Here is a 72089-nt window from a genome sequence, read left to right on the forward strand (position 1 = left end):
TAAAGTGATCCAGCCTCAGGCCTCCAGCCAGATACCCACCTCAAATCTGATGAAAATGTCTATAAATCTTATTTCATCATATAAAAGAAAAGGTTCTACCAATCCCAGAGGATCAGACACATTACCTCCCAGGTTACTGACTATTTCAGATCTTACCCAAATACACACTACAGCCAATTCTTATTAACTAAACTAAAATGTATTAAAAATCAAAAGAGAGAGAGAGAGAGTATGCTTAAAAGATCAATATACCTACAGAAATGAGTTCAATTCATTGAGGTGCAGATTCATAGCAGAGATGGTGAGCTTTGTAGTTGCAAAGAGTTCTTTCAGAAATAGTTCATAGATTATAGTCCAATGTCCAAATCTCATATTCAGGGTGTACCAGCATAACTGGAACCTCAGTCTTGCAACTCAAACGTCCCCTGATGAAGCCTAAGCAGATCAGAGATGACAGAATCAGGACCCAAGGATCTTTCATACAATTTCATGTCTTTTGACAAGTTGAGAGTTCAAAAGGTAATTAGCATGACTTTGAAGAAGGTGCATCACTGGTACTTAGCTATACTAATTAACATAAGGCCATTTGCTTGTTTCTCCACCACTCACAGTACATTTCAAAGAGAGATGAATACCAAGATATCCCACGTTTACAATTGAGATAGAAGCTAGGTTGTTCTTTTGATCTCTGAACTATCAGAATACAGCATATACTGTTGATTACATTGTTGACCCTACTCATACATATGTAAATACAGAAAAACACAAACATTATCTCTCCACATGTCTTTTGAGGGTTATTTAAAAAAATAGTCAATTTCCAGGCAGATATTATAGGCCTGGCCAAGAATACAATCCAAACAGACAGAAGATTTCCTGTTTTACCACAATCCAAAAGGCCCTAGAAATTTTGAAAGAAGATTCAAAATAATGATCCCTCGTAGATTCCAGGAAGGTTACAATAGTTTAAGAAGAATCACAAAATTCTTTTCCTTTCTTTGATTAGGCCCAATACACTAACATTACAGATTTTTAGACTGGTTTTGTTTTAAGAACTTAATTAAGAACAATGTCTACTTCACAAGGAAAATGAAGGCAGCTGAGACAGCTCTATGGCTCTCAATCTTGGAATGAAGAGTATGAGTAATGTCAAAAAAAATTGTTTAACACGACATGATATAGTCAAAATGTTTGATTTTAAAAATCATTAAGGGCAGCTGTTACTCAATACATATTGAACCATCTTGTCTTATTTTCTAGATCCCAGTGTCTTCTGTTTGTGTTGTAATGAACCAGTTTGTCATTTTGCCACTATTAACACGAAAATCAGACAAATGCTCAGTGTACTAATTAGAGGAACAGGGGGGAGGGATAGCTCAGTGGTTTGAGCATTGGCCTGCTAAAGCCAGGGTTGTGAGTTCAATCCTTGAGGGGGCCACTTGGGGATCTGGGGCAAAATCAGTACTTGGTCCTGCTAGTGAAGGCAGGGGGCTGGACTTGATGACCTTTCAAGGTCCCTTCCAGTTCTAGGAGATGGGATATCTCCATTATTTGTTTGTTTGTTTTGTTTTCAATGTCCATGTATTAGCCTGGAATCATTTTTCTAGTATATTGAAAACAGGAAGAGATTTTGGTCTAGAAAAATCAGATGAGTGGCATCAAAAGAGAATCTGAATAGATTAAAGAGATGAGAGGGGAAACAGGCACACCGAAGTGAAGTGATTGGCCGAAGGTCACAGCAGGTCAGCGGCAGAGTTGGGAGTAGAGCTCAGGTCACCCCAGTTCTAATCCAGGTTGCTTCTCTGTATTAATCATTGTGTGCATGTCTCAGAAAGGTAGATTGAAAGCCTGAACCAAGCTGCAACATCCTTAGATAAAACGGGGTGGTGTAATAACAGAGAGGCAGAGTTGCAGCCTCAGCTCTGAATTTCCTTGCTTTTGTAAATAAAGTAAATTCACTGTTACCTTCGCATAGCTGTGGTTAATTTGTAAAGCTGTCAGACTGAAACATGTTAGAAGAGGAAAACTGTAAAATTGTTATGGTTGTTACACATAATGCTTATACAGTGTTATTTTAAACAAACAAACAAACAAACAATCCCTAGGTTTAAAGAACTTTCACATATTGTCTTGGCAACTGAGGAGTGCTTGAGATTACTTACTGTAGCAGAAGGAATATTCAAAAAGAACTATTGATAACAGTTGTATTAATTCAGACAGCAACAAACCTTCATTTAATCTTTTGATGCAAGCTGCTACTCTCCTTCAGATGAGGCTGGATGAATGAATGTACACTCATGCAAAAAACACAGGAGGTTTGTTCATTTATCTCATGGCAACAGAGGGTTTGGTAGATTTGGTACACTCTGAGATCCCCCCAGACAAAGTAATGATCAGTGAGTATCTGGAAGGCCTGCATAAAGATAAGTTTAATTTGAAATGTATTTTTGGCAAGCTGGCCCATGCAAACCACCCTTTGTAAAAAGTGAGAAAGTAATTAATGTCTGAAAGACGTCCATCCTATTCCTCCCATCCCACAAATTCCATATAGCATACTGGCTGGCACCAGAGCACACCCTAACCCTTTGTGACCAGCAGTGCCTCTGCAGTGTCCTGCCCCTGTTCTCCTCTTCTTTATTCCACAAAGCCTTAAGCTAGACATGCTCCTCCTTCCTGAGGTACTGTCCCTTCTTCCGGGGCCACTGTAAGCGACCCTACTTCCTTGCAGTTTAACTCTGTTGTTCCCCTTCTAGCTCTGTGCTTCCTTTGAGCTCTCTTTACTCTCACTCAGGCTTTATGTGGCGAGAGCTCTGCAGGAGCCAAACATGTTCCTTGTAGCTGCTTCTGCCACTAGTCTCAACTCCACACATCTCCTGTTTTCTGAGCTTTCCCCAGCATACTGACAGGTTTCCTGCTTCTGGCAGTCTCAGTTACTCTCTCTGAGCCCTCCCTCCACTGAGCTTTCTGCAGCCACAGAGACGGGGCTCATTCTGAAATCAGGACTGGCTTAGCCTCAGGCAAACCACCCTATTACATTCCCTGTCTGGGTGAGATTTTCAAAAGTGCTTATTGGAGTTAAGTGCCCAGCTCCCCTAAACTCACCCTTTATCTGTGAATCTCATTTATGTTACTCCCATAAATTCTGTTCCCGTGTTGAGATTCTTCCACTACAGACATGATATGAGATTGTGATGGCATAGCACTGCTGCTGATTTGGGTAGCATGTTGTCAGTTTACTTTGTTAAACCAAATGATACAGTATCCCAGGAAGAAAACTGCTCAGTGATTGTAGCACAGTGGTGAAATGAAATCTCTGAATTTTCACAATACATTGCAGCCCTGTCCATAGTATGGAATAGACCATAATATTAGTATGCTAGAGAGATTCCATTTGCCACTAAAGTACACAGAATTATTCATAAAACAATACTGCAGAAGTTATATCATCCAAGAAGGCAGTAGCTGGTGATTCTGGTTCAGTTAGGTCCACTTGTCAAAATCCCTGCCTTGTACCAGGGTTCTAATACCCTGGTACATAGCGGTGTCCAAGCATGAACCAGTTCTTCCCATAATATATGAACTAGCTTAGATGAAAGAAATGTACCTATGTGTATCCCAAAATTGTTAGCTTTTTTCTCCCCAAACATTTTGAACTTTCTGCTGTCATTTAAAATATTATGCATCCAGTTATTTTCATGGTATTTGCAACAAATCTGAAAGCAAGATGTTCTGTAAACTTCTTGTGAAGTTCTGCTCATAAGAATTACAGTTTCAGTTTTGGCTCAGTAACATGCCAGTTCATTTGAAGAAAGGAAAAGGAAGATTGTTTGTAAAACTGGGGTTATTTAGTCTGCAAAAGAGAAGATTGAGGGATTTGATAGCAGCCTGAAGGGGGGTTCCAAAGAGGATGGAGCTCGGCTGTTCTCAGTGGTGGCAGATGACAGAACAAGGAGCAATGGTCTCAAGTTGCAGTGGGGGAGGTCTAGGTTGGATATTAGGAAAAACTATTTCACTAGGAGGGTGGTGAAGCACTGGAATGCGTTACCTAGGGAGGTGGTGGAATCTCCATCCTTAGAGGTTTTTAGGGCCTGGCTTGACAAAGCCCTGGCTGGGATGATTTAGTTGGTGTTGGTCCTGCTTTGAGCAGGAGGTTGGACTAGATGACCTCCTGAGGTCTCTTGCAACCCTAATATTCTATGATTCTATGATTGTTCTTTGGATGCTGTGGGAGCTCGTTTGTGTTATACTCAAGTAGCTGGCAGTAGGGATACCTAGGTGATCTGAAAGTGGTTGAGAAAAATAAATATTATATATGTGTGTGTGTGTGTGTGTGTGTGTGTGTGTGTGTGTGTGTGAAAAATATATCAATTAACCTGGGGGGGACAGGGGATGAGAGAGACTGTACGATAAAAAGAACAGAAGAAAGATTCCAATTCATTGGATGAACTTGGATTAGGTCCTAGGTGAAGTTTCAGCAAAATTTAATATTTCAGAATTTGAAAAATACACCTCTACCCTGCTATAACGTGACCAGATATAACACGAGTTCACATATAGCGCAGTAGCAGCGGGCCTCCGGCGGTGTTTTAAAGGGTCCAGGGCTCTGGCTGCTGCAGGGAGCCCCGGGCCCTTTAAATCACCACCGGAGCCCTGCCACCGCTATCCCGGGGCTGCAGCAGCAGGGCTCACCAGTGATTTAAAGGGCCTGGGGCTCCCCGCATCCAGAACCCCTTGCTCTTTAAATCACCGCTGGAGCCCTGCCGCCCCTACCCCAATATAACGGCATTTCACCTATAACGCGGTAGGGATTTGGGGCTCCTCACGACCGCATTATATCAGGGTAGAGGTGTAATGGGAAAAATGGACAGCATTTTCTCAAAATTCCTCCCATGTCATTTAAAAAAAAATTGAAATTAAACTTTTTTACTGAGGTTTGGGATGGGTCAGCATGTTAAGCACTCTTAGATCTGTGTGATTAATTCATACCAAATGTATCTTATAACATGTGCCTGTTTTTCTCTTTGCAAAATTATCCATGAGCAGATCACCATTTTCTCAAGTGTAGCCAATATGCGAAATTATTCACCAAATAAATTCAGTGATAAATATTTGGTCCTTAGCTCATTCACATGTGGGTTGTTGAGAGTAGTACTCGTGTTGTTTTCATTGTATTCACCAGGTTAAATGTTCTCTTCTGGTTAACAATTTTGTTTGGGGCTTTAAAATTTGCTTTTAATGAATATTCTGTAATGTTTGCTTTAATTTTGCTATCCCATGACTATTCCTGCTAGTGCTGGCACTTTCCATACATACAAGAAAAGATGGTTCCAGGTCTCAACTCAGCCTGCTCAGTGGAAAATAAAAGGAAATTGATTTTTGATTTCCTAGATTTCAGAGAATCAGGAGAATGATCTTGGATATGAGTTCAGCCAATATTGTTGAACTAGGATACAGAAAATGATGATGGATTCCTGTTCCCAAGCTTTTACTTTTTCTTCTTTCCAGTATATGATCTGCTCAGCTGCCTCCCAGCAGTGGGAGCAGGAGATAATCTGTATCATCAGAAGAAATCTAACGTAAATACTTGATTTGAATGGGATTGCTGAAAATTCTTCAAACAACCCTTTAGCCTCACCAAGGTCATGATCAGAAGCAAGCTCCCCACAAACCAGAGCCTACCAACTCAAAGAGACACCAGACAATGCCAGAACAACAGATACAAAACCCGCAACACACTTTCAAGATCTTTGGGTCCTACACATGCCTACCACAACTGTGGTATAACTCATCCAGTATACTAAATGACCCAACAACAATTATGTGGATGAAACCAGATAAGCACTGTGCTTGCAAATGAACTCTCACTGAAAAATTATAAAAGATGAAAACATGACATCACCTGTGGGCGAACACTTTTTCACAAAGCGCGGGGAGGGATAGCTCAGTGGTTTGAGCATTGGACTGCTAAACCCAGGGTTGTGAGTTCAATCCTTGAGGGGGCCACTTGGGGATCTGGGGCAAAATCAGTACTTGGTCCTGCTAGTGGAGGCAGGGGGCTGGACTCAATGACCTTTCAAGGTCCCTTCCAGTTCTAGGAGATGGGATATCTCCATTAATTTAATTTAAAGTGATCACTCCATATCTGACCTATCAGTCCAAAGGAAACCTGCACTACACCTTCAAAAGATGAGCCTCAGAACTTAAATTCATAACTTTGCCAGACCCTAAAAATCATTGAATGAATAGACACACTGGATTTATGGCTTATTACAACAATCTGTAACTCATTATCCCCTCTTTTGGTCTTATGACTGCACTGGTTTTAATGATATATGGAGATATACCTATCTCATAGAGCTGGAAGGGACCCTGAAAGGTCAATGACTCCAGCCCCCTGTCTTCACTAGCAGGACCAAATACTGATTTTTGCCCCAGATCTCTAAGTGGCCCCCTTAAGGACTGAACTCACAACCTTGAGTTTAAGCAGGCCAATACTCAAACCACTGAGCTATCACCCTGCCCCCCCCCCATAAAGAATTGAGCATGTTCACGCCTGGGAACCTTTTGCGTGTGAGGCAAATGTGATAACTGCTACACTACAGAAACCCACTTCATCTTGAATGGTCCCTTAGAATATGTGCTAACTACTTATGCTAAACAATCTGTTCTAACTTGTGTTTAGCTGTGACACTCTGCATACCTTTCCCAGACATGAAGAGCTCTGTGTAAGTTCAAAAGCGTGTCTCTCTCACCAACAGAAGTTGATCCAATAAAAGATACCGCCTCTCCCACCTTGTTTGTTTAATATCTTGGGACCAACATGGCCACAATACCACCACAAAGTGCCAAGAATATACACTTTCCCACAGTAATTTATTTGCATTTTGCAATGAACGCAAACACCATGGCTTTGAAGAAGTGATCCAAACAAATGTTGCTGTATTCTTAGGGAAGAGCATCCTGATGAGGAAGACATAGGATGAACATAACTAAGGTCTGTCCTACACTACAGACCTATATTGATATAACTACACTGCTCAGGAGCGTGAAAAATCAACCCAACCCGCCGTGTAGACAGCTGGAGACTCCGATGCAGCATTTTAAGCATAGACTTGTCTTTAATATTCATCAATGTGACTAGAGTAAGTAGAAAGTTTTCTTTGTGATTTGAGGTTGAAAAACATACAGTGTTCGCTTTGCAGGTTTGGGGATATCACAGCATGACCTCATCAATTACTGCCTGATATACTTCATCAGAAGGTTTACATTCACAACTATGATATTAGCCTCAATATCACTGTCCTTCACTCTATCAGTTTCTTTCTACATTTTTCACAACTGGAGACTTGCACTCAGAGAAGGTATATAGAAAAATTATGTACACTCCTCTGCATGTAGTGCCAGCTAGAGCCTTAGTTATTCCAGCTGTTTTCTCTGCTGATAACCCTGTCCTTAATGTATGTTTTACATTTTACATTTACAGATTAGGTTCCTATTTTTTTTTTTCAGATTAACAAGAATGAAGTATCACATTTATATTCCTTGTCATACTAGTTCCTTAAATCATACATGATATTTCCAGGAATCTTGACCTGATATCTTCAAAAACAGCAAGAACTTGTGGTGCAGCTAAGAAAAAACAAACATTACTGGACAATCTCTTCATGCTTGACAGATAATGCTGAGATTATTTTACCAAAGTGCAGTTGCTAATTCAATATCTGACTTCCACTTTTGCAGATTCCTATGAATCTTTCATCCAGTTGTCCACAGCAAGCTACTTCAGAATAATGGACATAAGAATTTAAGAATAACAAGAATGGATAAGACAAAAAAGTGGTCCGTCTAGTCCAATTTTCCTGTCATTGACTCTGGCCAATTGCAGATGGTTCAGAAGAAGGTGTAAGAAAACCCTGTATTTAGTAGTTTTGGAGTATCCCAGTAAATTCCTCTCTAAAATCCAAGAGTTTGAGGCTGGCATAAGCCTTCAAGTGGAAGAGTATATATCCCTTCCAAAACATGGGGGATTTTTGTTTTGTTTTTAGTATTTGCCAATATATCTCAGGATATATAAAAGGTCTAATTCCTCTGAATCCTGCTACATTTTTGCCTCAATTATACATAGTGGCAATGAGTTCCACAGGCTTATCGTACACTGTGTGAAAAAAAATGTTTCCTTTTACCATTTGAATTTGCCACTATTCAGTTTCACCGAATGTCCCATTCATCCTGTATTATGAGATGGCGTGACTAGGAGATCTAGATCTATATTCTCCACTGTTCATTTTGTGCATTTCTGAATGTGATGTGCCATTTCAACACTGGCTACAGGAAATGGCATTTCAAGTTCAGACAGGAAATGCATTGCCAGGCCAGCAACCATTCAGTGTCCCATTTTTATTCTTCCACAATATAGTCTGACTAGAGCTGGCTGAAGCTCCTTGCTGCGTCACCTGTTTTAGACAAAATGCCAACAGTTCATGCATTATTTCCTAACCATTTAGTCTGAGTTAAGAGTCATCTTACTATGAATTGTAACATTTACTGCTTTGTGAAAATTCTTTGTTATCAATTGGATCTTTCATAAATTCAAAGTCACTTTTCATGTGGTGAGATTTGGGTCTCTGGGGACATTTGTAGCCTGGAGGGTAGAGGAAAGATGAGGAAGATTTGCTTTGCTTCACTCTCTCATTTACTTCAAAGAGTAGCAACCGGCTCCCTTCCCTGTTTGCTGACTGTAGTGTTAGTGCTCTTGAAGCAACTGTCATGGCTACAATTTTTTTGGAGCATCACATTGTGATTTATTCCTGCATATTGTATTAACTGAGTTATGCTCCTGCTCTGTGTACTTGTCACACCACCTTCCCACTTGAGCACAGTTCTACCTTTTCCTGTAGTATATTAAGGTCTGGTCTGTCATGCTAATGAAGTGTCTGGATCTGGTCCCTGAGCATCATACTCAGAGGAATAACTATGAATTGTGAAAGCATAAGTTCACCTTGTGATACCCTGGCACCCCAATATTCACCACTGTCATATAATTAGGATATGTTTTATATAAAGTATGCCTAAAAATTGATCTTCTAGACATTAATATCTCATTGGATTTTATGTGTTGTCATCTTATCTGAAGTTATGAAGTTTGGCTATGTATGTGTTACTAAAACATGTTGTGATGTTGAAAACACCCACAAGCAGCCTTTCACGTACAACAGTAAAAAGGCCAAACACTGTTAATGGTTTATTGACGAAATGCACATAAGCACAAGGATTACCCCAGGAACTAGGTACAATAGAAACCTCTCAGAGGTAGCACTACACAATGGGAACTGTTTGACCCAGGTTACAGCAAAAGAGCTTTCCAGCAAGTGAGAAGAAGATATAAAAGGGGGACAAAGATATAATGATGGTACCTCACTCTCCCTACAACAACATACCTGGTAACACCTGAGGAATAAAGACTGAACGGGGAGAAATGGTGGTCCTAGGCTAATGGCTTTTTAGCCTGTGTATGAAAACCTGGGAAAGCCAAGGCAGCTTATGCCTTAAGAACCTGCCAGCCTGTTTATCACACAGCGTAAGAATTTGCTAATTCATATCCTACCTATCTAGTGTGTTAAGATCCGTTTGCGGTTTTGTTTATTTACTAAGATAATCTGCTTTGATCTCTTCACTATCACCTATAATCACTTAAAAGCTATCTTTTGCAGTTAATAAACTTGTTTTTGTTTTATATAAAACCAGTGTGTAGAAATCCTAACTGGGGGCAGAAAGCTGTTACATATATTCCTTCATATTGAGGGAGGGGATGAATTTCATGAGCTTACACTGCATAGTTCTCTGTGCAGCGCAAGACAGTATAATTTTGGGTTTACCCTTCCAAGGGAGGTGTGCACTTGAGTAATTGGGCAGTTCTTTAGCTGAGCCTTCCCATGCAGAGCTGATCTCAGCATCTGTGTGTGAAGCTGCAGCCGGGTGTGTCCCTACCTGTGTGTATGTTGGTGAAAGAGCAAGCTTGGAGAGCTTGGCAACTTATCACAGTAACACAGTGTGAGAGGAAGCCCAGGCTAGTGGGTCAGGAGGGCTCAGAGGTACCCCAATTGCAGGCAGCACCCTGAGGGGGGGAACCCATCACACACCTTTTAGGGATGTAAGAGTTTAAGCAGTTAACTGATAAGCTTGAGGCTTATCGGTTTCTGTTAACGATTAAACTCCGGCCAAAGTGCCAGCTGCCGCCCCGCATGCCTGGGGTCCCTCTAGGCTGCCAGCCCTGCAGCAGGAGTCTGTCCTGGCTGCCAGCACCATGCCGCCACCTAGCATCCTGGCATTCCTGGGATCCCTCTGGGCTTCTGGGGTCCATCACAGTTTCCGGCCCCACACCTGAGGTCATGGCTGCTGTCCTGCTCCTGCCTGGCAACCCAGCAGGCCCAGGTTCCCTCTGGTTGCTGGCCCCACGGCCGGGGTTCTTCCTGGCAGCAGTGATCCCTGTGTGTGGGGGCAGCAGTGGGCATCTCTGGGTGCGGGGGCAGAGGCCCACGTAAAACATGGGGGTGCTGCAGCACTCTCTGAACCCCTAGTTCCCCGGGTAAATGTTTAACCTTGTAACCAACATAATTTTAATCGGTGTCACGGTTACTATTTTTACACATTATTTGCATCCCGAACACCTTTCCAATTGAATTGTGGCAGGGAGTGGCAAATCTACTTCATACTTTTTTATTATGATTTATGTAACACCTGGGCACTGGCAATTCATTGACACAACAGTATATAAGACTGCATACCCAAAGCCAAATTGTCAGTCTTTGGGGGAGATTTTTAAAGGAGCCAACTTTTTTTTTTTCCCCAAGGCACATCATATATTTAAATGTCTAAATCCCTGGAACTGCGGGCTCAATATATGTGGGCACTAACTCAGCACAAAAAGGGAGAAATCCCTATAGGACCCCAATTTGACTATTCTTAGGCAATGCCTACACTAGAGACCTTATAGCAGCACAACTCTACCGATGCAGCCGCACTGCTGTAAGATCGCTGATGTAGCCGCTCTATGCCGATGGGAGAGAGCTCTCCTGTTGATAGTTATGTCAATGAGAGAAGCTCTCCCACCAATGTAGCACTGTGCACACTACCACTTATGCCAGCAAAATGTATGCACCCAGGGGGGAGGGTGTTTTTTCACACTCCTGAGTGACATAAATTATGCCAACATAAGTGATAGTGTAGACATGGCCTTATTCACATTGGGTAGTAGCTTATCCCCTATACTTCATTAGGATTACTTGCTGAGTAAGGGTGGCCCAATATCTCTACCACAGAGTCTCAATCTTCTACAATTAAATCTTTTGAGTTTCACAGAACTTCTGACCCATATGTGACAATAGCAAGACAGTTCATCTGCAGTCAGTGTCCTCTGTCTCATAGGGAGATATCTTTCTTTTAGCAAGTATAGTGCTCATTAAATGTGCCAGCTTGACAGCCCCAAGGAATGGAATCCTCCAATTAATTGACAAAACCAGCATGGCATGAGCATCAGCAATGCAAATTTCCTCAGACTACCCTTCTATCATGCCTCGTCATCACTGACTTGGAGGGAAGAGGGAGTACATCAGACCCCATCCCTATACAGTCCTTGTATTCCCTGCTAGGTCTGTCAATAAGCATGCCAAGCAGAGGGAGAGTAGCTTTAGTGGTGGGTTTTGATCAATTGGAGGAAATCCAGAGAAGAGCAATGACAATGATTAAAGGTCTAGAAAACATGACCTATGAGGGAAGATTGAAAAAATGGGTTTGTTTAGTCTGGAGAAGAGAAGACTGATGGGACATAACAGTTTTCAAGTACATAAAAGGTTGTTAGAAGGAGGAGGGAGAACAATTGTTCTCTTTAACCTCTGAGGATAGGACGAGAAGAAATGGGCTCAGATTGCAGCAAGGGTGGAAGAGGTTGGACATTAAGAAAAACTTCCTAACTGTCAAGGTAGTTAAGCACTGGAATAAATTCCCTAGGGAAGTTGTGGAATCTCCATCATGGGAGATTTTTAAGAGCAGAATAGACAAACACCTCTTAGAGATAGTCTAGATAATAGGGCAACTCCCATCTTTTCTTGTGCTGTATATTTATGCCTTCCTACTGTAATTTTCACTCCATACATCTGAAGAAGTGGGTCATAGCCCACAAAAGCTTATGCTCTAATAAATTTGTTAGTCTTTAAGGTGCCACAAGTTGTTTTAGATAATACTTAGTCATCTAGAGACTGGACTAGATGACCTCTTGGAAAGAAACCTCAAAGCATTTCAGCCAAAAACTGAAATAGCTGGATTCTGAAATGCTGTTGTAGTACCCATGTAATTCCCATGTCTCATGCTTAAAACCCTGAGAAAACTGTGGATTTGTTTTTTTAATTCACTGCAGTGTCATGGTTAAATGTTTGAATTTAATGGAATATGCATGGCCACGGAGTCCTCCCCAGCTGCTGAGATTTTTCCAATAGTGAAGAGGTGGAAGTGGGCATGGGGCTTGTAGTGTGAGGCAGCAGTATGTCGGGGCAGGGGGAATTTAGCAGCTAGTTTTATTCTGTGCTATCTCCCCTGAACCTGCCAGGGACTGTTGTTGGGTAGGCTGAGACAGAGGTCCTAGTTGCCCTATTGCCAGCACCATCTCCCTATGACTGCTGGCTGACAAGAAGCAGCTGTGGCAGCCTGGGTTGGATCTGAGTGCGGTGCGAGCCAGACCTTGATCCCTGTCCCATGCCTAAGCTGTTCTTGCTGCTCACTCAAGTGGTATTAATAAACTGGCCATCAGTGAGACACTGCCCCTCCCCAGCCCACAACACCACCTTACTTCAACTGACCCACCACAACCCTACTTCCCTCCCTACCTGCCACTCCCTACCCTGCAGCCCCCTTCTGGAAGTGGCTGACCTGGACCACCTCCCCATTCCCATCTGAGATGGGACCAGCCCAGGCTGCCATAGCCTTGGGATGGGACTGGTCGGCCTGCTGAGCCCAGCCCATAGACGTGACTAGGGACCTGAGGCACTGAAACTGCAACTCCCAAGAAGCAGTATGGCAGCATATCCAAATCAAAAATATCTTAACTGGAATGTTTCAGGTTTCACCAAACACTTGTTTGTTTTCAAGCATTTCATTTTTTTTGACAAAATGTCAGATTTGTGCAGAAAGCAGACACCTTTTCACAGACAAAATGTGTTTAATCAAAAACTCACTTTTCCATCAAGATGCAGGTTAGACAGAATTTTTTCAACCAGCCCTACTTATTCCCATTCGAGCAGATGATGGAGCAAAGACATGACAAGTCTGAAGGGAAAAGCTCAGACTTGCAGATGGAAGCAGGACCAAAGAACTCTGAGGGGAGACTGCTGGGTGTGGACAGTGGACAGTGGAAGCATCTGACTAAGAGAACCTGGCAGAGGAAAAGACGGACTAGTGAAGGAGAAATAGAACTCAGGAACAGGTTTGCGGAGTTGGAAAATGAAGAAGGGGCACAGCAGGTGGTCGCTGAATGTGAGAGGGCAAGGAAGAAGTGAAGAGCAGCTAGTCTTCTAGGAAGAGGGGAAGAGTCAATGGAGATAACAACACCAAATATGAGCCCCAAGAGGATACGGGATGGGTTGCGGAGGATTGCAAGGGAGAATAGGAATCGAGAGGACTTGCAGCCAGAGGGAACGGGATAGACCGGAGAATTGCACCATCACCAGGAAAAGGCAGGTCTACGTGATTAGGGACTCCTTACTGAGAAGAATAGACGGGCCTGTAACCAGAGCTGATACAGAGAACAGACGGATGTGCTGTCTGCCGGGTGCTAAGATACGGGATGTGGACCTGAGGCTGAAGAGGATTCTAATGGGAGCAGGAAAGAATATACTGATTGTGCTTCATGTGGGAACAAATGATACGGCTAGAACATATGTTCTCGCTGGAACATATCAAGGGAGACTATGCCAGGCTGGGGAAGATGCTTAAGGAAATCGAGGCTCAGGTGATCTTCAGTGGGATTCTGCCTGTTCCTAGAGAAGGGCAACAAAGGTGTCACAAAATGATGACGATCAACAGACGGCTCAGGCAGTGGTACTATAAGGAGGGCTTTGGGATGTATGGCCACTGGGAGGCATTCATGGACAGAGAACTGTTTTCTCGGGATGGACTTCACCTGAGTAGGGAGGGAAATAGACTTCTAGGATGGAGGCTGGCAAAACTGATTAAGAGAGCTTTAAACTAGGAATTGGGGGGAGATGGTTGGGAGATATCCAGATAATCTCCACACCGGATTTTAACATTGAGAGGGAAGAAATCGAAGTAAGAAAGGATACAGCCGTGGGTAGGAGAATGGACATAAGGAGGAAGGGTAGTGTAGATACCATTCTAATAGGTGATACTGGGGGTAGAATGTTTGGGGCTAATCGGGTAAAGAACATGAGCAAAGCCAAACAGCAAAAAATTAAGATGTTTGTACACCAATGCGAGAAGGCTAGGTAACAAAATGGAGGAACTAGAGTTACTGGTGCAGGAAGTGAAACCAGATATTGTAGGGATAACAGAAACATAGTGGAATAGTAGTCATGACTGGAGTACAGGTGTTGAAGGGTATGTGCTGTTTAGGAAAGACAGAAATAAAGGCAAAGGTGGTGGAGTAGCATTGTATATCAATGATGAGGTAGACTGTAAAGAAATAAGAAGGGATGGAATGGATAAGACAGAGTCTATCTGGGCAAAAATCACATTGGGGAAGAAAGCTACTAGAGCCTCCCCTGGGATAGTGCTTGGGGTGTGCTATAGACCACCGGGATCTGATTTGGATATGGATAGAGACCTTTTTAATGTTTTTAATGAAGTAAATACTAATGGGAATTGTGTGATCATGGGAGACTTTAACTTCCCAGATATAGACTGGAAGACAAGTGTTAGTAATAATAATAGGGCTCAGATTTTCCTGGATGCAATAGCTGATGGATTCCTTCACCAAGTAGTTGCTGAACCAACAGGAGGGGATGGCATTTTAGATTTGATTTTGGTGAGTAGTGAGGACCTCATAGAAATGGTTGTAGGGGACAACATTGGTTCGAGTGATTATGAGTTAATTCAGTTCAAACTAAGTGGAAGGATAAATAAAAATAGATCTGTGACTAGGTTTTTGATTTCAAAAGGGCTAACTTTAAAAAAATAAGTAAATTAGTTAGGGAAGTGGATTGGACTGAAGAACTTGTGAATCTAAAGGTGGAGGGGGGCCTGGAATTACTTCAAGTCAAAGTTGCGGAAACTATCAGAAGCCTGCATCCCAAGAAAGGGGGAAAAAATCATAGGCAGGAATTGTAGACAAAGCTGGATGAGCAAGCATCTCAGAGAGGTGATTAAGAAAAAGCAGAAAGCCTACAAGGAATGGAAGATGGGAGTCATCAACAAGGAAAGCTATCTTATTGAGGTCAGAACATGTAGGGATAAAGTGAGAAGGGCCAAAAGCCATGTAGAGTTGGATCTTGCAAAGGGAATTAAAATCAATAGTAAAAGGTTCTATAGCCATATAAATAAGAAGAAGACAAAGAAAGAAGAAGTGGGACCGCTAAACACTGAGGATGGAGTGGAGATTAAGGATAATCTAGGCATGGCCCAATATCTAAACAAATACTTTGCCTCAGTCTTTAATGAGGCTAATGAGGAGCTTAGGAATAATGGAAGGATGACAAATGGAATGAGGATATGGAGGTAGATATTACCACATCCGAGGTAGAAGCCAAACTCAAACAGCTTAATGGGACTAAATGGGGGGGCCCAGATAATCTTCATCCAAGAATATTAAAGGAAATGGCACATGAAATTGCAAGCCCATTAGCAAGAATTTTTAATGAATCTTTCAACTCAGGGGTTGAGAATTGCTAACATAGTTCCTATTTTTAAGAAAGGGGGAAAAAATTGATCCGCGCAACTACAGGCCTGTTAGTTTGACGTCTGTAGTATGCAAGGTCTTGGAAAAAAATTGAAGGAGAAAGTCGTTAAGGACATTGAGGTCAATGGTAATTGGGACAAAATACAACATGATTTTACAAAAGGTAGATTGTGCCAGACCCACCTGATCTCCTTCTTTGAGAAGGTAACAGATTTTTTAGACAAAGGAAATACAGTGGATCTAAATTACCTCGATTTCAGTAAGGCATTCGATACGGTTCCACATGGGGAATTATTAGCTAAATTGGAAAAGATGGGGATCAATATGAAAATTGAAAGGTGGATAAGGAACTGGTTAAAGGGGAGATGACAATGGGTCGTACTGAAAGGTGAAGTGTCAGGCTGGAGGGAGGTTACTAGTGGAGTTCCTCAGGGATCGGTTTTGGGACCAACCTTGGCACAAAAAGTGAAATGTGCTAATAAATGTGGATGACACAATGCTGGGAGGTATAGTCAATACAGAGAAGGACCGAGATATCCTACAGGAAGATCTGGATGACCTTGTAAACTGGAGTAATGGTAATAGGATGAAATTTAATAGTGAAAAGTGCAAGGAGATGCATTTAGGGATTAATAACAAGAATTTTTGTTATAAACTGGGGATACCTCAGTTGGAAGTAACAGAGGAGGAGAAGGGCCTTGGTTGATTGCAGGACGACTATGAGCTGCCAATGTGATATGGCCGTGAAAAAAGCTAATGAGGTCTTGGGATGCATCAGGTGAGGTATTTCCAGTAAAGATAAGGAGGTGTTACTACCGTTATACATGGCACTGGTGATACCTGATCTGGAATACTGTGTGCAGTTCTGGTTTCCCATGTTTAAAACGGATGAATTCAAACTGGAACAGGTACAGAGAAGGGCTACTAGGATGATTCGAGGAATGGAAAACCTGTCTTATGAAAGCAAAAAGAACAGGAGTACTTGTGGCACCTTAGAGACTAACAAATTTATTAGAGCATAAGCTTTCGTGGACTACAGCCCACTTCTTCGGATGCATATAGAATGGAACATATATTGAGGAGATATATATACACACATACAGAGAGCATAAACAGGTGGGAGTTGTCTTACCAACTCTGAGAGGCCAATTAATTAAGAGAAAAAAAACTTTTGAAGTGATATTCAAGCTAGCCCAGTACAGACAGTTTGATAATAAGTGTGAGAATACTTACAAGGGGAGATAGAGTCAATGTTTGTAATGGCTCAGCCATTCCCAGTCCTTATTCAAACCGGAGTTGATTGTGTCTAGTTTGCATATCAATTCTAGCTCTGCAGTCTCTCTTTGGAGTCTGTTTTTGAAGTTTTTCTGTTGTAATATAGCCACCCGCAGGTCTGTCACTGAATGACCAGACAGGTTAAAGTGTTCTCCCACTGGTTTTTGAGTATTTTGATTCCTGATGTCAGATTTGTGTCCATTAATTCTTTTGCGTAGAGACTGTCCGGTTTGGCCAATGTACATGACAGAGGGGCATTGCTGGCACAGGAACAAATCCGTACAGACACATGCCTAGAACCCCGACCAGGGGTATTCTATTTGCTACCCAAGATCCATAAACCTGGATATCCTGCACGCCCCATCATCTCAGGCATTGGCACCCTAACATCAGGCTTGTCTGGTTATGTAGACTCTGTCCTCAGACCCTACGCTACCAGCACTCCCAGCTATCTTCGAGACACCACTGACTTCCTGAGGAAACTACAATCCATCGGTGATCTTCCAGAAAACACCATCCTGGCCACTATGGACGTAGAAGCCCTCTACACCAATATTCCACACAAAGATGGACTACAAGCTATCAGGAACAGTATCCCTGATAATGTCACAGCTAACCTGGTGGCTGAACTTTGTGATTTTGTCCTCACCCACAACTATTTCACATTTGGGGACAATATATACCTTCAAGTCAGCGGCACTGCTATGGGTACCCGCATGGCCCCACAATATGCCAACATTTTTATGGGTGACTTAGGACAACACTTCCTTAGCTCTCGTCCCCTAACGCCCCTACTCTACTTGCGCTACATTGATGACATCTTCATCATCTGGACCCATGGAAAAGAAGCCCTTGAGGAATTTCACCATGATTTCAATAATTTCCATCCCACCATCAACCTCAGCCTAGATCAATCCACACAAGCGGTCCATTTCCTGGACACTACTGTGCTAATAAGCGATGGTCACATCAATACCACCCTATACCGGAAACCAACTGACCGCTACACTTACCTACATGCCTCCAGCTTCCATCCAGGACACACCACACGATCCATTGTCTACAGCCAAGCTCTAAGATATAACCGCATTTGCTCCAATCCCTCGGATAGAGACAAGCACCTACAAGATCTCTATCAAGCATTCTTAAAACTACAATACCCACCTGCTGAAGTGAAAAAACAGATTGACAGAGCCAGACGAGTACCCAGAAGTCACCTCCTACAAGACAGGCCCAACAAAGAAAATAACAGAACACCACTAGCTGTCACCTTCAGCCCCCAACTAAAACCTCTCCAGCGCATCATCAGAGATCTACAACCTATCCTGAAAGATGATCCTTTACTCTCACAGATCTTGGGAGACAGACCTGTCCTCGCTTACAGACAACCCCCCAACCTAAAGCAAATACTCACCAGCGACCACACATCACTGAACAAAACCACTAACCCAGGAACCTATCCTTGTAACAAACCCCGATGCCAACTCTGTCCACATATCTATTCAAGTGACATCATCATAGGACCTAATCACATCAGCCATACCATCAGGGGCTCGTTCACCTGCACATCTACCAATGTGATATATGCCATCATGTGCGAGCAATGCCCCTCTGCCATGTACATTGGCCAAACCGGACAGTCTCTACGCAAAAGAATTAATGGACACAAATCTGACATCAGGAATCAAAATACTCAAAAACCAGTGGGAGAACACTTTAACCTGTCTGGTCATTCAGTGACAGACCTGCGGGTGGCTATATTACAACAGAAAAACTTCAAAAACAGACTCCAACGAGAGACTGCTGAGCTGGAATTGATATGCAAACTAGACACAATCAACTCCGGTATGAATAAGGACTGGGAATGGCTGAGCTATTACAAACATTGACTCTATCTCCCCTTGTAAGTATTCTCACACTTATTATCAAACTGTCTGTACTGGGCTAGCTTGAATATCACTTCAAAAGTTTTTTTTCTCTTAATTAATTGGCCTCTCAGAGTTGGTAAGACAACTCCCACCTGTTTATGCTCTCTGTATGTGTGTATATATATCTCCTCAATATATGTTCCATTCTATATGCATCCGAAGAAGTGGGCTGTTGTCCACGAAAGCTTATGCTCTAATAAATTTGTTAGTCTCTAAAGTGCCACAAGTACTCCTGTTCTTCTTTTTGCGGATACAGACTAACACGGCTGTTACTCTGAAACCTGTCTTATGAAAGGAGACTCAAAGAGCTTGGCTTGTTTAGCCTAACCAAAAGAAGGCTGAGGGGAGATATGATTGCTCTCTATAAATATATTAGAGGAATAAATACCAGGAAGGGAGAGGAATTATTTAAGCTCAGTACCAATGTGGACACAAGAATAAATGGATATAAACTGGCCATTAGGAAGTTTAGACTTGAAATTAGATGACGGTTTCTAACCATCAGAGGAGTGAAGTTCTGGAACAGCCTTCCAAGGAGAGCAGTGGGGACAAAAGACATATCAAGACTAAGCTTGATAAATTTATGGAGGGGATGGTATGATGGGATAGCCTAATTTTGGCAATTTATTGATCTGTCACTATTAGCGGTAAATATGCCCAATGGCCTGTGATGGGATGTTAGATGAGGTGGGATCTGAGTTAATACAGAGAATTCTTTCCTGGGTGGCTGGATGGTGAGTCTTGCCCACATGCTCAGGGTTTAGCTGATTGCCATATTTGGGGTTGGGAAGGAATTTTCCTCCAGGGCAGATTGGCAGAGGCCCTGGGTTTTTTTTGCCTTCCTCTGCAGCATGGGGCATGGGTCACTTGCTGGAGGATTCTCTGCACCTTGAAGTCTTTAAACCACGATTTGAGGACTTCAATAGCTCAGACATAGGTTAGGGGTTTGATATATTATGGCCTGCATTGTGCAGGAGGTCAGATTAGACGATCATAATGGTTCCTCCTGACCTTAAAGTCTATAATTCTATGATTCTGGCTGAAGAGAAATGTAATAAAAAACATTCTTCCCTACCTTGAATCTGCAAAGAGAATTCTTTTATACAGCTCACTATCTTTTCATAAAGTTTGAACTACTAAAGATCCAAAAATAAATTTAAAAAAAGTTATCTTCTCAGATGGGTAGGCTGTGGAGCAAAAGCCAATCACTGTGGTATTTTGGACTTTCATCAATTACACAAAAGGTTGGAACTGAGCACTGATTGATGGGTTAAGCTCATGGAGAATGCAATAAGGATGCTGAAGGAAGACAAAATGAAACTTAAGCAAAGTGTTTGTAAACTTTTTTGAAAATAACTGGTAAAAATCCCATTGATTTCAATAGCAGAAGGATCAAGCCCTAAAATTTCCCTTTTGCCATGATAGTGCCTTAATGTACTGTATGTATTTTAATTTAGTCATAAACTAGCAATATTAGTAATTATGGGGCAGATCTTCAGCTGGTATAAATCAGTGTAAGAAAAGATCTGATTTAGGGGAAAACAATTTGCATCAGATGACAATCTGGCTAGAAGTCACTTGCCTCCATCTTCAGAAGGGCTGTATCATATATTCTGCTCATTAATAAAGCTGAAAAGCAATTGCTATTTAAAAGATACCTTTTTGTCCTCTGTGTCTTAGCATCCATTAAGCATGCTATTTATCTTGTACAGATAAAGTGTCCTAGAGACAGTGTCAAATTCTGCAGTTATTTATGTCCCGAGCAATTCAACAAATTACAGTTGGCTGTAAATCAGCATAGATTTTGCCCTACATACTCTAGGCCAGTTCTGCTCCTTTGCCATTTAAAATTGTGTACATATCAAGCTTACGTATTTGATTCAAACATGGAAACAGAATCATTCTATTAAATTTCATATGAGTCTAATATTTTGGGACTTCTTTTCACTAGATAAAGTCACAGAGGAGATTGCAAATACTCCAATACATCTTGATTAATGGTATTCCAGCCTGCATGTGTCCATAGGTAGCATAGGTATTTATTTTGCTACTCTTTCATTTACTATATGCTGGGTTGTTTCACAGTCTCCCTCAATAGTTGAATGCTCTTGTCCAAAATATATAAAATCCACTTTCAGAAACTTCAACAGGAGCACAGTGGCAGGGAAATTAATTTTTTTGGCTTCTCATTGTCGTAATATATTACCCAATTTTAAATACATGGTAATTCCTTAATTAAAATATGCTAAGTGAATGAGATTTGTTCTCAGTTTTAGTATCATGTGAGTCTAAATAGATACATCATCATTGATTAGTATTTCAGTAGCAATTAGGCAGTCCAAAAGAGATCAGGGTCCTGTTATGTTAAGTGCTGTACATCCTCATAGTAAGAGAGAGCCCTTGCCCCCCAAAAAGCTTAAATCTAAAAAGACAAGAAAAACAAGGGATGGGCAACTCAACTTTAGCAAAATTCCCATTGATCTCAGTGCAGCCAGGATTTTTTCCCAGTGAATTTAGTGATTTAACCAAGGCCACACAGAATAAGTTTGACTCAACCACAAAACTACTCTTCCTTATGGAACGGGCTCAGGGTCTATTGGAACAGAATGGTATTCGTGTACAGTAGAGATTCTGCCTTTTGGGAATGACTCTGATTGTTTTGGCCAGTAGTTTTCAAAACCAGAGATCCAAAGAATCCTTCTCAGGCCTCTTCAGAATTAAAGCCCTGATTCAGAAGTCCATCCCTATTTATCAGAGCATTTAAGCACATACTTAATTTTAAATACATGTTAAATGCACTAAGGGATGGATTTAAGCATGTGTTTAAATGCTATGCTGATCTGGGACCCAAGTGTTGTGAGAGCCCAGCAGTGAAGAATCCAAGCACTCTCTTTCTTAAGAAATGCTCTACAGCAGTGTTTCCCAAACTTGGGACGCCACTTGTGTAGGGAAAGCCCCTGGTGGGCCGGGCCGGTTTGTGTACCTTCCGCATCCGCAGGTCCGGCGGATCATGACTCCCACTGGCCACGGTTCACCGCTCCAGGCCAATGGGAGCTGCTGGAAGTGGCACCAGCTGAGGGACATGCTGGCCGCATCTTCCAGCATCCCCTGTCCCCCCAGGTTAATTGATATATTTTTCACACACATATAATATTTATTTTTCTCAACCACTTTCAGATCACCTAGGTATCCTTACTGCCAGCTACTTGAGTATAACACAAACAAGCTCCCACAGCATCCAAAGAACAATCATAGAATCACAGAATATTAGGGTTGGAAGAGACCTCAGGAGGTCATCTAGTCCAACCCCCTGCTCAAAGCAGGACCAACACCAACTAAATCATCCCAGCCAAGGCTTTGTCAAGCCAGGCCCTAAAAACCTCTAAGGATGGAGATTCCACCACCTCCCTAGGTAACCCATTCCATAGTCTAACCTCATAGTGCAGTTAATACTGCTCATTAAAATAGGCAAATGTGTTTTTCTACTACCAGCAGTAATTATGTATTGAAATGTTCCATCCAAATCAAGTAGCAGGGCACATGTTGTTATGACAGCTAAATTTACAGCAGAAGATCATAATCAAGAGAATGGAAGGGACAAAATAAAGCATACTGTCACTTTGATTACGCAGTAGTTAGTCACATTCTGGGCTTCTATTATCTATCTGAAGAGCAGATTTAAAAGGTGCTAAAGAGAGACTAAATTTAAACAAGAATATTTCTAATCTAACTTTGGGTAAAAATATGAGTGGAGTGGCACCTGGTGGACTTTAGACAGCCCAGGGGCCTGTCTAAAGTTACAGCATCTTCCCTAGGCTGTACCACTCCTGCCAGGTCCTGACCTGGCACATTCCTCCCTCCACTGGCAGGACTCCTACTGCAGAGCTTGCAAGGAGGAATGGGAGACGGGGTCCTTAGAAAGCAGTCCATGAGTGGGAATCCTCCCCATCAGTAGTCTGGGTGAATAGAGCCCCTATATACCAGTCTGTCCTTTTTACCTCTCTCTCTCTCTCGCTCTCTCTCTCTCTTTCTCACACACACACACACACACACACACACACACACACACACACTAAATTAAGAGTAACCACTCCAGAAAGAGGCACGGCTCATTGAAAACCATTGCTCAATGGACAGCAGCAATAAAAAAAAAAGTGAAATAAAATGTAGAGGGCATAAAAATGGACTAGAAAACAATACTGAGAATATTATATATATATATACTGATGGTATACCTTCACCTTTCACACTGCTCGTGTCTCTAAAATATTATACAACAAAAATAGAAGTCTAGAGGCAGGTGGTGAAATTAATTGTAGGCATGTTAAGACTTCTACATTAAGAGCTAGATACACAATGGGACTTAGGTGCCTACCTGCCACTTTAGGTGCCTAAATCCAACATTTCAGTGTCACTGACATTCACAAGTCCCCCCACTCAGCTGCCATCCAATTCATTTGGCACCTAAATTGCCTCAGTAAAAGTTCCTCCTAGATGTCTGGGTATGTGCATTACAGCTTCATTCTAGGCATCAGAATGCCTAAGCTCCACAAAAGCAGAAGTTAGGCAGAGAAACACCTATCTTACCTGTAGGGCCCAATCTGGAAGCCATGTCTGACGTTGTCTAGCAGATTGGGTCCCATTCAAAATATGCCTGGAAGAGGCACTGCCTACCTTCAAGCTCAGAGGTTAGAGCACTCAGGGTATGGGAGACCCAGGTTTAAGTCCCCCTCCACCTGATGGGGAGAAAGATTTGAACAGGGGTCTCCTACTTCTCACAGGAGTGCTGTAGATTATGAGATATCATGAGTCTGAAGCTTCCTCAATATCCTCCATTGAAGTTGTTCCACTTTGGATAACTAATTAGAGAGTTATTGCAGCAGGGAAATAGGAACCTGAATCTCCCACCACCAGGCTACAAAGTAATCCTTCTTCTCTCTAGACCAATGGACTATTTCAGTATTTATACCTGGTAAAACCACTTCAACAGGAGAGACTGAGGGGGGCCCTTATCAGAATATCTCATAGCCCAGTGGTCAGGGCATCCATCTGGGAGGTGAGAGACCCATTCTTAGGCACCTGTCTCACCCCAGGCATTATATAGGGAGCCTCGACAGCAAACCTGGGCTTTGTGGATCTCAGAGTGATTTTCTAGGTGCCTAAAAGTTAAGTGTGATGATGCTGAGTATCTCGATGCCTGAGTTCCTTTGTGAATCTAGCCTGAAGAATAGGACCATACAGAAATAAAATGAATGAGAGGGAGTGTGATTAAAATTATAAAATAGTGAATGATACATAGAAGATAAATTCGACAGCCTTATTTACTGTTACTCATAATGGAGAAATGAGCAGACTTTCATTGAAAATGAAAGGTAATTTCTTTGCATCGGTCTGAAATGCTTTTTAAACAATTTGTTAACCTGTGGAACTCATAGCTCCATGATAACTGAGGTAAAGAGATTAGTAAAATTATAAAAAGGATTAGGTAACATTTTCGGAAGCACCTAAGTCCCATTTACAAAAGTGACCTTGGCACTTAAGCGTCTCTCTTAAGCACTTCTAAAAATTTTAACCTAAAATCTTTATATGGATAATGAGAACATCTGCATTCACAATAGCTCATGTAGAAATGTATAATGGATGAAAACCCTGATGTTTCATGGTATCAAACCACCCTAAACTGAGCATCTTGTTCCAATATTGCCCATTTTAAGGTTTCTTAAACTTTCTTCTGACGTATCAAACCCTTGTCGGAGACAATTTAATGAAGCCTATGGACCAAATGTTATAGCACTTCCTATCTTGCTAAGAAACACAGGATATAGTATGTTATATGTAGTCATTCTTAGACCTACCATCCCCTAAAGCAGTAGTCAACCAGCATCAGGCAACCAGTTATTCATAGATCCATAGAATTTAAAGCCACAAGGGACCACTAGATCTTCTAGTTAGCCTCCTGTATATCACAGGCCATTAAACTTCTCCCAGTTACCCCGGTATTGAGCCTAATAACTTGGTTAAAACATTTCTTCCAGAAAAGCATCCAGTCTTGATTTGAAGACCCCCGTACTTAGTACCCAGTATTTTCTCCTTGTGAAGGTATTTATACACTATAACTTAGTCATCTCAATCTTCTTTTTGACATACTAAACAGACTAAGCTCTTTAAGTTTCTTACTGTAAAGCATTTTCACTTGCCCTCAAAACATTTTTGTGGCTCTTTTCTGCACCCATGTCCAATTTTTCTACTTCCTTTTAAAAATGTAGAGACACCAGAACTGCACCCAGTTTTCCAGTATTGGTCTCACCAATATTGTATTCTGAGGTAAAATCACCGCTGTACCCTTCTCCCTACTCCGCTGTTTAAGCATCCAAGGATCACATTAGCCTTTTTTTGCTTTTCCACTATGGGTATGTCTACATTGCATTAGACTCTCGCAGCTGGTCTATTCCAACTAACTCAGGCTTGAGGGCTCAGTCTAAGGGGCTGCTTAATTGTGGTATAGACATTCGGGCTCGGACTGGAGCCCAGGCTCTAGAACCTGCAAGGCAGAGGGTCCCAGAGCTCAGGCTGCAGCCCGAGCCCAGAAGTCTACACTGTAATTAAACAGCCCCGCGAGCCTGAGTCAGCTGTCACAGGCCACCATGGGTTTTTAATTGCCACGTAGACATGTCCTATGACACTTAAATCCTTTTCAATCACTGTTTTCCAGAATAAAGTCACACATACTATATATATAGCCTGTGTTCCTTGTTACTACAGGTAAAGCTTTAGATTTGGCTGTATTAAAAATCATTTTGTTTGAATGATCCAGATCGCTTTGTTTGACTGACCTGTCCTGATCATTATTTACCATTCTGCCAAACTTTGCGTTACCAGCACATCTTATCTGCAGTGATTTTGTGCTTATATCCAGACCATTGATTGAAGTATTGAATAGCCTCAGGCCTAATATTGATCCCGGGGAAACCCCATTAGAAGCAACCCTAGTTGATAAAGATTTGTCTTTAAAACCTCAGTTAGCCAGCTCTTAAGCAATTTAACATGTGCTTCATTCATATAAAGCAAAAGTGTTACTTTTTGGAGATGCATAAACATTTTGATTTCCTGACTGATTAGATGGTTATGAATAGGTCTGGGAGCAGCAAATGATGGTTACCCTCAAGCAATAAATATTTAATTTTTGACCCTAATGAGTCCAACCAAGGATTCAAAATTAAAATTACATTTTGGCAAACGCTAACATTTTGTCTTGTCCTGGCTTTGCCCATTTTAAAAATTGGAATTTCAAAGGATTAAGCATCTCAGAGGCAGAATATAGTACTGTGTAAGAGTTCCTATAAATGTTTTTAAATTAAAGCCATTTGTCATGGAGAGTAATTCTTAACTGATTGGTTGAACTCCCAAGATATTAATTGCATGGCTCTAGTTCAGACATCAACTGACAATAGTTTGATTAGTTTTTTGAGAAACACAGTAATTTTATACAGTATATTAAATCAATTGTTTCATTCCAAGGAGGAACAAAGTGTCATAAAGAAACAATCAGGCTTTAAATGGTGAAATGAATTGATCAAGAATGTATTTGACCACAAAACTTCATTCTTCAAAATATATTGAAAATATGCTGACAGTGGGCTAAATAATTAATTATAGTTTTAGTGTTATGAACTCAGTTTTGATTTGGGAAGGATTTAGATGTATTTAAGTTCCTTAAAATTTTACATTTTTTTAATAGGATGAAGCAGTTTATTGTGGATAAATAGCTTATGTTTTCTCAGGATTACACGTAACATATTTGAAATAATGTGATTTATTTGAGCTTAACGGAACTGTTTTAGTTTTATAAGAAGGGGTGGTACATAATATTTGATAGCCTCAAAAATACGTCAATCCTAAAAAAAGACAATTATACTTTAAGGTATTGTTCCCAGATCTCTCGAGATTCAGCTGTCAGTGGATACATATTAGACTTGGCCCATGTCTACACTACAGAATTTTCCTGACAAAAGGCAGCTTTGGTCAACAAAACAGTGAATGCGTATACACTGTAATGCGACTTTTGGTGGCAAAAATGCCCTGTTTTGGTGACAATAAAACCACCTCGACGAGAGACAAGGCTTTTTGCGCAAAATTACAGCTCTTATTCTGGTGTCCTTGCACCCTAATTCTGGGGCAAGCTCCATACACAGTTCCAGGAAGGTGGCTCTCTGCATCCGAAAGTTCTGTAGCCACTGCTTGTCATCTCACACCTGCATGACGATACGAACCCCCATTCAGTGCTTATTTCCCAAGCCCAAAAGTGACAGTCCACCATCTGCAGCTGTTCTGTGAATGCCAAAAGCAATCTAAAGTTGCTCCTATCCATATCACACTGAATGTCAGGCAACTGGAAATCTTCTTCAGTTAGGAACTTCATGATTAACTTCACTGCCATCCACAATGTCTTCAGGACAGTTATCAGAGCATAGGAGAGCAGTGTGGGATCCATCTCTTCTAACAAAGATGCCGGGGTGCAGAGCGAACAAGAGCTGTTGAAATGTGCCATGACAGAAAGCCGGAAGCCCATGAAATGCTGGGAAAGAAAACAATGCATCATGGGACATTGAGCCCGGTCCTGAGATACCCCGCAATCTGCTCCGCCTTCCCACAAGATCTAGTGGTGTCAAGGCAGAAGGTGTCAAGCTGGACTGTGGAATAGGTACCCACAGTGCATTGCTCACACTGTTGATGATATTGCCCCAACTGTGGATGTGCTCTGCCAAAAGCGGGAGCGAACATGCAATACTGATTTTTATTATAGCCTTTTTTGAGTGTTGACATGACTTTTGTTGACAAAACTCTCTAGTGTAGACAAGGCCTAATTTACTCAGTGTGGGGTAAGATTCTGTATTTAGTAGTGCTGGACTTCTCTGGGGGGCTTTAGAAGTCCCTGGAATAATTTAGACAGCCCTGGGGGCCTGACTAAATTACAGCAGCCTCCCCAGGCATTTAACGTATGGGCTACAGCACTGCCTAGAATCTCCACAGGCTGTGTGTTGCAGCCCTGCCCTCTAAACATCCCTCCTACCCCTAGCCCTGACCATTCGTGCTTCCGTCTTCAGGGCCCTGCAAGGAAGTTGTTGGAAGGCAGCCTTACAGTTGTCCTCTGCAGCACCTGTGCAGGGAATCCTTCCTATATGGAACCACGGTTTTTAGAGCCCCTTTAAGCCACTCTGGTCCTTTTATCTGCCATGAACTGGCCAGAATGGGAGTGAGGATCTCACTTGTGGTACTGATTCTGAACAATCATTAGTGACATTTATGTTCTACTTAAAAATCTTGTATTGGAGCTGTGGTTGAATTTGGTACCTTTGGATCAAATTCTCCATGTTAGACCTAGTGTGTGTTTGAAAATCTTTCCATAAGTCTGGCTTTGGTTTACAGTAGTACTAAAAACTGATGCACACATTAAAAAAACCCTCAAACAATGAACAATTAAAATGCCTATTATCTATAATTGTAGACTATAGCCTACCACAGTTTGTTATCTACAAGCTACTCACCTAGATAATTTTTAGCATTCACAACGTTTCTAAACACTTTTTTCTAGGCGAGGAGACATTTAAATTAATTAAGACAATGGAGGCAAGGAATTAGAACTTTAAATTTTCAGGCCAAATTCAACTTTAATGCAACTCCACTGGAATCACTGGCATTTCACCCAATTGCACCAGGGATGAATTTGTCTCTGAGTCTCTTGAGTAAATGCTTTGTATAATTTATAAATATTTTTCCATAAGAATTTTGCTCCTTTGTCCCGAGTAAGGATTTGGATAGAAAGAACCCATCCAAATGGATCGCTTAACTCAGTTTTCTTTTTCTGCACTGGAGCACGTATGACTCCATTTTAAAAAAATGTATACAGTGTCCTTGTTTGTTAAAATGCCCTTTGCGATAACCCTTAGCACTCTGACTAAATTACACTATGCACCCATTTTGTTCATGCTTCAAATTCTAATGTCCCTCAGTAAAGGCTCTGTGTATGTGTAGTGAGTAGACCAGGTTGGAAATTTTTCATCAGAATGATTTTCTGAGGAAAAGTTCCCTTTAAGCAATAACACATTTTTCACATTAAAAGATTTAGATGTGCCTCCCCCTACCCCTCCCAAATTGATTTTTCTTTGGAAAAGAGTTAAATGATTACTCCCCAGCTGCCTGCCTGAAGGCTCTTGTCAATTGGCTATAGGAAGAAAGCCAAAACTGGCAAAAACTTTCCAGAGAGGCAGAGAGCTAGGTGCTCAGACCTTTTGTATTCCCTGAACTCTACAACTGGAGAGACCACACACACCAACTCTCTGCTTCTCCAGCCTGGTGTAGAGGTGGAGGCCTAAAAGTCAACCTCTGTGCCTCTTTGGCAGCTGGGCTGGAAGACTCTTGTCAACTTCTCTTGCAGGCAGAAATTGCAATGAAAAAGAACTGATTGGGTTGTTCCCAAAACAGAATTGTTCTTGAAATTCATTCCTACAAAATATGTGTTTTTAACATTGTGTTCTGGCTCAGGATTTAAAAAAAAAAAAAAAAAAACTACACAGAAATATTTCTAGTTTCCATCCAGCTCTTGTAGTGAGGTACAAAGATTTCATCAGGATGATTTCAGGATGGTTGTATTAGTCACAAGAGCTGAAACCCATGAATCAATTATTTAGAACCATAATTGTTAAGGTGAGGAGGATCTAGTGTCCCCAGTCTCTGTTAAGCTAACATTGGGCTTGCTGTGTCCTCTGGGGCTCCTGGACCAATGTTCTCATTTTTAGAACATGATACTCTAGAATTGATATTTTAACCTTGCTCTGGCATTTATACCAGTACAAAGCAGGTGTCAAATGTACCAGCTATATGCATCCGAAGAAGTGGGCTGTAGTCCACGAAAGCTTATGCTCTGATAAATTTGTTAGTCTCTAAGGTGCCACAAGTACTCCTGTTCTTCTTTTTGCGGATACAGACTAACACGGCTGTTACTCTGAAACCTGTCATTGGTGCGAGTGAGTGGAGAATTCTGATTAGGCAGTGCTTAACCTCAGTGCAGATACAAGTGAGTGCAGGGGTCTCCTTGACCTGATATAGTTGCAGGACCAGGCTGTAAGTGGTTTTCAGTGTCAGTGAGATTTTTGTGAAGTCATATAAATGCTAGTCAGTCCAATTCCCTAAAACACTTTGCACAACTAGAGCTCAAAATAAGGCTACTGAGTATCTTCAGCTGGCTTTGAAAACAATTGTAACCACATTTCTTTACTGGAATGTGTCATTTCTGTTAATGAACTTTCATTGAGACTGAACATTCAGCTGTGTAACATGGAATGCATGGTGCTGTGTTACGAAGAAATGCTGTTATTCAGAATGTCAAGTGTTTCAAGATGAATAATGTGAAATGTACATTTCAAATAAATTGCTTTCTGTTTCATAAATAAAAATGATAACTCAATGTGTCAAATACAGATGACTTAATCAAGAGCATAAGGATTTTGAAAGTTAACTTTAATAGTGCATCATTTATTCCCCATCCTAATCTCTTTTTTGTGGCCCTCCACGTAATATTCTCCTCTGTCCCTAATCTCTGAGATCCACAGGATCCTGTTATTGGCTGCTTCCTTTAGGACTCTAACCTTTCCCTCCTGCCTGGCATGTTGACTCTTCTGCAGATTCATGGAACTGCCCTTTCCTTCCCCAGCTGTTCAGCTGCTCCTTGGGGACCAATTTACCACTGCTTGCACATTATGTAGTTATTTACACCCAAACAAATTAGAATGGTAGCATTTTGCACCATGCTGCAATGGTGTAAATTGCTACACAAGGAGCAGGGCAGTGGTTAGTCAGGCTTATGGTACATAGGTCTCTACTCTGCTCCTTAAGGTTATTTCTCTCCTTCTCAGGTCTCCCTCCCTGCAAGGGGAGTCAGACTTCATTTTGTAAACACTATTGGTGGAATCTTTTTTTTTTTTTTTTCATGTGACCTGAAAAGTTCATGTGTTTCATTTTTTTTTAATTGGAAAAACACAGGGCCAGATACTTAGCTGGTGTAAATCAGCGTAGCTCCAGTGACTCCAATGGAGATACACCCGTTTATAGCAGCTGGGAGCATTTATCAGCGTTGGAATGAATGTTTTAATAGAAAATGCATGATGAACGAAATGAGCCAGGAAGAGAGTGCTCAACTGTGCTGTGGATGCTGAAGAGTGGTGGAAGGAGAATGAATGAAACTTCCTTTAAAATGGTTGATAATGTGGTCAAGCTGAAATTAATTTTACACTTTGAATATTCAGCTTTTATTTATAATACTCACTGAAAACCAAGTCACGTGTAGCCATGACACCCCTCTGATTTTTTGTGCAGACAGAACTGTGTGTGTGTGAGTGAAAGGCCCAAGTAGCAGCATGCTTGACCATTCTTCAGACTATGCATAAGCCCCTCTTCGTAAATGCTCTTGGGTGAGTGCTTTGCAGGTTGTGGGGAGTGACTGGGTGGTGTTAAGGCAGAGCTGGCCAATCTATACAGCCTCAACCTGCATGAAGCATCACCAAAAGATGTTTAAAAACTTGTTCCTGAGACCAAGTAGCAGTAAATATTTAATACAGTTCCCAAACACAATTGGAGAATCAAGACAAAGCCAAGCGTGAATGTATTAATCAGCAGTACTACAGTACCTGTGATGTCTTAGTACTTAATAGGCTAGGACTATAACAGCGTTTAAAAGAGAACTGGATACATTCATGGTGGTTAAGTCCATTAATGGCTATTAGCCAGGATGGGTAAGGAATGGTGTCCCTAGCCTCTGTTTGTCAGAGGATGGAGATGGATGGCAGGAGAGAGATCACTTGATCATTGTCTGTTAGGTTTACTCCCTCCGGGACACCTGGCATTGGCCACTATTGGTAGACAGGATACTGGGCTAGATGGACCTTTGGTCTGACCCGGTACGGCCATTCTTATGTTCTTATGTAATACACTGATATTCTACACTTGTACTTTTCATACAAGTACCTCAACTGGTACTACAAACATTAGTGCATTCTAATTTCCAACACCCTGTTAGATAGAATGTATTTATTACCTTCATTGTATAGCTATTAAGAGGAAATGCAGAGGGGTTAACCCATGGCTTTCTCAAGTTCTCACAGCAAGTCAACTTCAGAGTTGGGAATAGAACTCAGGAGTCCTGACAGCCATTTCTGAGCCTTAAGTATTGAATAATATCGCCTGTTTATTTACTTTTGTGGGGCATCCCTTCTGAAAGGTGGGCTCTTGATAATGAACAGATTGACATGTGATAAACTGGAGTCATATTAAGCAAAGAAGTCTAAATCATAATTGCTCTCTACTGTTTCCCATGAGATGAGATACCCAAGAGTAGGCAGCAATACAAAGACACCCGGTAAAGTAAATCACAGATTTGTATCTGGTAGGAGACAGTGTTCAGATTTGATTCAACCTAAGGCTTCTTTTTTCTAAGTACAAATGTTAAGTGGTTAGTAAAACAAGCTCCTGTCTGAAATCAGTAATGCATTTTCTACTCCATGATTTGTTACTCTCCTTGGGTAATCAAATTTACTAGATTCCCAGGAATATTTAAGTATTGAGCTATTATTATTTTAAAATACTGTATGTAATACAGTTTACCATCGAGAACCATGTCATATTGCCATTTATTACCCAAAGTAACACAATGAGACACAGATTTTGGCTTGGCATATCACACAATATAACATAGATGGAAAATGAGGAAAGACCATTTTCTGAAACAACACATTAAAGAGAGTAGAAATTTCTAGCTGAATAAAAACCAAAGCCTGTTGTAAAGCTTTTGTTACATGTGAAGATTCAGGACAGACTAGAAATGCATTGGCTATTAATAGGCTGGGAATAAAAATGCTCTCAATGTGCACAGGTCAATAGGTCTGTATTCCATTGTTTGTAGACACACGTTTTGCTGAGCAGGCAGATATATAAAAAATTACACCTGCTAATATCTGGTTTACTGCTAGTCATTTTAATCACTTTTCATCCAATAGATAAACCATATCCTAACCTGTACTTAGAAGAACAGGAGTACTTGTGGCACCTTAGAGACTAACAAATTTATTAGAGCATAAGCTTTCGTGGACTACAGCCCACTTCTTCGGATGCATATAGAATGGAACATATAATGAGGAGATATATATACACACATACAGAGAGCATAAACAGGTGGGAGTTGTCTGACCAACTCTGAGAGGCCAATTAATTAAGAGAAAAAAAAAAAACTTTTGAAGTGATAATCAAGCTAGCCGAGTACAGACAGTGTGATAAGAAGTGTGAGAGTACTTACAAGGGGAGATAGAGTCAATGTTTGTAATGGCTCAGCCATTCCCAGTCCTTATTCAAACCGGAGTTGATTGTGTCTAGTTTGCATATCAATTCTAGCTCTGCAGTCTCTCTTTGGAGTCTGTTTTTGAAGTTTTTCTGTTGTAATATAGCCACCCGCAGGTCTGTCACTGAATGACCAGACAGGTTAAAGTGTTCTCCCACTGGTTTTTGAGTATTTTGATTCCTGATGTCAGATTTGTGTCCATTAATTCTTTTGTGTAGAGAGACTGCAGAGCTAGAATTGATATGCAAACTAGACACAATCAACTCCGGTTTGAATAAGGACTGGGAATGGCTGAGCCATTACAAACGTTGACTCTATCTCCCCTTGTAAGTACTCTCACACTTCTTATCACACTGTCTGTACTCGGCTAGCTTGATTATCACTTCAAAAGTTTTTTTTTTTTCTCTTAATTAATTGGCCTCTCAGAGTTGGTAAGACAACTCCCACCTGTTTATGCTCTCTGTATGTGTGTATATATATCTCCTCATTATATGTTCCATTCTATATGCATCCGAAGAAGTGGGCTGTAGTCCACGAAAGCTTATACTCTAATAAATTTGTTAGTCTCTAAGGTGCCACAAGTACTCCTGTTCTTCTTTTTGCGGATACAGACTAACACGGCTGTTACTCTGTAACCTGTACTTGTGTGTATAACTCTTTGGCTTCTACAGTACTCTGTAACTACTGGTATTACAAACAGACATTCACATTGCTAGCACATTCAAAATGCTATTTGATGGAAAAGTCTAAACAATTTCTATAAATACATATTCCTACTATAAGAAAGTTTTGGATCAGCTGTAGCTGACAATACAAATAATGTACCTGAACAATAGAAAGTGTTTGTTTTACTAACAGTTATGAAAAGTGCTATTGGAATTTCAGTGGAGTGCAACTGGACTCATTCATTTTATATGAATACTATAAGGTCACAAAGTTCTATACGAAAAATAACCACCCTTTTTATTGCAGGCATTTGCATTAGATCAGCTGTTTTCACATCTTATAAACTTCACCCTTAGAGATATTGAGCACTGACTGGGAACTGAGAATGTGTATTCATTAGCAGCATTTATTCTCTGTTATGTCAAGGTGATGCAAAGCATTTTAAAGAGACCTTAACTGATCAGTAGCTGTTTCCCCACCATGTCACCATCCCTACCTGGCCCCCGGCATAGAACATAAGAACATAAGAACGGCCATACTGGGTCAGACCAAAGGTCCATCCAGCCCAGTATCCTGTCTACCGACAGTGGTCAATGCCAGGTGCCCCAGAGGGAGTGAACCTAATAGGTAATGATCAAGTGATCTCTCTCCTGCCATCCATCTCCACCATCTGACAAACAGAGGCTAGGGACACCATTCCTTACCCATCCTGGATAATAGCCATTAATGGAGTTAACCCCCATGAATTTATCTAGTTCTCTTTTAAACCCTGTTATAGTCCTAGCCTTCACAACCGCATCAGGCAAGGAATTCCACTGGTTGACTGTGTGCTGTGTGAAGAACAACTCCCTTTTATTTGTTTTAATCCTGCTGCCCATTAATTTCATTTGGTGGCCCCTAGTTCTTATATTATGGGAACAAGTAAATAATTTTTCCTTATTCACTTTCTCCACACCACTCATGATTTTATATACCTCTATCATATCCCCCCTTAGTCTCCTCTTTTCCAAGCTAAAAAGTCCTAGCATCTTTAATCTCTCCTCATATGGGACCCATTCCAAACCCCTAATCATTTTAGTTGCCCTTCTCTGAATCTTTTCTAATGCCAGTATATCTTTTTTTGAGATGAGGAGACCACATCTGTATGCAGTATTCAAGATGTGGGCGTGCCATCGATTTATATAAGGGCAATAAGATATTCTCCGTCTTATTCTCTATCACTTTTTTAATGATTCCTAACATCCTGTTTGCTTTTTTGACTGCTGCTGCACACTGGGTGGACGTCTTCAGAGAACTACCCATGATGACTCCAAGATCTCTTTCCTGATTAGTTGTAGCTAAATTAGCCCCCATCATATTGTATATATAGTTGGGGTTATTTTTTCCCCTGTGCATTGCTTTACATTTATCCACATTAAATTTCATTTGCCATTTTGTTGCCCAATCACGTAGTTTTGTGAGATCTTTTTGAAGTTCTTCACAGTCTGCTTTGGTCCTAACTATCTTGAGCAGTTTAGTATCATCTGCAAATTTTGCCACCTCATTGTTTACTCCTTTCTCCAGATCATTTATGAATAAGTTGAATAGAATTGGTCCTAGGACTGACCCTTGGGGAACACCACTAGTTACCCCTCTCCATTCTGAAAATTTACCATTTATTTCTACCCTTTGTTCCCTGTCTTTTAACCAGTTCTCAGTCCATGAAAGGATCTTCCCTCTTATCCCATGACAACTTAATTTACATAAGAGCCTTTGGTGAGGGACCTTGTCAAAGGCTTTATGGAAACCTAAGTACATTATGTCCACTGGATCCCCATTGTCCACCTGTTTGTTGACCCCTTCAAAGAACTCTAATAGATTACAAATTGGCACCACCTCATCTATTATTGGGCGTGGACTACAACCATCCTGATTGAATTGGCCCTGTCAACCTCCACTTATGAGGTTCTCCCTTCTCTTCATGTGTCTATATATAATAACTGCATCTGTAACTTTCACTCCATGCATCTGAAGAAGTAAGGTTTTTTTACCTACGAAAGCTTATACCCAAATAAATCTGTTAGTCTTTAAGGTGCCACCGGACTCCTTTTTGTTTTTGTAGATACAGACTAACACGGCTGCCTCCGATACTTGACACCATTAAAGGGAACACATTCTTTGCAGTTGTTCCACACAGACATATACCAACACTCACACCAAAGGATACAGTTAAAAACATTATTATTGATTGTTACATATCAGTCTCCTGAACTCAGGAATTCATTTTGAAGTTGTATTGAAGCTATTCACCATTGCTAATCAATGAGATGATTATTTGTTCTTGTTAGTTACATATTTATTACAACTATTTTGGGTGGTGTTTTCTGCATGCAGATTTGAAAATATGGTGTTGCTTTTAAAATGTAACAAACATGAATAATTTAATCCATTACACTTAAAATAGGAACCCACTGTATTTTTCTATAGAGAAAGGAATATTGTGAAATGAGTAAATTGATGCAGGAACATGTAAGTTCTCCAATGGTCCCTATTTTATATTATTGGTTAATAATAAACCATTTCTATAATTGCCTATCACTGATTTTACTCATATTGTGTGAAGCATTTTTCAACTAGCAGAACAAAGGTGATTCACAAAGATGTAACTATCTGCAGTGAGCTATTCATCACAGATTCAGACTCTGGCAGGCAAGCCCCTGTAAAGAATTCTGGGCCTGTAATTCTGTTTAGCCAACTGGTTCCCACTAAGCCTGCAATATTAAAAATCTACCAACATGAGTTTTGAAGGGCATGTTTCGCCTTCTATGGATCTGAAACACATTATAAGTTCAGAATAATGAAGGAAAGTAATTAGGTGCCATTGTAAACCACTCAAGTACATAATACCTAGATCATGCAGGCTGTATTCAGACTAAGGTAGTGATATGATGTGATATTATAGCACCAGAATGGGAGAGAAGGAAGAAGGAGGCAATCAGTTTTTCAAAAGACAAATGACTACCACTCTCACAATTCAAACTCTTTGTTACTGTATGTTTAAAATATTTGAGACTTTTATGAGCCAACAGAGATGATCTGAAAGGTTGTATGTTCTATTGTGCTCAGAGAGGAAGTATATTTTGCAGCTAGTCTTTTCTTTCTTCCAGGCCTGCAGTATCTCTCTCACTTTTAAATTTCTTTGTTGCCTTTAATTAACCTTCACTCAAGCACAGCACCTCATCCAAAGCCCAATCAAGTCTTCTCTGTTAATTCAATGGACTTTGGATCAGACCACTAGGGCTCATATTGATTTAAAGATGGAGAATTAGCTTGCCATTTGTATTTTTCCAAACTATCCACTGCCATAGAACTAACGACTTGTCTACACATGAACATCCAGGAAAATTAATCCACATTAACTAAAGGTATGAATTTGAAGTGGATTCATTAAACCACGCTAAATCCCTGTGTGGACACTGTTATTCAGAATAAAGTGACCTTAATTTGTTTTAACTTAATTCACTTTGGAAGCAAATTAAAATAAACTAAATTAAGATCATTTTAATTTTGAAAGAGAGTATTCACACTGGGCTTTAATGCAATTTAAATAAGCCACTTCAAATTTTCATCTTTAGTTAATTTGGACTAACTTTCCTGAGTGTGGCCACATAGACAAGTCATAAGCTTTACTTTATTTACTATATAAATACAAGAGTCACAACTAAAAGGTGAGCACTTGTCAATTGTTAGCACACAGGGGTATCTGAAATCAAACAGTTTCCCCCCCTATAATTAGGAACTAATTGTGATAGAAGAAAGCTTTTGTGAGTAAGGAAATGGACTGGGAACAAGGAGATAATTTCTTTGTGCCTTTCCTTACCTGTAAGACAGGGATACAAATACTTTCCCCCTTTGTTTTGTTTATTTACATTGTATGCTTTAAGAGTAGTAGCTTCCTATTACTATGAGTATATATGGAGTGTGATGTTATCTGATTAAAATATGACCATATAGATCAGTGGTGGGAAAGGCTAGGCCCGCTCCGCTTCCCGCAGCTCCCATAGGCCGGGAATGGCAAACCATGGCCACTGGTAGCTGCGGGCAGCCATGCAAATGTAAACAAACGGTCTGGTGGCCCACCAGCGGATTACACTGACAGGCCGCAGGTTGCCCACCACTGCTATAGATCATTGTTGCAAGCACTGTTATATATTTTCAACAGATCTTATACAAAATGTGGCATGTAAGATATCTATGAAAAGGTTATGATTTGCTGGTTATGATTATGCTATTTGTATGTATATATCATTTTGTATTTGAAGTTATAAGTATTGGCTCTATACCTGGATTTCAAATGTTTGCTCCTGGGGTAACACCCACAAGGTAGTTAGCCAGCACATCTTGGAGGGACTATTCAAACTGAGTGGCCCATTTAACTGACCATGAACCATGGGAGATGCCTATTACACTTAATGAAATTTCCTGCTGTGAATAGGCAAAATGCATGGACATGTGACTTGTCCATCTGACTCCAACCACCATCTTGTTACTGTACTTTTCCACAGTAAGAACAATGGGATTCTCTCCACACTGCAGAAGATGTAAAAGGCCCTGGAAAAACCTCCATTTTATCTCTTTCCTACCCAAACCTCTGGACTATGTACTATACTAATGGAAGAATTCTAACCAATGGACTGAGGTCCTTCCAATGATTTGGAAGCAGCCAGAGACTTGACTTAAGCCAGCAGTTTATTCCATCATTGCTACAAGCCTGAACCAAGAACTTTGCATTTATTTGATTCCTTTAACTAATTTTAACCCTTACCTTTCTTTCTTTCTTTTTTTATAAATAAACCTTTAGACTTTAGATAGTAAAGGATTGGCATCAGCATGATTTTTGGGTAAGATCTGAGTTAGATATTGACCTGGGTGTGTGGCTGGTCCTTTGGGATCAGAAGAACCTTTTATTTTATGAGACTGGTTATAAAAAACCACTCATCTCTAAATCCAGTATTTTTGGTGGTGACAGAAGAACTGGAATGTCCAAGGAAACTCCTTTTTTGACTTCTTGTTAGCCAGTACGGTGAAACAGAAATTTACTTTTGTTGCTGGTTTGGTATATCTTATGAAAGAATAACCACGAGTTTTGGGTTGTGTTTGCCCTGTTTCTCAGCAGTTTGTTCTGAGTTTGGCATTTTCAGTTGTGGCCCACTGAGGCACGGTTACATGGAGTACCTAGCACAATGAGGCATTAGAGGCCTGACTGGGGGCCTCTAAGGGTTCATAGAATCATAGAATCATAGATTATTAGGGTTGGAAGGGACCTCAGGAGATCATCTAGTCCAACCCCCTGCTTAAAGGGGGTTGGACTAGATGATCTCCTGAGGTCCCTTCCAACCTATCACAATGCAACTAAGAAGTTTTATCACAATGCAACTAAGAAGTTTTAAAGACATAGAATTTAAGGCCAGAAGGGAACACCAGATCATCTAGTCTGACCATCTATATTTCACAGGCCACCAAAACAAGCCAGCAGCTGCATAGTGAAACCAACAAATCAAAACTTGAAACTAATAATTTAGTAGGTGTCCTGAGATAGGCAGAAAGCAGGAATCTGAATCCCTAAAGACTGCAGAATTTTGAGCTCCAATTTAATGTCATGTGTTTTTTTTTTAATACTATTAAAGCCACAAACACAAACCAAGAGGATGCAAATCTATTTCTATCCCTAGAAAGACAAACGTACTAATGTACAAGGTTACCAAGCACACCAGTTGCTCTGCACACTGGACTCTTGCAAGAGCATCCGAAAGAACAGACCTGAACTTAGATTAAAATCCTGCATTCCAACCAATGTTTGAACACACTGATACTAAAATAGATGTGGCAATGAAGACCTCAAATTAGCACAAAGGAAAACAAGTGGTTTTTGGGTTTAGATAATTTGCATGCAATCTATGTTTATTGTAACCTCTCCTACACACACACACAAAAAAAAAAAAACTGTTTGATTGCTTTATGTACCTGTAAAATAGAAAACTGAAAGAGACTTGTCTCAGAATGAAAAACAGAATTTTTAATGGTGATCACTATAAATTGGCTAGAAATAGAAAAGAGGCTGATGTCAACATAAAACCAAAAAAAACAGTAATCTTTACATTTCTCTTTCTTTACCAGTTTTTAAAAGGTCATCCTTTAGATCAGTGGTTCTCAAAGCCGGTCCACCGCTTGTTCAGGGAAAGCCGCTGGTGAGCCGTGTTGGTTTGTTTACCTGCCGCATCCGCAGGTTCGGCCAATTGTGGCTCCCACTGGCCGCGGTTCACTGCTCCAGGCCAATGGGGGCTGCAGGAAGTGGCCTGGGCCGAGGGTTGTGCTGGCCGCCCTTCCCACTGCCCCCATTGGCCTGGAGCGGCGAACCGCAGCCAGGAGGAGCCGCCATAGGCCAAACTTGCAGACATGGCAGGTAAAGAAACCCACCTGGCCCGCCAGGGGCTTTCCCTGAACAAGCAGCGGACCGGCTTTGAGAACCACTGCTTTAGATTGAATACACAGCACCATTGGTGTGGCAGTAAGTAATCTTTCAGGGTAAAATCCATCCTTGTGTCAAACAAGGTCTATGTACCACTTAACATCCACTTAAGCCCTCAAAATGGGATTTAAGTGGCGCCTAAGCCTTGTGCTGCTTTTCTGCATGGGGATGAATGTCACCCTAAGTTGGAAAAACTCGAATCACTATCTCAAACACAAAAGGTTTGTTAAAGTTTTCAGAAACACTTATGTGATTCAGGAGCTAAAGTCCCATTGACTTTTGATGAAACATAGGCACCTAAGGCCCAGATCCTCAATGAAATTAGGTGCTTAACTCCTATTGATTCCAATGGAATTTAGCTGCCTAAATACTATTGAAGATCTGAGTTTAAATTAATGGCACTTGGGCTTGTGAGTCACTTGAAAATTTTACCCCAGGTTCATTTCTTCTTATCCGTAACACATTTTATATTACTATGCAGGATCCTATGTGCATGTTGGTGTGCTGTCTTGTACTATGATGTACTGAAATATTAATTGCTATTATTGTGCGGGTAGGCAGAAGAAGGGCCTGAAGCATTCAATTCTTCACAGTTTAAATACCAATAGCAGTTTACCAAAAGGCAAGATTACTTGGTGAATAAAGTGAAAAAAGATATTACTTTATTTCCTAGCATTAGCTTAATATTCTTATTATGGAGGAAGTATTCTTTTGAAATAATCTTCAATACAAATGTAGCATTTTATATGTTGCTATTTATTATTTGGTTAGCAAAACTTTAATGAACTGGTATGTATTTCTGTAAATGTATTTATTATTTTCATATATTTGCCAAATAGGCTGACATTTTTTTGCCATAACTATGTGCTGCTCGCATAGGTCCTGACTCAGCAAAAGATGTAAGCATGTGTGTAACTAAGCCCAAGCGTGGTCTTATTGTCTTCAGAAGGAAAATTCACATGCTTCACATCTGCTTAAAGGTACCATAAGGTTTTGCCAGGCAGTTTCAGCCATCAATGTTTGGTTCATAGACTGATCACAAACAATTTGTTGAAGTATTTGATATCTGAAAATTCAAAATGCAGCAAAATTCACTTAAAACTCAATGGTTCAGAGAACTTTCCTTCCATTCTACCTGTTCACAGAAAGAAAACACAAAAAAGACTACAGTGTTGCCCACCGCTAGTAAAAACTAAAAACCTTCCCTTAGGTCAATGCATTGTTTTATACTGGGTTAGGCAGTTCTGTTTGTATAGTATCTGGCACAATGGGGTAATGATCCATAATTGGGGCTCCTAACAACAAAATATATGATCCTATAAAGCCACACTGATAACCTACAGGATACACAAAAAGATATGTCTAGTGTTTGAGAGAGCGCTCTTGGTATGTTACCAGATGCAGAATACCCTAGGTTAAGATTTAGGATAATACATCTAGGAACAGAATGAGGGGTGGGAGGGTTGTTCTGGAAAGCAGTGACTCTGAAAGGGAGTTGGGAGCCATAAGAGACAAGAAACTCAACATCAGTGCCCCGTATGATGCTCTGGCAAAAAGGGCTAATATAATCCTTAGCTATATAAACAGGAGAGTAGCAAGGAGTACATGGCATGGGTGAGGCTGATACTGGAATACTGCCTTCGAGAGTGGCGTCCACATTTTTAAAACAGACTTCAAAGAGAAACTGCAGAATTACAATTCATTTGCAAACTTAACACCATCAATTTGAGCTTGAATAGGAACTGGGGGTGGCTGGCTCACTACAAAAGCAATATTGACACCTCCTCATCAATTATTGGGAGTGGACCACATCCACCCTGACTAAATTGGCCTTCAACATTGCTTCTCCACTTGTAAGGTTACTCCCTTCTCTTCATATGCCAATATAGATTTATGCCTGTATCTGCAATTTTCAGTCCATGCATCTGAAGAAGTGTGGTTTTTACCCATGAAAGCTTATGCCCAAATAAATCTGTTAGTCCTTAAGGTGCCACCAGACTCCTCGCGCATTTTTAAAGGAATAGTAAAAAGTTGGAGAGGGTGGAAAAAGCCACAAAAATTATTTGAGGGCTAGAAAAAATGAGGGCTAGAAAAAATGCCTTAAAGAGAGAGACTTCAAGAGCTAAAACTGTTTAGCTTATGAAAAAGAAGACCAAAATCTTGATTATGGGGTATACCTTCATGTGAAGAAAATATTGGGTATTAATGGGCCCTTTTTATCTTGCAGAGAAAGAAAGGCCTAATAAGAACCAGTGGCTGGAAGTTAAAGGCAGGACATATCCCGTTTAGAAATAAGGCACATTTTTTTGAACAGTGAAGGTGATTAATATTAGAACAAGCTACCAAGGGAAGTGATGGATTCTCCATCTATTGAAGGCTTCAAAATCAGGACTGGATGACTTTCTGGAAGACTAAAGCCAAACACAAATTATTGATCTCTGTAAAGAAATAACTGTGTGAAATTCTAAAGCCCGTGTTATACAGGAAGCCAGACAAGATGATTTAATGGTCCCCTCTGGCCTTCGAATCTGAATTTATTAATAATCTAACTTGTCTGTTTTTCTGTAGATGACACAGAAAGGCCAAATCTATCATATCCTCCATGTCAGTGAAGAAGGAGCCCTGATTCAGCAGAATTATGTAGATCCACTATGGTAGGGCTTGGTGGGGTTAGATTTGGAGTATACCTGGAGGAATCTTTGCACATGTCCATGCAATGGTGTTTGTGCACTTGGGGCACAAATTGGCCACTGAGGAATGGATGTGGAGATACCACTATAGAGTTCCACCAGCCTTTGTTGCCACCGGGGTTGGGCTGGGGCTATAGCAGCATCAGGGCTGCAGCAGAAGATATGTGATGAATCTGCAACCATTGCATAACATGTAGAGAAGCATCGATGGAGCTAGGCAGGGGAGCAAGATCTTGACCCAGATTATTTTGTTATGATCCACCAATCAAATGTAAACTAAACTGAACAAGAATGGTTGCTTCTTTAAACACAGTAAAAATAAGGATTTGCACTAGATACCCAAGGATGAATCAAGCAAATATACAATACAATTTTTGAAGTTGCTAAGCTCTCTTTTAAAATAAACCATTACAGATCAGTGGCTCAGAAACCCACTTTGAATGTTTAAAAACAGCTTGCTGCAACCGCATAAAGTTTCCATGACTGAAAACTGTATCTCAAACCTCTGAATGCCTTAGTTCAAAAGGATAAGTGATAAAAGCAGCAAAATGGAACAACAACAAAAAAAGGCTTTCAACTTATAACCAAACTAACAGAAGAAAATATTCAAAGGCTGGAGGACAAGAGCCCCTCTGAAATAGCTGAGAAAACCACAGAACTTTAATGCTACCCGGTGTCCAGACAATAATCTACTGTTGGAGAAAAGATTAAACAATCAGAAGTAAAATATGAAAAGATTAAATGAAAGCCTGAAATACAAATCATTTGGTCTGTGCATGTATTTATATTTTGCTTTATGAGTGAGAACAAAAAGGCATTTTAACCTGTTCTGCTCAAAAATTTTAGCTAAATAATAAATATAACTCTAGACAACTGCAAAACACAATTTGAGCCATTTACTGTCATTCACTTTAACAAGATACTCTAGAAGGGCTGTTACTGAAGAGTAATGACTGGTTTAATTTCTATGTTTTATTTGTTAAAAAATATTCTTAAAAAAGGAGATTTTGGAGGTCTTTCAGATGAATAGTGTTCTCCAATTCCTGTCTATGGCCAGGATTCAGTAAGGTATTAAATATGTGCCAGTGAGATATATTTAAAGTTACTCACTTACTTAAGTACCTTGCTAAATCAGGGCCTTAAATTATGTAGAGTCAGTGAACATTGTTAATTAGTTGCTATATTTCACTATAGAGCTGATTCCACTTCAGAAGTGGGTTAAGTGATTCCTATTGCCCAAGTTGTGATTGTCTTACTTGGATGAAAAGAGAACAGGAGTACTTGTGGCACCTAGAGACTAACAAATTTATTTGAGCATAAGCTTTCGTGGGCTACAGCCTGTTCTTTTTGCGGATACAGACTAACACGGCTGCTACTCTGAAACCTGTCATTACTCAGATGAGTAATCCCATTAAAGTCAATGAGACAACTTGTCTGGGAAAGGCTATCAAAGGGCTAGAGCATTTTCTTCAATGGGACACTTTACTCAATATAGATTTGCAATGTAAGGTCTGGAAATCCCATTTTGCACAGGATGCCCTAGTTTATGCTCCCCTCCAGCCTGCCAATAAAGAGAAATAGTTAATCTGATTATATGACAACTAAATTATTTTCATAATAACACAAGAATCATAAATACAACCAGCTCTTTCAGGGGAAGCACAGATGAACTCAGATGAAGAGACCAAAAAGCTGTTAGATGAGATGATTGAATTATTATCTTACATACCTAAAAAATTAGTTTAGCCTCTTTTGGAGACTCCTGTCTGACACATCTTTACCACAGCTTTGCAGCTTATCTTTAAAACACACTGTATGTCTAAGTTTTAAACATGTACACTTATTCTGTTAACTTGATATCTCAAGCAATTCAGTTGTATTTTACTATAAAGTATCTCAGTTCACCAAGAAATATTCATGTAAAAACTAGGAAATTGTTAAAACTAGGAAAAATGAATTAGAAAAAGGGAAGATTAAGTATTTTATTAGAGGCATGAAAAATTAGATATTTATAGTTATTTGGTCTGCTTTTTCCAATCTACATGAAAAAATATAATAATTATTTCCTAGGTAAAAATATTAGGTTAACATAAATGATGTTTATTATTCTACTGTAAATTTCCCCTCCACTCTTCTCTAAATATGGAGCCAGTTTAGTTGCATTGTACCATTCTTAAATGCTTTACAATTAATAAAATAAAAACAGAAAGAAGGCAGACTTCTCCCAGTGGTGCTGGATTTGCAGGAGAAATTGTGGGTGTTAATACACCAAGTACCAGGTTTCTCTAATAGCAAGGAAAATGTTTTTATAACATTTGGATTCTTCGTCATGTTGGCATAAACCACATAAATTTCGACTATGAGAACTTATTGGAAGAACAGAGAAGTTTATAAAGAGATTTACTTGAATAATCCTTTTATAGTGATCACTCAGAGCAATAGAGAAGCTGTTAAGAGAGATATGTGTAGAATTTGCAATTGTATATGAGAGTGGTGTGGCTTTACTTCCAATGTGAGAAAGCCTCAGGCCTCTCTCAAAGCACTGGACTTATTCATCTACATGCTCACACCTTTGATCTTTACCATCTCAATGGGTATTCTGTAAGTATGTAAGCTATGGACAGGAGGGCAGCAATGAAAACTTTATTATACATAAACTTTCCTGAAGTCAGAGAGTGGTGCAGGAAAAGATCAGCAATCAAGGAAAGCATTTATGTATGTGTATCTATATTCCTCTCTATGGGCCTGATCCAAAGCCCACTAAAGTCAATGGAAGGACACTCATTGACTTCAGTAGGCTCTGGAGCAGACCCTATTAGCTTCTCTGGTGCCAGATTACTCTACAGCTTGAGATAATACTATAGCAATATGGTTAGCAATCATTAAGTATGGATACTTTTTTAAGAACTTGCTGTGGGGAAACTGGAGCTAGGAGACATTTGGGGATTTTGATGTGTGGCACTGGAGGCTGTTGGGAGTTGTAGGATAAACACAGCGGTTCAATGTTTTTGTTGGAATGATTAGATGTGAAAGAGGGTTTTCAAATTAACAATCTTATTAAGACTAATAGAAATATTTCAAGACTAATGTTTCAGCTGCCTGCAGACCCAGTATCCCAACTTTTCATTGATTTATGCTCAGTCCATGTTTTCTAAAGTATCTTCAGAACCATATATATATTTTTTTAAACTAAGGCTTAGGAATGGGAAGGAATAAATCATATGGCCAAAGAATATTTTGGGCTCTGGGCACAATGAGATAATTTTCACTTTCTTGTCCACTTACCCACCATCTTGGGATCATCTCACTATTTATGTTGTGTGCAAACTAAAAAAAACCCAAATGCAGTTTGTTCAGTTTTCATCCCAAAGAAGAGCAAATGGAATAAAAATGGAGTCCTTGAGTCCACACAGAGATAACTGTTTGGCCAGATATAGCATTGCAGCTACACTCCAAGTTAGAACATCTGGTGAAAAACAGGCACAGGGAGCTGAGAAGTTGCTGCAAAAGGAAAGCTGTGTGTGGTATGTCTCCACTTCAAAACCATCATTTTACAGACACTAGCCAAATTGTAAAATGATGTTGAACAAAAGCTGGCAATGGCAGATTTGACTCACATTTATAGTGCAAGTGATGCTTCTCACATCTGTGCATGCTGTGGTAGTTTGTTACCATTTTCTAGTGGACTATTACATATGTGTGGCAGTACTGCCCCTTGCTGTATGTGCCTCCGCTCTAGTTTGGGATCATTAGCTAGGATGTCTTTTGTTTTTATACTTTATTTTCCAAGGGCTGTGACTTGGCTAACTAGGACACACTTCATTCATTCTAAATGGAAATTTTATTTATGCTTACACCATCACATGGGACCTTCTAGGAGTGTCAGCTCTGTCCCTTCTTGGAAAGTGTCCATTTAGCCCTACTTTTTGTTCACCTTTACTTAACCTCAGCCATTTCCAATAATCCAGTATGTGACCTTCCTTGGCACATACTTGCCCTTAGATTGGGCACTACAGAAAACTTAGATGGACAGCGCAGACAGCTACTATTGATCCAATTCTGCTGCCTTCCCAACCCCCAGCTCCTTTTTTACCAGGGGCCCAATCTTGCAATGCCCTGTATGTGTGTTATGCTTATAAGAAACATACAGGATCTTTTTCAGGGAAAAAGGCAGCATGCTTATTGGAGATACAATTAGCATATGCATTCAATCACACACACACACACACACACACACACACACACACACAGATTCCCACCAGTCGATGTTATAGTTACCAGTCCAGAGTCCAGATCAATCTAGTGGCCAGCTAGGTTGATCATGGGTAGAGACGAGACGAGTTCTGTCGGTCGCAACACGATGCTCTGGGAAAGTCTTGGCAGGATGAACCCAAAGTTTCATGGCAAAGCCCCCTGTTTATATAGTGATCTTCCTTCATTGGGACCAATGTGTTTTGCACTGTTATGCTGTAATCAATTGTCGTTTGACGAGTGCTTGTTTTCTTAGATTCTTCTTCTCATCCTTTATCTTGTTCTTTCATCAGTCTCTCAGGGAGTTTGATCACAGCTATCTTGTCCCCATTGATGGGTGCCTGCCAAATCTTTTAGAATTGTCAATCTGCCCTCCTCTGACATCTCAATAGGGGCATGTTGCAATTTCCTGGCGCCTTTACATCTGTCCTCAATTCCTCCCTAGAATATCTGGTCCGGTGATGGCCTTCACACTTATCTTCTAACACACACATTCCTCATTTACACACAAAACAGGATTGATTTACACAAAGCATTTGAACAGGAACATCAAATTGCAATGTAAGAAAAACAATCATTGCATTCTGTTACTTATTTCAAAAATGCTAAACCTACAACAAAGTGGTGACCCTAAAGGTCTGTTACTGCCTTGAAATCAGCTTCAGACCAGGGCCGCCCAGAGGGGGGGCAAGTGGGGCAATTTGCCCCAGGCCCTGGGCCCTGCAGGGACCCCCACGAGAATATAGTATTCTATAGTATTGCAACTTTTTTTTATGGAAGGGGCCCCCGAAATTGCTTTGCCCCAGGCTCCCTGAATCCTCTGGGCAGCCCTACTTCAGACACAAGATTCTGGCTGATGCATCTTTACCAATGACACACTAGGCCGTTCCTTTCTGCTTTCAGAAAGGGAGGCTGGCAGGATATGATCAAATCATACATCAATAGATTTAATGCATGCTACATTATTATTCTTTATCCTTCATTCTAAATTATACAAAATACAAACAAAATCCTACTACTACATGTGTAACTCCCATTACCTTTAATCCATGCATGAATCCAGTCATTACTGGAGTCATTTAATTTCATCCCCCATCCCTCCCTCCCTCTTTTCTCTTCAGGCATCTATATGAATCACCCTTATTATTCCATATAACACTTTGTGGCTAGCATGAACTCATTCTGATTTGGTATGATAAAGAGGAGATAGGGGGATTGCAGAATCAGGTTGCAGGATTGTGAATCCTGGCTGTTGTTGGTTTTTTGGTTTTAAAAAAGGGAGTGGGTTAATCAGACTGCATCTGTGTAGCCTGATTCATTTGCCACACTCCTCACAAATCTTGCTTTTAATGACTGTGAACTGCTATCAGATTTCACGTTAGATGGTGTGCACATGACACTCTTCCTTTTCTGTACAGCTTGGTGCACTTTCTTTGCACACTTGAGGAGGATTCCCTTGTGTACAGTATATGTATAAAACTACTGCATCTATCTCCCTTTGCCACATTGACATAAGCATGAAGAAATTGGACAAGAATATCCCTAAACCAGCTCCAGCTCCAGGCACCAGCTTGCCAAGCAGGTGCTTGGGGCGGCCACTCCGGAAAGGGGCGGCACGTCCAGCTATTCAGTGGCAATTCGGCGGACGGTCCCTCACTCCCACTCAGAGCGAAGGACCTTCCGCTGAATTGCCGCCGCAGATTGCAATCGCGGCTTTTTTTTTGCGCCGCTTGGGGCGGCCAAAACCCTGGAGCCGGCCCTGCCCTAAACATTGCTGGATGGAAAACCAATATGCAGCAAAGAATCAAGGATGTTGGAGAAAGAAGAGACCTGTTGATATAGTCCGTCCCAATTCTTATGCAGCATTCACTTCCGACATTTTCTAGTGTTTCATCCAGTCTAGATTTCAGTTTCCTAAGTAGCAGGGCTTCCATCACTTCTGTTGGGAGACTATTCCACAGCCTAACAGATCTCACTCTCAAGAAGACTTTTGCTGATATTTAGCATGTATTTTCCCATTGTTGATTTCACCCTATTACTCATAGTTCTATCTCCTTTTCCCTTCTCACCAATATTTGTAGACTTAAGTTTCCACTTAATGGGCACTGAACCGGGCTTTGAATAATTAGCTTTCCTGAACTTCCTCCTAACTCAGCCCCTCAAGGCCCCTAATCATTTTAGAGAACACATTAACTGAGTGCTCTGAGCACTTTGCAGATAGGCCTCAACACCATGTAATATGAGACTCTAGGTTCCATTCTTAGGGCCTAGTTCAAAGCCCATTTAAGTCAATAGAAAGATTTCAAAGTCCTGGATCAGAGTCCCAGTGGATATTAGTGTTTCAGATTTTTCCTTGGCTGTGTTATCCTGCATTTTATTAAGATGACTTTTATTGTGGAACTCTCTCCACACTTCTAATAATTCAACAGTGGCAGCTAAGTTAATGAAATCTGAGAAAGACACAACAGTGACTCATCATAGAACCATAGATGTCTGAGTACAGCAGGGGTCGGCAACCTTTCAGAAGTGTGTGCCGAGTCTTCATTTATTCACTCTGATTTAAGGTTTTGCGTGCCAGTAATACATTTTAATGTTTTTAGAAGGTCTCTTTCTATAAGTCTATAATATATACCTATTGTTGTATGTAAAGTAAATAAGGTTTTTAAAATGTTTAAGAAGCTTCATCTAAAATTAAATTAAAATGCAGAGCCCCCCGGACTGATTGCCAGGACCCGGGCAGTGTGAATGCCACTGAAAATCAGCTTGCTTTCCGTCTTTGGCACACGCGCCATAGGTTGCCTACCCCTGGTGTACAGTATTCCCTCATCTCTTCTTTACGATAAGAAATCAGAAACAATTCATGTCGGCCACAAAGTGTTATAGGGAATAGGAAGGATGATTCACAAATATACCTGAAGAAAAAGAGAGTTAGGGAGGGAGGGATTATATTAAATGAATAATGTTGCAGAAGTGATTGGATTCCATTTTAAAATATGTTGTGAGGTAGAAAAAGAAATCAAGTTTGTATGAGGAGGAAGCAATGAAAAAAAATGTGAAAAAAAGAGGGAGATGGTGCCCCGGTTTGCAGAATCTCCTGAAAACTTAGAACACTGCTGATTTGTTGCCAGCAACTGATGTAATAAATGCTTTCCCACATTAAACAATACATTGCCCAGAAAGCTGTCATCATTTTCTGAGCAAAGGCCAGCAACATTTTCTTAGTTCCTTGGCCAACAAAAGACCAGGAAATACCATTTCTACTCTCACCCCCCAAGCTCTTGCATAGCATGGCCTTATAAAGCCCCACAACCTCTATTTACTTTGACTTAAATTGCTCAATTGGTAGATTTTAATAATACCAATAATGACATTTTAAAGCATTTGTGTATAGCATTATTTGAATTGTGTTGAATGATTCATCAGTATTTCAAGGCCTTCTAAGTGACAGTGCCTGATTATAAACTGTTTTGGTCCATGGAAAGCGGTCATTATAGCTGGGGGGAAAAGCTAATGTGTAAAGAGATAATGTCCTGAAGATCAGCATGGTACCAATTCGGCATACCAGCCTGGAGCCAAGTAATGAAACACCACCAAGGGTCAACTAGTGTTTCCCCCACCCCCTTCCTTTGAACTATTGGTCTCTAGCTGAACTAGTGCCAAGGCTTCTATATCGGATGGATGGAGATTTTCTAGTTCCAGAAATGTAATATTGTATGTATAGTGCTGCTCCCATCTTAACATATTTGATTTTTCTAATGAATTAGTATTTATCATTCCTTTCCATTCTGCCCCATCAGACTTCCTCACCAGTAAACATCCACAGACGACAAAGAAGTTGCACCCCCGAAGAGGTAAAAAACAGGTATTTGGTGTTGTGAAAAGGAGACAGTAAAGTTTATGAACTGCTGGCCTGGATCTTTAATTAAGCTCATTAGCCTTGCTCTTTCTAAGCTCTGGCTGTGTGCTAAAGTGCTGACGTGCCGCTACAAAAGGCCATTCGTCTGGTGCTTCCATCAGACAGGAATCCAGAGCCTAGTATGCAGACTCTGGCTATCCAGATAAACAGATTTTCACCATATTTCTGTGGTTATGAATACACGTCTCTATCATTCCACCTCCCCAGCCACTTTTTGTCTCACATTACAAGTACCAGGGCAAACCATAATTTCTGTTTTGAGCAAATTAAGAAACTTTCAAACCTTTTTCAGCTGTCAAAATCCCATCATTGCATGTTAAAAATGTAGACAATGTCAGCAACTTGTACAAAAACTGTAAAAACAATAAACAAGAAGAAAGGAAAACAGTGACAGTTTTCTAAAGCTGTTTCTCCGATGTAAAAACTGTTCCTACATCATCTGCACTGCCGCCAGCAGAAATCAACAGCAGCTAAAAAAAAAAAAAATGTTCTTTATATGCAGGGGCAGAGGAGGAAGCCACAAAAGCCCGTAAAATTAAACTGAATAATTTCTAAATACAACATTGTTTCAGAAATCTCCAGAGTAAAACTTCATTTTATGTCATGCTTTATGAATCCAAATAGACCCAGTGGTTTATTAGCCACATGTGGGTTTAATTTTTGCAGTGTACATAGCTTATATCTGCTATGACTTACATCACATTATGCACTGAACATTTAAATGGAGCAGATTCTCCACTGCTACTAATGACCGTTTTATGTTCAGATGTAGCCTGCTGTTAGATAAAACCAATGCACACTATGCTCTTTTATGGAGATCTTACTTTTGTGCTTTCTTGATTGGTATTTCCTTTATAACGTTCACTGTCACTGAAAGAAATGGTTGCTTTTTTACATGAAGAATATTTAATATTATCATAAGGAAAGAAAAAAACTTGAGTTGTGCTGCTAATAATCCACCATTATTTTCCTCATTTTAAAAACAGGCACCGAACTTCTTTGATTCTGAGAAGCATAGTCCAACTTACTATTTTCCTTTCCTAAGTATAGCTAGGATTATAGCTAGAGGGTATTCAAAATACTGTAACCTTTTGCAGTAAATGCTTTGTTAGTTTGCAGCTATTTTTTAGTAACACAGTCAAAGGCCTACACATGTTTTATAGGCATAAGAGTTTAAGTGAAATAAGTAAGGCCAAATGGCAGAATAAAGGACTAAAATATGCAAAGAGAAACTTCCATTTCACAACAGTATAGAATTTATTAAGATGAATTAGAGAGCTTGATCCCATTATCGGATCAGGATCAAACAGAGGATGTTTGAAAGAATCCTAACCCCCTTTTTTTGGAATTCATTTGAACTTAATTTACATAATGTTATGACAGGTGATTAAAAGATCTAGATAAATTAATCAGATTCCAGCTAATGTAGTCTTTGTATGAACATAGCTGAAAACATTAACTACCTACATGTCTTTAATCTACTTTTCCTAAGTGACTCGTCCTTCAAGTAAATCACTATAATGGGCATTACATACCTAAAACTAGTGAGGGGTGAACCTCAAATTGTGAACAGGAACAGCTGGGATAATCATCCAATGGTATGGCTGTTTCTTTGGACTTCTACCTGAACCTCCTGGGCATGTAAACCTATGCTGAAAATCTTGGGGCTGATACAATCCCCACTGAAGTCAATGAAAGTTTTGGTATTGATTGCAGTGGAAACTGAGACTGTTCAACACCTCTGAAAATCTGGCCACTTTTCTTTAGGGGCCTATATAGAGAGTTAGTAGCCCAACTTTGGGATCATAAATTTGATAATGTTGGCCTTGGTCATAAGTAAAGAGGAAGGATGATTGTGCGGTTAAGACTCTGGAGTGATACTCTGGTTCAATTTCTGACTATCACATTTTTGTGACCTCGGTAAATCACTTAATCTCTATCGGCCTCGATTCTGCCTCTGTAAAATGGGAATAATAATTCTTCTATTCTGCCCACACCCTTTGTGTATCTTCTTTATTTAGATTATCGTCCCTGACCTGAATACTTTCTCATACAATCTCTGTTAGGGCCTCTAGGCACTACTGTAACACACAAATAGGTATCTCTTTGGAGATACAACTCAAATTGTTTCTGTCCCATAGTCTGTCCTATAGAATAGCTATCCTTTGGGAAGACTTGGTAATGGAAATCGGAATTTCTATCATCGCCCCGTGCTCCCAACAGACATATCCACATTCACCTCATTCCTTTCCCCCTGTTCTTCCTTTACAGTCATTCGGTTTGTAGGATTTTTCACAACTGTTCTCTCTATCACAAGTATTGTACCCAGGATTATGACAAAGGGAAAGAAAGGTCACAATTGCATGCATTAAATCATGCAGTTAAGACTAAATTTTAACAACTTGTAAATGAAGCATCTCTTACAGTGCTAAAACAGTTTCAGTCTGAAGTAATCAAAAACTATATGTCTAACTCTAACAGAAATGACCCCAATGTATTTATTCTGCATGACATTTGTCATGTACAAAAGAAATGTCTGATATTACAAATAGGATTGGGATGAACACTTTATCCAGAGTTGGTCTGTATACAAATATAGTTATTTTGCTCAGTTCATCTTTGTATGAATCAGACCAGCTTTTGTCTGTATAAAATGGCCATCTACATACCAGGGGCCATTTCAAGCAGGCTGTCTCCTCTCCCAATCCCTGTACTACCCTCCTAGACACTAGACAGAGCCACCAGGAGGAGGGGAGCAGATAGAGAGAGCTGGGAAAAGGAACATGGGTGGGGAGCAAGAAAGGGGAAAACGTCAGAAAGGGGAGCAAGGACTTAGAGAAGAAACCGAGAGGAAAAGGAGCAGGGAGAGCGATAGAAAGGTAGAGGAAGGAAGAGGCGAAAGACTCCTCACTGCTTGTCCCTATCCACCTTCTTCCCACAGCCACCAGTGGCCCTCAGCTCCCAAACAGGCGAAAGGCACAGAGAAAACTGAGGACCCAGGACCCCCCGCCCTCCATGCCCAACCACAGCCAGCATGCCCCCCTTCCCGGGGTACACTTGGGTCTCCCCCACCCCACCTGAGCAAAGTGAAGATGTCAAGAAAAAGGGCTCCAAATCAGATTGACACCCACTGACCCCCTTAATTAAGTTTATTATTACTTGGTCTCTAATCCTTTTAAATCCCCCACAGCAGAAGGGCAGAAAGGAGAAGGAGTGACTGGCGAGTGGGAAGTGCTCAGGAGGAGGGGGCAGAGCGGGGGCGGGAAGAGGTGGAGTGGGGGTGGGGACTTGGGAGCAGACAGAGCCAGGATGGGGCACATACCAGCAAAACCAAAAGTCAGCATCTATGCTCCTACCTACTACTTTGTACTCAGAGGCCTCATCCTACCCACTCCTCCTCCTACAGAACCCTCGTGCTATCCTCCCCAAACTGTAGAAAGTGCTACATCTTTTACTTTCCCTGATCATATAGACCCTCTTCAATCTTCTCTCTCCTGCTGCTCTTCACACATGGTCTTTCCTTCCCACACCTTCCTGAGCTTCAAAGGCTCCATACAGCACCCTCATCTACTCACTGGGATCTGACCTGAGGTCATCCATTAGTGATGTTATTGTATGGTGCCTTCAGCCTTTGCTCTTGTTATGCAAACATGAGCTGCACCCTGCCTCTGAGAACAATTGCAAAACACAGTAGAACTTACATGGTGCTGTAAGTAGCTAATGAGCCAGTCAGGATATGAACAGTAAGAATTCATAGTGTGAGGCCCTCAGACGAGAGGTGTATTGAGGAAGGGTAATACTTTATACCACAAGGTAAACCAATGTGAGGCTGCCCTGTTGACCCAGTTTTTGAGAACACTGCCTTAAGGCATTAGCAGCAAAGTTTAGAACTCCCATCTCCCTTACCCCAAACACGTCAATGAGTTGAGAACATCAGACACAAACTGAGACCAGTAAAGGCTAATAATATGAAACGCAAGCAAGTTTTTTCTTTTCTCCAAAAAAAAAAAAAAGATTTAAAAAGCCCCACACTAAAACCACAACAAATATTCTGCACAGGTAGTAAAGAAATACAGTAGGTTCCAACACAACATTTAACACAGCCATATTTGCACATATTTGGTACTCTGTATTCCCATTTTTTCTGGTCAAATGTGTAGCTCAATACATTGTTTCTGCATGTTGTATGCATGCATGTGCACACACAATATCTTACATACACCATAGGGATTGTAACTTGATCAAATTCACATTGCTCTTAAAACATTAACTTCATATTTTCTGAGATTTTAGGTTTTTAAACTGTGCAGCCTTAGTGTTGCATTAATACATTTTTTGAACTAAATACAAAAAATGGAGAGATTACTCCTCGTTACACCATTTAAAAATCCTCAAGCCCATTAAAAACACATTAAAATAATACAAATTAGCAATACTGAGCTGATGCAGTTTTAATGGAACTACTACTCTCTCTCTTAGTTGGAAGCTTGTTTTATTTATGTACATATATGCAGTTCACTCATACACAATGCTCTACCTCATCAATATTTATATTGCATTAAAATTAGCAGTTCCATAAAAATGTGACATTACAAATTGGCTGACAGCTTAATCAACAACAAATTAGTGTTTCATGGGCAATCATAAAATCTCAATTTTTATCCTCTTTGGAATATTCTGGTTTTTATTGGGTAATTCATTTACCGTGTATATTGCTGTGAAACTTGGGAAAAATATCCATAATAGAGGAGTGAAGAAAACCACACAACTCTGTGCCCAAGACCAATATTTAAATGATGAGTTCAGTTTCATAAATGGCTCTAGAGAATAACTACAAACATTTCTTTTTCATACAGGAGATCAATGCAATATTGGAGAGTAAATTATAGCTGAATAGCACTGTGTCTGAATAACTAAAGATGATACTGAAGATATTAAAAGTAATTAGTGTACAAGTTCATTATTTAAATATCTAGGACTTAATTCTAGGAGATGCCAAGTAACCTAACTACTCATTGATGGTCAAGACCACACAGGAGGCAGTCAGTACCCGACTGAAGGAGATGACAAGTTATAGGACCTCAACAACTCTACTGTGGTGACAGAGACATTCAGATCACCTCTATAAGTGAAATTCATTTGTGGTGGAAGGGTCAGCACAAGGTTCCCTGCACCACTTAAACCTCACATTGGAGCTGTGTGTGGAAATGGTGACGCAGTGGTGCAGTGGCATTCTGTTGAAAGGACCTCTGCATGGGTCACATGCAGACCAGCACACAGTCCTCCAATGGAGGTAGGCTGGAGTGGTCCGGGGAGGGGCCACAGGATGTACTTTTGATTCTTTCACTGGCATCCCCGATCCCGCAAAGACTGTCATGTGCTTAATGTTATCCATTTTGAGGAGTCACATTAAATAAACTCTGATGTTATGCAGGTGCATAATTCTTTGCTGGATTAGAGCACATTAGTTCTGAGGTCCGGGAATGGTTCTGATATTCTGCATGTCCTGCAATCTCTTAGGCATCCATGGGATGACATAAAATGGCACAATAACCCTAATTTAGAAGCTCTGTATTTTAGACTCTGTGGTATTTTAACGTAATATTTTAGCAGGAATAAATTATTTGGTCCTATTCACAAACTATCAGAAGAAAAACAATATCCAAACAATTCACCCCTTCTATCCATCTAATCATTACAATGCTTTTCATGACTGAACATACTCAGGGTTTTTTTAACCAGATTAATATCCCCTCCTTTAGGCTTGTTGTCTGGGCTTTTCATTTCCAATAAAAGAACATAATTACTTTCTATTCGGCAAAGGTGAGGTTTTCAAGCTGGTTATTGCTATAGGTTTTATTCACTAGAGATTTCTTCATGCTGTTGTGAAACTGAATGACAGGATCTATATTAAACTGTAACACTACGATTGAGAGGAGTAAACGGCCCTACCAAGAACTCTTGTCTCCTTCTCTCCCCTCCCATCCCGCGTATTCTGTTCACCTCAGTGGGGATCAGCCATAATAAATCAGCTTTGTGCTCATTTAAGCAAGGGTGAACAATAAATCACAATAATTCTCTTACTGTTCAGAAAGACTTCAATTCTTAGGAGATATTTAATCACAGTGGAGAGGCAAGAGTGTTAATGAGGTCTATAAATTATCTTAAAGGAGGGTAATTATGTCCTGTGTTGTAATAAAGACTGAAATGGCTAATATCATTAAAGCAATTAAACACTTTCTTAGATTGTTAACATAAATTTAATAAAAAATATTACTGTAAACAAGGGGTCCATTTATTATTAAACAAATTAATTCTATAGTGGATTCAGCTAATATTGCATTGGGTTAAACAGATTCTCTGAACTCCATTGCGTTTTTGCACAGTAACAACATGGCTATATACCACAAGTAGATTATTACATTATCATTGCATGAATCAGTGAACATCTCTACCACCACTCTAAATTAAATTCTAATCCATGCACTTATAAATTTCTTCTTAACTAGCTACTGCTCATTTTTTCCTTCATTTGATGTTATCATCTTTACCTTTCATCTTCCTTTTCTCTTTCTGGTCTCTATCTGCAATGAGGGTCACTGTAGCACGACAAATAAATACGCGTACATTAATGAATGCTAAATTACTATCAGGTTCCTATGGATGCATTCATTACAAAAACATTAACACCAAAAGAGTTTATCATGATAGATGTTAATCACATCTGAAGAGTAAAAGACTCGGCAATGATTTACTCTCTCCTTTTTAAGATTTATTAAATATTATACATAGAGATGAGCCGAAGCTGAAAACTCAGCTCTAAGCACTTCTGAATTTTGTGAGTACTCAAAATTCAGACCTAGATCTAAATTTTGCACATGGTTCCTATGTTTTTCATGGCCCAAATCATTCCCACTTCCCTAGATTATAATATCTCCAAAGAAGAGTGTTCAAAATCTAGATCTAAATGCTTATTTTGTGGGCCATTTTTGGGTAAATACTCTTTTTATCCAGAGTAGTATGTAGCTTCCCATCACCTACAGTATATAAGTGCCAATTTTATCCTAAGAAGACACCCGTAGGGTGGGGAAGTATCATTATCCATATTTTACAGATGGGTTGTTGAAGCAGAGAGATTGCCCAGGATGACACAGGAGTCTGCAAAAAATGCAAGACTTGAACCCAGGCCTCCTGAGTTGCAGACTGCTTGTGGCCATACTGGAAAATGAGGATATGAGAATTTCAGTTGTCTACCACTACCCAGTGTGCAGAGCTTATGTCCAAGCTGAAGGAGAAAACTGAGTTTTACACATATTTTTAGGTCCTCTGAGTTTGTTTCTATGTGCTTAGCAAGCTAGAATTGTGGCTGACTTTCCCATTCTTAACCACCATAAAGATATGGAGGCTATGTTGTAAAAATAAATAAATTCCCTCTTGAGCAGAGAACGACATTTCATTCCACAGTAGACTTTAATAGCAGTGTTCTACACTCTTTGACAATGGGGTTATAAAAACAGACACTGAAACCTTTAAGTATATCCAAGCAATATATGCTGCTACAATAAAAACATGGATTCTAATATTTGTCTTACACTAGGTAACTTTTTTATGATGAATGGTTTAAAAATGATCATCCCACCAGCAGGAGCTGCAGTCAAGGGAACAGTGAGTTTCATTTCAAATAAATAATAATGCTGATTACAATAATTAATGGATAAGGAAACCTAAGTACAAATGAGAAGGAGGAGGGAGGGAAGAAAGGAGAAAGATTCTGTTTTAGTCGTCTGTTTTCCTCAATAGCTGGGAAGAAAAAGTGAAGAAATTATTACTTATAAGAAAACAAGAGTGTGTTAAGTAGAACTGCTCAGGACATGTTTTCTGAGTGTGTGGTGGGGTGGAATGACAAAGTTGTGTGTGGAATTTCAGGTTATCAAAAAGTCAAAAGATGGGTTTTTATTATAATTAAAACCTGAAAAAAAGTCATTGAAAATGAAAAAAAAAAACCCAAAGTATCTGTTGAACTTTACTACAAAAAAACATACTTTCCTGATCAGCACTGCGCAGGAGTGCAAAAAATGTTGGGGCTAACTATCTTGCTCTGTAACACCACATTGCTACACAGGGGCAGGAACAGCCAGGCTGAGGGTGATGCTAATGCTAATGGTCCTTCCTGCCTTTTGTGTCTGCTAACTTCTGGCATTTGGCACGGCCAGCTGCTGAGCACTCTCCCTTATTGCTTCCCAATGCATTCTCCATGTTCGCATTATACAAAGCGGACTAGATCAGTCTATGTCTACACTGCACACTCCTTATGACAGGGTGTAAAATACAAACACTAGACGCCCCCCTAGCATCATTATGAATAGCAGAGTAGATGGTAAAGGCCTGCTTAGGCAAGTAGAGAAACCCACAGACTTCAGGCGTATCATATGTACTCTACACAGCACTCTACGTGGTCAAGCATGTCTCCCCCGTCTACATTGTCATTTTTATCAGAGTAGTGTCCTGTTGCCTCCTTGCTGCTTTAGCCTTCCCCACTGCAGAGAAAAGACTCCAGCAGCAGAGAAAAATGCTACAGGAGTCTTCCCGTCCCCTCCCCCCAGAGCCCTTCACTGCAGCATGTAGCTACACATACACTACACCACTGCCAATGGTGTGCAGTGTAGACACAGCCTAAGATGCTACAGCAATACACCCCCAAATCCCCAGCACTACTCTCTGAGGAAGAGCCAGAATGTGGACCAATATATATTTAATGTACAATATTGACACTACAACACAACGGTACAGGATTACAACACAGAGAGGCCCAATAACATGCAGTGGTATTTTTATTTTCAGCTGAAGAGGTAGCAAATTGTGCAGTACAGGAAAATCCTACTCAATTAGTGATCATCTGTCAAATCACAAGGTTCCCCAGCGAAGGCAAAGTAGATTCTGATTTCTGGGAATAAGGAATTGTGCCATGTTTGAGTGCTGCTTGGTTAGTTTTCTGAGAGTGTAAATGCCATGTGAAACAGAAGGTAATTACAGGATATTTTTTCCAGTTAGTATTTGTTAATTGGATTAATATATTAGCTAAGAGCCATCAGATGTATGTCTGAGTGCTATAATTCACATAACTCTCACTGAATTCCAATAGGTGGCTGTTTGTTCATACTTTCAATGGTTTTCTCTGTCATATGCATATCTTTCTCAGATATCAAGGTGTACGTGTAGGATGTTGTCTAGCCATGCTGGAAGAGAGACTGGAAGCAGCGGATATGGTTTAATTAGACTCCAACTTTATACACTTAAAATATCTGGGAGCACCCAGCAATAAGTTGTACAGTTCAGGTCATCATCCCTTCTGTAATCATTTTGAACAATCCCCAACCTGGTCCCAGTTATCCCACTTCTGGACCCTCTACCACCACCTTCTCCTCACATAAGGTCAATGAGGGATATCAGCTCTCTTCTGTTCCACATAGGAGCCCCCAAACCACTTCCCTAGCTCACTTAAAGGAGGCTAGGAAAAGGAGAGGGGGTCAGCTCCCTTCTGTACAACAGGTAGGAGCCCCAGCCCCTCCTCCCCTTATTCAGTTTGAATAAGGGATGTTTTCCTTTAAATTCTTTTCCAATCCATTTTATTCAATAATGGTACCCCTTCCATACCTAGTACCTGCACTGGACATCCACCTCAAGTTCCAAGTTGAGTAAGTTGTGACATTTAACTTAACCTCCCTACTTCATTCCATTGGATCCCAGACCTGCTGCAGGGAAGGTGAAATAACCACTCTACCTCAGCCCGTCTGGCAGTGAGGGAAAAATTCTTCCCCAGCCCCTCAAGGGAAAGGGCAACTAGCTCAATGCCCACAGCAGGTCAGTAGGGAACCTGGACCTTTTGCTTAGTTCAAGGGTTGGTGTTGTCAGCCTGGTCCTGGTAAAAGAGGGTACTGCATTGGGAATAACAACCCCCTCACATACACTTCTGGTCAGCAGGAAGGGCAATGCAGTGATTTTCTGGACCTGGCCCCAATGGGTTCCTGCCCTTCCTGTCCATCCCTGTAAACTTCTGTTGCAATGGAGCCCTTAAAGGGTCAATTCCCCTTTTCTTCCAGCTAGCCAGATAAAGAAGCACATTAAATTAAGAGCACAAGAATTGCCAGACTGCATCAGACTAATAGTCCATCTAGTCCAGTATCCTCTCTGTGGCCAATACTAGCCGCTTCAGAAGAAGAAATACTGTGATCGGCATTTATGGGGTAACCAATCCCAGGGAATGTTTCCTCCTAACCCCCAATAGTCAGAGATTGGCTTATTTCCTGAAACGTGAGTGTTCATATCTTCTACAAAGCTCTTTTTAAAAATTATTTATTATAATTCTAGACCTTTTTATCCATAAAAATATCTGATATTTTTTTAAACCTTGTTAGGCTGTTTCCTGCAATGTGTAATTGAGGCTGTAAATTCCACCATGTAATCTCTAGTGCATTGAGTGAAAAAGTGTTTCCTTCAATGTCCCCTTCCTTCTGTCATTCTGAGAAAGATGTAAATATTTTTTCAAGTCTCCTTATTCATCTCTTTTAATGTAAGTAATCCTGATGTTTTCAATTTCTTTTCATAGGAGTTTCCCCACACCCATCTTGCAACCCCCACTTAAACCCAGACTGAGACTATAGTGAAAGCATTCTACTTTCCATTCTCAGCAGAGCTGAAAAGCACAATAGGCTAAGAAGAATGCTCAGCCCCATCTGACTTTTGCACCTGGCAATTGTAGCTAACCTTGTAAAACCTCTTCACAATTCATAATAAAACAGTACAAATCTCAGAAGCACTTTCAGCTTTTTCTACACCCACCTTACAAAGTTCTATGTCACCTTTCATTTTGATGACAGAAATGGAAATTTTCTGACAGGCAAAATATAACATGACTAAGCTCAAATACACTGGAGTATAATTACTCAGATGAAGATCATACAATAGAATATAATGGTACCAATATTTATGTAACATACATTTAACGTTGTTAACTGTGCATTGCTGAATTTTGTTACTGTGTAGCATTTTTATATGTGTATTTTAAAACTGTTTAAATCATTTATAGAGAAAGCACATGATGCCGATAGGTTCATTTTAAGAAAAATAAGCTTTTTAAAAAGTAGATTTGGTGCTCAGGAAATGAGGGACTGATTATTACGTCAGATTTTCCAAACTGGATTAGGCAGTTCATATATCTAGTCCTGTGGCCTGATGAATTCAGTAGCAAGAACCAGATTTAATACTCCTGAAAAAGAGCAAAAAGTTCTCAGGACATACAGTTTATTAGGTAACGAAGTACAAAATAGCCCTAGTTATATTCAGGGTGATGCTATGCAAACTGGCTTCGTAGAACTCTCCAAGTGCCTCCAAGAGGCCAGGATTACAGAACCAATGTGCAGTAGTCCAAGGTCTCTTTTGAACTGCAACTATTATTTGTACTAAGCACAGTAGCAGATTTCTATTGCAGGCAAATATTCACAGAAGGTTATGTTAAAATAAACTCATTTTATTGACTACCTAATATAGGACTTGAACCTACTTCTATGGAGGTAAAAGACAGAATATATTATACTGATCACCAGATCCAACTTCATTGTGTAGATTATTCATTTCAAATCCATGATACACACGCACCTCAACCCATTTATATTCTGGCAAGTTGGTGGCACCAATAGTAATATTCAATCTAATTGCAGCACCAAAGCAGACCTGGTTACTTCTAAAAGGGGGTATATTTGTCATGATATGAAAAGGTCCTATTCTGATACAAAGGTAATGAGTATTTGAAACAAATAATAATGTTTTAAAATAGCCTGTTAACAGATCACCTGTTAGAAATACTGATTAGAGACTGAGTCTCTGTGAAGTAGACAAAACTCTCATCACCATGAAAAGGATTAAAGAAAGCCTATGCACCCAGCTAGCTCTGCTGTACCTGTGTCAAGTGCCAGGCCTGGAAGGGGAAGAAAAGGAGAGAACCTGCTCAGTTTGGGGCTAACTGGCAAAGAGGCAGAAGGTAGCTCTGCACTAGAGGTGGTAAGTAAAAGGGTACTCACCTCTATCCCTAGTTGTGAGAAACTCTCCGAGGATTCCCGATCACATCCTGCTCACTGCGCCAAACTGTGAAGCAAGGAGATTCTTTTCCCCAAGAATCAGGCAGGCACAGACAATACTGAAGGGGTTTATTCACGATCCCGGGAAGACTGATAAACAGCTTCAAAAGTATGGTGCTATAGTGACCAATTATATACCTTTTTCTTATCACTTCATTTGCATTTATCTTGTACTTACAGAGATAAACATTGTTTCAGAGAGAGAGAGAGAACATTTAACATGATAATGACAGGAGCAGAACATACGCATAAAACTATTTTCATCACATCAATTATCTATGACTACCTTAAGGCGAAGGGGTGGGGTGTTCACAGGTATCCGGAAAACTGTGTGGGGGCGGGCTGTACTGTTCTTTCTTACCGAGAGGCTGAGTTACTGGATGGACATCTGACCATGTAAGTCCATCAAGTGTTTACAGCTACCACTGTCCTTGGGCCTCTGGTATTTCTGCTTGTTAGTTAGGTGGGTCTCTGTCTCAGCTGCTAACTGAATTTTTAACTCTTGCCTAACAGTAGACTGCAGAGCATCTAGCAGTGAATGAACTGTACTATTTGACTATAAAGACATTGTGGGGCTAGGCCCCTTCTATCTTACATATATCCTGCCTATCTTAGATCCTATCTTACATACACAGGGACCTTAGGCTGTGGCAGGAACTGGCAAAAGGGCCACAAGGGGATGCCACTCCAACCAAGCTACTACAGATTGTGTGAACTATAAGGGCTATGCCCTAAACTGAAGGGAAATAGGTAGGAAGGACCCCACCCGTGTTCCTTCACACAGGACCCTGGCCTGGAATCTGGTGGAGAGGGAGGACCTGTGTTCCCCTGCCTCACCTTCTTAAGGGCTGAGGTCCAAATGCAAGTGGAGACCAGAAGGTTCCCAGTGTAAGATCAGAAACCTGGCACCACTGCCAGGGAAGCAAGGAGATGGATGTCAGATTGACTGATAATGAGGCTGCCCAGTCCTCTGAACACCCTATCTGTGCCAGAACCACATTTGGTATAAGTTTGCATAGGTCCATTGCAATTAGCTCCAATGAAGTCATAGAATCATAGAAGATTAGGGTTGGAAGAGACCTCAGGAGGTCATCTAGTCCAACCCCCTGCTCAAAGAAGTACCAACCCCAACTAAATCATCCCAGCCAGGGCTTTGTCAAGCCAGGCCCTAAAAACCTCTAAGGATGGAGATTATATTACCTCTCTAGGTAAGTATCAGGGGGTAGCCGTGTTAGTCTGTATCTACAAAAACAACAAAGAGTCTGGTGGCACCTTAAAGACTAACAGATTTATTTGGGCATAAGCTTTCGTGAGTAAAAACCGAAGAAGTGAGGTTTTTACTCACGAAAGCTTATGCCCAAATAAATCTGTTAGTCTTTAAGGTGCCACCAGACTCTTTGTTGTTTCTCTCTAGGTAACACATTCCAGTGCTTCACCACCCTCCTAGTCAAATATTTTTTCCTAATATCAAACCTAGATCTCCCCCACTGCAACTTGAGACCATTGTGCCTTGTTCTGTCATCTGCCACCACTGAGAACAGCCAAACTCCATCCTCTTTGGAACCCCCCTTCAGGTAGTTGAAGGCTGCTATCAAATCCCCCCTCACTCTTCTTTTCTGCAAACTAAATAAACCCAGTTCCCTCAACCTCTCCTTATAAGTCATGTGCCCCAGCCTCCTAATCATTTTTGTTGCCCTCTGCTGGACACTCTCCAATTAGTCCACATCCCTTCTGTAGTGGGGGGCACCAAACTGGACGCAATACTCCAGATGTGGCCTCACCAATACTGAATAGAGGGGAATAATCACTTTCCTTGATCTGCGGGCAATGCTCCTACTAATGCAGTCCAATATGCCATTAGCCTTCTTTGCAACAAGGACACATTGTTGACTCATATCCAGCTTCTTGTCCACTGTAATCCCCAGGTCATTTTCTGCAGAACTGTCGCTTAGCCAGTTGGTCCCCAGCCTGTAGCAGTGCATGGGATTCTTCCATCTTAAGTGTAGGACTCTGCACTTGTCCTTCTTAAACCTCATCAGATTTCTTTTAGCCCAATCCTCCAATTTGTCTAGGTCACTCTGGACCCTATCCCTATCCTCCAGTGTATCTACCTCTCCCCCCAGCTTAGTGTCATCCACAAACTTACTGAGGGTGCAATCCATCCCATCATCCAAATCATTAATGAAGATGTTGACCAAATCTGGGCACAGGACTGACTCCTGGGGCACTCCGCTTGATACCAGCTTCCTGTTCAGCCATTGATCACTACACGTTGAGCCCGATGATCTAGCCAGTCTCTTGGGACTAGAAGCAACTTGAATCTTGTGTGATCTTTGGTGTATGGCAACCAACTATCACTAAGTTCAGCTTGCCTTGGGTGGCAAGATAGACTAAAATGCCCAAGGGGACTGTCTGTGACTCCATGGTAAAATTGTTACAGTGCTTCAGGAGTTCACATTTGTTCCTGGGTTGGTGAAATCTAATTATAGAACATACAGTCAGTTTGGGGTGTCTGCCCTGCTGTTTGACAGTCTGGCCTGAGGTGCAGATAGCCAACAGACTTCTTATTACTTCATTCCATTAATCTACCTTCCTGGTTTCTCCCCAGATACAATTTAAGTGAGCAGCTGCCCCTTTTCCCCTGCCCAATGGTAAATAAAACCAGAGAATAGAGTTAGAAGGAGGGCGGGGAAAGTGATTTTTCACCATTTTCAAAATAGACCTCTCATTCCTGCTTCAATGAGCTTTCATATTCCAGGGAGAGAGTGCCTGCATTTTCAATTTTTCCTTCTTATTCTCTCACCAAGGGGGATTTAAGAGACATAAATCACTTATGTGCTTTTATGCAGATTGCTGGTCAATGCCAAGGAAGTTCAAGATGGCATAAATCACTTGGGAGTATTTATGTTGTGTAGTGTTGGGAGTCCAGAATTTTGTATAAGTTCTACAGGTGACCTTCAGAACAGAATATGTTCTCAGGGGCAGATTTTAGAGGAAATGGAGAGCAGTTGGCCATGTCCTTCCATGCTAGAAATACAAACACATACCTGCCAAGTTCTCAACAGCACAAACATATTAAACATTAAATGGGGCTACTAATTGTGTAAAGTTATGCATATGCTTACATGGTTGTGATTAAACTGATGAATTAGGTCCCTTCCTATCACTTTTACAAGTACCATATCATTGCCATAATGTGTCAGTCAGTGATTTCCAGACTCAAGAGATGTCTGCTGCAAAGAAAGCATCTCCTATTGTTCACTGACCAGAGGTAGTGGCCCCAGAAGATGACATTCAGCATATAAAAAAAAACCCTACAAGTTTGAATGTAGAAAAGTAAACAACAAATCATTGTGAAGTCATGTTTTACCTCTAACAAAAAAGCAGCATTTCTTGCATGCTCATCTGAAGAGTTTCTCATCTCCAATTATCCAGTTGAAACTGGAAAAAACAACAACAACAACAAAACCTTCAACAGTTTCATTTAAACAAGACTGAAAGGCTGTTTCCACAGGTGAATATGCTTCTATTGGAAGAGCCAATGTAAAGATTACAATGTTCAAGTGAATTTCACAAAATTAACAAGAATCCAAAATTGGAATGGATTTTAATCTCCACCATTGGACTCCCTGTAGTGCTGCTTCATGAATAGTTATTCAGCTGTGCAAAATGTTTATAACTGAATCCATCTTGTTTTGCTACTAATTTGAAAGTCAGGCCAGCTTTGTCCAAAGAGTCTAGGAACATTCTAAATAAACCTTGAATGAATCTCAATCTATTTATGATTTTGCATCAAAACTAGAGCGGAGGAGATAATTCTTTTCTCTATTTGGGTACAACTTATTTGCAAACTTGCGCAGAAATCATTGGTATTCACAAATACTTGCCAATTTTTCTCCTAACAGTATAAACTAAGCCAATGCCAGAGTCAAGGGCAGGAAACGTTATCGGATAATAATCAAATAATATATATGCTTATTCAACTATGTCCAATGAAAACCCATGCAAAACTGTTTCAAATGGTTTAGTGCAACTTTGAGATGCTTTAGGCCAGAGAGGGTAATGTACAATTTGGTGCATGTTGGGGACTGTGCAAAGTGCATCTGACATTGCTTTCACTGCACACAATGCATATGCATATGCTGCTCCATGTCTTTGGGTGGTGTAGTCTGTTCCCTGCATGCAAGCAGACAGCTCTCCAGGCCAGTGCAGAAAGTGGATGGTGATATGGGAGCTGAAAACCGACGGACATTAAATAGAAAGACAAACTGTTGGGGGAGTGAGGCTGGGAAGAACAGAAGTGCCAAGAAGAGAGAAGTAAAACTTGGAGAACTTTTGTAATGTTATGGAGACAAAGAGGGAAAGAATCAGGGCTTAAATTCAGCTGAAGCTGTCCGGAGAGGAGCTCTGGAAAATATTTTCAATCCCTCTGGAGTTTTTGCTAGCATGATGGGGGAGTGGGGAATACGCTGAGAATTTAAGCCCTCAAAAGAACAAACATGTAGATACTAGATGAAAAGATAACAAATGAAGAATAGAAGAGAGTAAAGAAAGAAGGATCCAACTGAAATCTGAAAGCAGAATTGGTCTTTCTGATCTTTTTCATTTTATTGCTTAGGCTAATTTTTTTAAACAAAAACCTTAGCAGCCTATGTAAAGATCAAAGCATAAAGAGTGAGGAATACCATCCCCCTCAACCTTGTGGAATAGTATGTCGATATTGCTTTGGCGGTTTGAATGCCTAGAGCAAGCATTTATGGGGGGGTGCTCAGAGCTTATTCAAGATGCATGAAAAGGCCATGGTGATTTCTCTTAATTCAGTACAGATTTGAACACTTTGAAACTGAGTTGATTAGCAAGTCAAAGTCACATTAAGAAATCACTGTGTGCAGGACTCAAGTGCCTTGATGTGGTTACACATCTTGAAGGGACAGAACTGTTTTTCTTCCCTTACATTCAGTATGTGTAAACTCAGACTTGAGGTAATGGTGGCATTACAAACATTCTAGACTTTCTGCCCACTCTGAACATGACAGCTGCTCTCCTAGCCAGGTATTTAATATGGTTCCTTATGCAGTTTACACAAAATGTTTTATTTAACTTATAAAAGATTGGAAGTCTTCACAGAACTGAGTGCAGCCTTGATCTGTTGGAAGGAGCAAATGGAAAGTAAGTTGACTGCCAATAGTGACGAGAAAGGAAGGGAGAAATACAGCTCTGAGTATAATTTACTGGGCACAATTCTTTATTGTTTACACTAAATTCTGTTTACTGCAATGTTGAAACCATAGCCTTCATGTGGCTGGGTTCTGCAGCAGCGATCAATGTTGTTATTCTGAAACACTAGGTAGTAGCACAATGCTTAGAAGGAATGCTCCATCTGTTTCCTAGTCTAAGGCCAGAATTTCAAGAGACTGAGCTCCCAGTTCGACACATTAATGAAGTGGCCAGATTTTCAAAAGATCTCAGTGGGAGCTGCTGACTGAGCCCTATGGAAAATCTGGCTGCTTCAAGTATCTAACAGGAGCTCAGCTTTTTAGAAAATGATCATTAAGGCCAGATCCCCAGTTATTTTTAAATTCCTGGACTGATTACTATGCATAGGAAAGTTTTGAAGCCTTCTCCATTTAAGGCCAGATATGTTGCAGATCTGGCGGCGAGGTAGGATGGAGGTGGGCAGAGGGCTCTGCACGCCAGGAGACAGTTATACTCCCCCTGCATGCAATTCCACCAGCTCCAGATATGGGGCTTTTAATAATAGTCTGGAATACATCCACGTTGTAGGTTTTTGTCCAAAAATTACTCTATCACTGCTGTAGCCACTGGCTCTGCTGTTGGGGGAATGGGGGGGAATAATTTTAAGAATATGACTATGGAACTCTTACTCATATGAGGAGTGACTTTAATGGGACTACTTCCATGATTAAAAACTGCTTACGTGAGTAAAGGTTGAAGGATCAATCCCTAAGACAAATAGTGATACAGGTTTACCTAAAACAGCCTGCCAAATTTATATCTACAAGGGATATTCAGAGAGGCAAATAATAATTCTAATGGTTCAGGGTATAAATTGGTCCCAGGTGTAGTATCACCAGTTCTGGTGCCACATGCAAAGGAAATGATGGTGACCCCACATTCTTTTAAAAACAATATTAGATCAACTGCATGACTCACTTCTCCTATCCCCACCCAGTATGGCCCCAAACAGGCACTAGATTTGGTAGGCTGGTTTAATTAACTTTGGCAAGAGGAAGTTCCTAATGTAATGGATTAAATAGGAATCCCCAGATCTAGAAAGTGTAACATAATAAATCATTTGCATTTATAAAGGGCCTTTCTGCTTCACAGTGCTTTAAAATACTAATTAATGCTTCAACAGCCTTGTGACATAGGTAGATAGGAAAGTATTATCGTCATTCTTCCTATTGTACAGAGAGGTTGAGAGGTTAGAAGGCTTGCCCCATGCCATAGGGTAAGTCAAGGTTAGGATGAGAACTGAGAAGCACCTTAGTCTTAATACTTTGCTCAGATCACTAGACGAAGCCCAACTCTTTTCTGCACTAACACAAGTGTCTAAAGAAGGGCCATAAATTAAGAACTATTAAAATTCTTGAAATCTCTGGGCAAGTTAATAGGCTCAATGTAGTGGTTACTTCAAGTTTTTTGGTCTGTGGTATACAAGAGGTCAGACAGGTCCCTTCTGGCCATAGCCACCAATAGAGGGAGACAGAGGGACACACACAATGTAGGTGTGGGTTATGGTTGCCTAAGGACAGACTTATCTACAGATGAAGTAACTACTAGATCAGGGGTCAGCAACCTTTGGCACACAGCCCATCAGGGTAATCTGCTGGTGGGCCATGAGACATTTTGTTTACATTAACCATCTTCAGGCATGGCCTGCGCAGCTCCTAGTGGCCATGGTTCGCCATTCCCGGCCAATGGGAGCTGCGGGAAGCGGCGGCTAGCAAGTCCCTGTGGCTTCCTGCAGCTCCCATTAGCCAGGAACAGTGAATTGTGGCCACTGGGAGCTGCAGGGGGCCATGCCTGCGGATGGTCAGTGTAAACAAACCACCTCGCGGCTCACCAGCGGATTACCCTGATGGGGCACGTGCCGAAGAGTGCCGACCGCCATGCTAGATGTAAAGAATAAGTATCTCTTTGGGGCCTCAAACCTTCCCACTCTACTCCCAGACATGTTCGCTTTCCCCAGCTTACACACAGTAGCAGACAGCGAACCAGGACTTCTATAACCAAACATGGTACATGGGATGCCTATCAACTGACTTTCATTGAAGGACATCACTTATTTTAGTCCCAACATTACCTATGTTCCTTACACATTTGATGTCTTCTCACTTATTGTGGACAAGAATCCATAAGTGAGGGTCAATAAAGAGTTATTTACACTGCAGAACACTCTCCTCCATTTGTGGTTTCCCTCATTTTGGGTCATATACTGCATTCCCACATCTGGGATTAGGTAGCTAGGGTCTGATCCAAAGGCCATTGAAGTCAATGGGAGTATTTCCACTGACTTCAGTAGGTGCTGGATCAGTGCCTTTGAAAGGCATGGAGTAGTTAATCCTACTACTATGCTGGGAAGCCTGTCTGCCATGAAAAGTGGTGCACAAACAGGCTGTTACAGTAGGTATGCAGGGAGCAGCCCTGGTTATCCTCTTGCAGAATTGACCCTTTGGTATCTTTAGAGTTTCAATAGGGTTCCCCTTCCTACACTCACACAAAGGAAAGAAGCCATTGTTTATGCCATACGAGATTTTTATAAGTACTACTGCACCTGTGGGTATCTTTCTGGTATCTTTGGAGGCTTTGTTTGTATATTTTTGTTTTAGCTTTGTGTATTGAAATCAAATGGTGATGGGTCACAAAAAGTTAATAAAATGCTACATTGCATGCTTTCTCAAGACATGATGTGTGGCATATTCACTCAGGGATAACATAAGCTTTAAATGTCAGCACTGACTATTGTAAAAAAGAGACTTCAACAGTTCTTGTATTCAGAGGAGGCTTATTTTTTCACCTTGTTTATGTCCCCTTTTCCTATATAATCATTGACTTTTTACCTCTCTGAAGGGATTGCTATCACTTTAATCTTAATGTTTCAAATGTAGACATATGCCAGTCAGTCTAGAGGGGAAAAAAAAGACAAATCATCCCTATTTTCTGAAGTTTGGAAAAGGTTCCTACTTTTTCATTTTATTTTCCTTTTTGCAATGCCTTTGCACTTTTGGGAGGGAGGGGGAGGTTGAGGTCAGGCCAGTAGAATTGCTGCAAAAAACCAAAGCAAAAACCAAACAGAAAACAAATAAAAAACCCACCTAAGAGAAGTTGGAAATACTACAAGAAACACCTAATTAGAAACAAATTTAACAGTGCAGCCTGTACCTATGAGATTTCCAGTCTAATTTAGGAG

The sequence above is a fragment of the Malaclemys terrapin genome, chromosome 2 (assembly GCF_027887155.1).
Source record: "Malaclemys terrapin pileata isolate rMalTer1 chromosome 2, rMalTer1.hap1, whole genome shotgun sequence".
NCBI classification, from domain to species: Eukaryota; Metazoa; Chordata; order Testudines; family Emydidae; genus Malaclemys; species Malaclemys terrapin.